This window comes from Tamandua tetradactyla, chromosome 11, assembly GCF_023851605.1.
Source record: "Tamandua tetradactyla isolate mTamTet1 chromosome 11, mTamTet1.pri, whole genome shotgun sequence".
In the NCBI taxonomy this organism is placed as follows: domain Eukaryota; kingdom Metazoa; phylum Chordata; class Mammalia; order Pilosa; family Myrmecophagidae; genus Tamandua; species Tamandua tetradactyla.
Window position 1 is genome coordinate 93,182,285 of NC_135337.1, and position 60,948 is coordinate 93,243,232.

At 39.5% G+C, this 60,948-nt stretch overlaps 1 protein-coding gene and 2 pseudogenes across 1 annotated transcript; 2 read left to right on the top strand and 1 right to left on the bottom strand.

Moving 5' to 3' along the window:
• Positions 1-2,439: 2,439 nt before the first annotated feature.
• LOC143649686 (ubiquitin-conjugating enzyme E2 D3 pseudogene) lies at positions 2,440-3,225 on the top strand (annotated as a pseudogene).
• A 28,927-nt stretch (positions 3,226-32,152) lies between these two features.
• Positions 32,153-50,458, bottom strand: LOC143649259 (olfactory receptor 1571-like; annotated as a pseudogene).
• A 3,984-nt stretch (positions 50,459-54,442) lies between these two features.
• LOC143649688 (olfactory receptor 7A10-like) lies at positions 54,443-55,372 on the top strand. The gene has a single exon (XM_077119618.1). It carries the CDS (start codon positions 54,443-54,445, stop codon positions 55,370-55,372), a length of 930 nt encoding a protein of 309 aa, XP_076975733.1.
• Positions 55,373-60,948: the final 5,576 nt, after the last annotated feature.

The window sequence follows — 60,948 nt, forward strand, 5'->3', positions numbered from 1 at the left end:
GAATGAAGCTGTATGTGAGGTATAGGTTTTTTGTTTTTGTTTTTTTTGTTTTTTTTTCTTTCTATTATTGTTTTAATTCTTATTCTGTTGTCTTTTTATTTCTTTTTCTAAATCGATGCAAATGTACTAAGAAATGATGAATATGCAACTATGTGATGTTATTAAGAATTACTGATTGTACATGTAGATTGAAATGATTTCTAATTGTTTTGTTAATTCTTTTTTTAATTAATAAAAAAAAAACAGATACACAGGCACATACACACACACAGACACACAAACCAATAATGCACACAAACACAAAGACACACTGAAAAATAGGCAATCACATTTAAGGACACACAAACACAAAGACACAGGTACACGCAATGCAAAATGGTGTCCTGGTGCCATGATAACACCACTTTCTTCTCACCTCCACAAAAACTGAGTAAGCCAGGACTGAGTACAGTGCAACCTGGCAACATTGTATTATTTCCACAGAAGATTTAGGAATGGTACCCAGAAATTCCAGCTGGAAAGTCTCCTTGTATATGAAAACTAGGGGCTTCCTGTTGGTATGACAATTTTCTGCCTTGCATTTGAAGAAATCTAAAAAAAAAAGGTCTACAGGGAAAGAGAGAGAAAATGCCATGCCCTGATTGAAAAGAATAAACATAATTTCAAATCACCCATGAGGGATTGTGATAAAGAAACTTTCCTTGGTACTGGTGGCATCCCAAATTTGGGAATATACCCTGATATCCACAGAAACTAATAAAAGAGGAAAAACGAGTCTAGTCAAAATAAAGTAGTGGTATTTTCCCAGGGTCAAAAGACACCGTAAAAATGGAAATCCTGAGAGTAAAATGAGCAAAGAGAACAAACGAATATTTCACAAAAGAAATTATAGTAAGTAGCACACATTCTGGGAATCTTTTATGTGTAGTGGCAGAAGACCTGTAAATGATAATAAATGCAAAAAAAATCTTGCTTTCAGATGAATTTGATTTGAAGCTCAGATATAACATACCCTAGCTGCTGAAATCTGACTGGGGCCAAACCTTTTTAAATCATAATAAAACCCCTCTATAGACTAAGGCCAGGAGGGGCCAAGATGGTGGCTTAGTAATGTGTGCGTTTTAATTCGTCCTCCAGAACAACTACTAAATAACCAGAAACAGTACAGAACAGCTCCCAGAGCCACGATAGTGACCAAACACACAGCATACCCTAGTTTGAACCAGCTGGACCGGCTGCGATTCTCCAGAGCAGTGAGTTCCCCAAGTCACGGCAGTTCCCTAAGCCGTGGCAGCCAGTGCTCGGCACCCCTCCTCCACAGACAGCTTCCCAGAGGGAAAGGAAAGAGACTCTAACAGTGGCAGGGACTGAGTCTAACCAAACACCAATTGTGGCATTAATAAACAAATTCTTACTACTAAAAATAGGCCCCCAGCTCAGGCGAAACTGGTCAAGGCAGAGGTTGCCTATTGGGCTAACTGAAAAAGAGGAAAGAGGATGAAACGGAGGCTTTTGTGGATGTTTCTATGGAGGCTTGGCTGCCTCTGGATTCAGCAGCAGGATTACACAAGCTGCAATTGCTCCAGGCATATGCAGAAACAGGCTACTTTCAGGGCTGTCTCCCACCTGAGCCTTTCCCAGTGGAGGGGTGAAACACAACTCAGGTGGAGTCCCTCTCTCAAGGAATTCAGACCCCAGGGCTTGGCAATTTAAAGCCATTAAAACCAGCCTACAACATTTCCTCTGTCTCCACCACACCCCCAGCAGAGAGAGCCTTCAAAAGTTAAAGGAGCCACAACATCTTTTGCTGGTGGGACCTGCAGAAAGACAAGTGCCACATACCGGGCAGGATAAGAAAAACAGAGCACAGAGACTTCACAGGAAAGTCTTTCAAACTTCTGGGTCTCACTCTCAGGGAAAATTGACACAGGTGACTCCTTCCCCCCAAAAGGAGGCCAGCTTAGTTTGGGAAAACCCAGCTGGAGTCTGTAATACCTATGTAGACCCTCCTAAGGGTGGGGAGGGAAAAGGCATCTTACAAGCAGGACAAGAAACAAGAAAACAAGAACTGAAAAATTACCCTCTGTTAAACAAAACTTAAGCTAGAAGCCCAGAAAAAGCTGAACTGAAGGTCAAAGAACAGATAGACAACAAACTCATCTAGGAAGAAAATCCTAGGTAAGATAAGTGAAAGCAATTTCCAGAATAAACTAATTAAGGTAATTAAATGTCCAGACACCAGCAAAAAATAACAAATCACACCAGGAAAATTGAAGATATATCCCAGTCAAAGGAACAAACCAATAGTTCAAATGAGATACAGGAGCTGAAACAACTAATTCTGAATATATGAACAGAAATGGAAAACATCAAAAAAAGGATAAACCTTTTTCTCAAGTGCTCATGGATCATTCTCAAAGATAGACCATATGGATATAGTAAAAAGGTGCTGTTCGGAAAAAGAGAAAGACAAGGCGTGGCACAGATACAGTCGGCCCTGGACGTGGGAAGTAAACTGTCTCCCTTCATCTTTAGATTCATCTTGTGCTCGCGACGGCGGCGTTGGCGGACTGATACGCGGCGGTGAAGAGGCGCCTGTGTCTGGCAGAACTGGTGTGAGACGAAGATACACTCCTTCCCTGCTGCCCTAATAATCAAGAGTTTTGGCCGGACCTTTGAGTGCACACCAAGATAGTGCGGAGCCAGTTGAAAAGCACAGACTATGGCACTGAAACGGATTAATAAGGAACTTAGTGATTTGGCCCGTGACCCCCCAGCACAATGTTCTGCAGGTCCAGTTGGGGATGATATGTTTCATTGGAAAGCCACAATTATGGGACCTAATGACAGCCCATATCAAGGCAGTGTATTCTTTTTGACAATTCATTTTCCTACAGACTACCCCTTCAAACCACCTAAGGTTGCATTTACAACAAGAATTTATCATCCAAATATTAACAGTAATGGCAGCATTTGTCTCGATATTCTAAGATCACAGTGGTCTCCTGCTTTAACTATTTCTAAAGTTCTTTTATCCATTTGTTCACTGCTATGTGATCCGAACCAAGATGACCCCCTAGTGCCAGAGATTGCACAGATCTATAAAACAGACAGAGATAAGTACAACAGAATATCTCGGGAATGGACTCAGAAGTATGCCATGTGATGCTACCTTAAAGTCAGAATAACCTGCATTATAGCTGGAATAAACTTTAAATTACTGTTCCTTTTTTGATTTTCTTATCCGGCTGCTCCCCTATCAGACCTCATCTTTTTTAATTTTATTTTTTGTTTACCTCTCTCCGTTCATTCACATGCTCATCTGAGAAGACTTAAGTTCTTCCAGCTTTGGACAATAACTGCTTTTAGAAACTGTAAAGTAGTTACAAGAGAACAGTTGCCCAAGATTCAGAATTTTTTAAAACATGGAGCATGTGTATTATGTGTCCAATGTCTTCATTCTAACTTGGTTATGAGACTAAAACCATTCCTCACTGCTCTAACATGCTGAAGAAGTCATATGAGGGGGAGGGAGATGGATGTTCAGTTGTCACATCAAAGGAAACAGCATTACTCTATAGCAGCATCCATTCTTGTTTAAACCTTTCACTGTTAGAAATTTGAGGTTACATGATATACTTTATGCTCATAACTGATGTGGCTGGAGAATTGGTATTGAATTTATAGCATCAGCAGAACAGAAAATGTGATGTATTTTATGCATGTCAATAAAGGAATGACCTGTTCTTGTTCTACAGAGAATGGAAATTGGAAGTCAAACACCCTTTGTATTCCAAAATAGGGTCTCAAACATTTTGTAATTTTCATTTAAATTGTTAGGAAGCTTGGAGCTATTAGTTAATCTATCTTTGAATACACTGTTTAATATAGCACTGAATAAATGATGCAAGTTGTCAATGGATGAGTGATCAACTAATAGCTCTGCTAGTAATTGATTTATTTTTCTTCAATAAAGTTGCATAAACCAATGAGTTAGCTGCCTGGATTAATCAGTATGGGAAACAATCTTTTGTAAATGCAAAGCTGTTTTTGTATATACTGTTGGGGTTTGCTTCATTGTTTGACATCAAATGATGATGTAAAGTTCAAAAGTGAATTTTTGCCATGTTCAGTTAAAGTGCACAGTCTGTTACAGGTTGACACAATGATTGATCCGATTTATGCAGAATTAATAAGCTAATCAAATAGTATAGCTGTAGCATGCTGCACATGATATTGGCAGCCCTAGAGTTCAAAGAAGAACTTGGGACCCAGCAGTTTTGAATTTAAACCCTGTATATGGAGTTTAAGAAATCTATTTTCCCACTGCAACCCCCCATTTAACTAAAAATTTTTTTTTCACCTTGTACACTTGACAGATGATACAACCATAACATGGGAGTAATAATGGGTCAATTTACAGAATAAAATACTGTTTTGGTGTGGGAGTTGTCATGAGGCTGTGTTGAAGTGACTTACTATGTGGGATATTGAGTATCCGTTGAAATGGATTTGTTCAGCCATTTACATTAATGAGCATTTAAATGCACCAGATAACATTTCAGGTGACTTAACATGAATGAATAAGTGTCAATGCTATTGGATTAAAAAAAAAAAAAAGATAGACCATATGCTGGGTCACAAAGCAAGTCTCAACAAATTTAAAAAGATTGAAATCATACACAACACTTTCTCAGATCATAAAGGAATGAAGCTGGAAATCAATAATAGGCAGAGTGCCAGAAAATTCACAAATATGTGGAGGCTCAACAACACACTCTTAAACAACCAGAGGGTCAAGGAAAAAATTACAAGAGAAATCAGTAAATATCTCAAGGTGAATGAAAATGAAAACACAACATATCAAAACTTATGGGACGCAAGCAAAGGCAGTGCTAAGAGGGCAATTTATTGCCCTAAATGCCAATATCAAAAAAGATGAAAGGGCAAAAATTTAGGAATTAACTGTCTACTTGGAAGAACTGGAGAAAGAACAGCAAACTAACCCCAAAGCAAGCAAAAGGAAAGAAATAACAAAGATTAGAGCAGAAATAAATGAACTTGAGAACATGAAAACAATTGAGAAAATCAATAAGGCCAGAAGTTGGTTCTATGAGAAAATCAATAAGATTGATAGGCCCTTAGCAAGACTGACAAAAAGAAGAGAGAGGATGCAAATAAATAAGATCAGAAATGGAAGGAGACATAATCACTGACCTCAAAAAAATAAAGGAAGTAATAACAGAATGCTATGAACAATTTTATGCTACTCAATACAACAATGTACATGAAATGGACAAGTTACTAGAAAGACATGAACAACCAACTTTGCCTCAAGAAGAAATAGATGAGCTCAACACACCAATCACAAGCAAAGAAATTAAATCAGTCATTCAAAGCTTCCCAAAAATAAAAGCCCAGGACCAGATGGCTTTATATGTGAATTCTACCAAACATTCCAGAAAGAATTAGTACCAATTCTGCTCAAACTCTTAAAAAAAATTGAAGTGGAGGGAAAGCTACCTAATCCATTCTATGAAGCCAACATCACCCTCATACCAAAACCAGGCAAAAATATTACAAAAAAGAAAACTACAGACCAAGATCTCTAATGAATATAGATGCAAAAATCCTGAACAAAATTCTAGCAAATTGAATCCAGCAACAAATTAAAAGAATTATACATCATAACCAAGTAGGATTCATCCCAGATATGCAAGGATGGTTCAACATAAGAAAATCAATTAATATAATACACCATATCAACAAATCAAAGCAGAAAAATCACATGATCATCTCAATTGATGCAGAGAAGGCATTTGACAAGATTCAACATCCTTTCCTGTTGAAAACACTTCAAAGGATAGGAATACAAGGGAACTTCCTTAAAATGATAAAGGGAATATATGAAAACCCCACAGCTAATATCATCTTCAATGGGGAAAATTGAAAACTTTCCCCCTAAGATCAGGAACAAGACAAGGATGTCCACTATCACCACTGTAATTCAACATCGTGTTGGAAGTTCTACCCAGAGGAATTGGCAAGAAAAAGAAATACAAGGCATAAAAATTGGAAAGGAAGAAGTAAAATTATCGCTGTTTGCAAATGACATGGTACTATACATGAAAAACCCTGAAAAATCCACAGCAAAACTACTAGAGTTAATAAATGAGTACAGCAAAGTGGCAGGTTACAAGATCAACGTTCAAAAATCTGTAGTGCTTCTATACACTAGCAATGAACAAGCTGAGGGGGAAATCAAGAAACGAATTCCATTTACACTTGCAACTAAAAGAATAAAATACTTAGGAATAAATTTAACTAAAGAGACAAAAGACCTATACAAAGAAAACTACAAGAAACTGTTAAAAGAAATCACAGAAGACCTAAATAGATGGAAGGGCATACCATGTTAATGGATTGGAAGACGAAATATAGTTAAGATGTCAATTCAACTTAAATTGATTTACAGATTCAACGCAATACCAATCAAAATCCCAACAACTTATTTTTCAGAAATAGAAAAACCAATAAGCAAATTTATCTGGAAGGACAGGGTGCCCCGAATTGCTAAAAGTATCTTGAGGAAAAAAAACGAAGCTGGAGGTCTCATGCTGCCTGACTTTAAGGCATATTTTGAAGCCACAGTGGTCAAAACAGCATGGTACTGGCATAAAGATAGATATATTGACCAATGGAATCGAATAGAGTGCTCAGATATAGACCCTATCATCTATGGACATTTGATCTTTGATAAGGCAGTCAAGCCAACTCACCTGGGACAGAACAGTCTCTTCAATAAATGGTGCCTAGAGAACTGGATATCCATATGCAAAAGAATGAAAGAGGACCCGTACCTTACACCCTATACAAAAGTTAACTCAAAATGGATCAAAGGTATAAACATTAGGTCTAAGACCATAAAACAGTTAGAGGAAAATGTAGGGAGATATCTTATGAATCTTATAATTGGAGGCGCATTTATGGGTCTTACACCTAAAGCAAGAGCACTGAAGAAAGAAAGAAAGAAATGGGAGCTCCTCAAAATTAAACACATTTGTGCATCAAATAACTTCATCAAGAAAGTAAAAAGACAGCCTACACAATGGGAGACAATATTTGGAAACAACATATCAGATAAAGGTCTAGTATCCAGAATTTATAGAAAGATTGTTCAACTCAACAACAAAAAGACAGCCAACCCAATTACAAAATGGGAAAAAGACTTGAACAGACACTTCTCAGAAGAGGAAATACAAATGGCCAAAAGGCACATGAAGAGATGCTCAATGTCCCTGGCCATTAGAGAAATGCAAATCAAAAGCACAATGAGATATCATCTCACACCCACCAGAATGGCCATTATCAACAAAACAGAAAATGACAAGTGCTGGAGAGGATGTGGAGAAAGAGGCACACTTATCCACTGTTGGTGGGAATGTCAAATATTGCAACCACTGTGGAAGGCAGTTTGGTGGTTCCTCAAAAAGCTGAATATGGAATTGCCATATGACCCAGCAATACCATTGCTAGGTATCTACTCATAGGAATTAAGGGCAAAGACACAAATGGACATTTGCACACCAATGTTTATAGCGGCATTATTTACAATGGCAAGAAGATGGAAACACTGTCCATCAACAGATGAGTGGCTAAATAAACTGTGGTATATACATACGATGGAATATTATGCAGCTGTAAGACAAAATAAACTTTTGAAGTATGTAACAAATGGATGGACCCAGAGAACATTATGCTGAGTGAGACTAGCCAAAAACTAAAGGACAAATACTGTATGGTCTCACTGATATGAACCGACATTAGTGAATAAACTTGGAATACGTCATTGGTAACAGAGACCATCAGGAGATAGAAATAGGCTAATATAGTGGGTAATTGGAGCTGAAGGCTTTCAGACTGTGCAACAGGACTGGATACAAAAACTCAGAAATGGACAGCACAATAGTACCTAACTGTCATGTAATTATGTTAAAACACTGAAGGAAACTGCATGTGAGAATGATAGAGGGAGGAGGGCTCGGGACATAAATGAAATCAGAAAGAAAGATAGATGTTAAAGATCGAGATGGTATATTCTAGGAATGCCTAGAGTGTATAATAATAGTGAAATGTACAATGTACAAATTTTAAAAATGTTTTGGCATGAGGAAGAACAAAGGAATGTCATTATTACAGGGTGTTGAAAATAGATGATAATTAATACTTTAAAATGTCACCTTATGTGTGAGTCTAAAGCCAAAAATGTTTATTTGTTACAAAATTTAGATTTTGACTTGAGCATTTCCTAATATAACTCATATAGATAGTTTGATTGAATGTCATAAATACTTGGAATCTCAGGTAGCACATGAGATATTGTTGGTTTGTCCAGAGTGATCCCCCGATGAATCCCAGAATGATTTGATCAGTGACTGGGAAAGTATTTGCAAGCCCCGATCTGGGAATGGTGAGAGTGGGGAGAAATTCAACTTCACCAAGTTGAATTCTTGATATTCTCACAAGCAGTGTGGACCACCAAAGCTATGGACTGTGTCCCCAGTCTTGGGGTTTGTTCACATGAAACTTAACCCCACAAAGGATAGGTCAAGTCTACTTAAAATTTAGGCCTAAGAGTCACCCACAAGAGAGCCTCTTTTGTTGCTCAGATGTGGCCTTTCCCTCCAGCCAATATGATGAGCAGTCTCACCACCCTCCCCCTCTCTGTGTGGGACATGACTCCCAGGGGTGTAGACTTTCCTGGCAACGTGGGACAGAGATCCTGGGACGAGCTGAGACTCAGCATCAAAGGACTGAGAAAAATCCTAGAATGAGCTGAGAATTAACATCAAGTGATTTAGAGATCCTTGTCGACCAAAAGGGGGAAGAGTAATATGAGACAAAGTGTCAATGGCTGAGAGATTCCAAACAGAGTTGAGAGGTTATCCTGGAGGTTATTCTTACACATTAAGGAGATATCACCTTATTGTTCAAGATGTAGTGGAGAGGCTGGAGGGAATTGCCTGAAAATGTAGTGCTGTATTCCAGTAGCTGTGTTTCTTGATGATGATTGAACAATGATATAGCTTTCACAATGAGACTCTGTGAATGTGAAAACCTTATGTCTGATGCTCCTTTTAACTACTATATCAACAGAAGAGTAGAACATATGGAATAAAAATAAATAATAGGGGGAACAAATGTTAAAATAAATTCAGTTTGAAATAGTGGTAAATGCATCGAGGGGTAAGGGGTATGGTATGTATGGTTTTTTTTTCTCTATTATCATTTTATTTCTTTTTCTGTTGTCTTTTTATTTCTTTTTCTAAATCGATGCAAATGTACTAAGAAATGATGAATATCCAACTATGTGATGATATTAAAAATAACTGATTTTCTATGTAGAATGGAATGATATCTAAATATTTTTTTGTTAATTTTTTTAATTAATTAAAAAAGTTTAAAAAACCCTCTATAGATGTGAGTTGGATAGGCATCCTCCTGAGATCGTTAAGTAGTTAAATCAGTATCTGGAAAAGCTTAAATTGTTCCTTCCTGGCAGTGAATGAATGGTTTTTCAGGTGATGAGTTGAGCTCATGTTTTTCTACAAATTAGATGCCTTATTCTTTCTAAGTCCCCATTCTACCTGCTTAGGAAAAAAATCACAGATGTGCACTCTAGATTACAGAGGACAAAGGTACCCTCGGCTCAAATGGTAAAAACACTTTCATGTGAAGGGAGAAGTTGATGGTATTTTATAAAAAGAACTAGGCACAATGGACCGAAGGTGTAATAAGGAAAGAGAGATGTGAAACCAAAGGGGAATGCATATAAAATACTAATTATTATTAATTCAAAAGAAGAAGAATTTCAAAATTTTAAAGGCAACATGAGAAACACAAAATGTAACACTGACAGATGGATTTCACCTCAATAATGTATGCAAATTTGTGAAAATAAATTGACAAACTTTCAGACTGTGTCCCTAAATACATCTACACATACAAAAGAGAGTTAAAAATCAAACAGCAAAGTAGTTAAAAAAAAAGAATAATGAAAGAAACCTTGAGTTCTGCTTTGGAAAGGTTTCAATCAAAACATTTAAATACCCAGGTGCCAGTATACAGAGCAAGACTTGAACAGACAATTAGCTGAAATGGAAAAATTAAATAGTTAATAATCACATTAATTTAACTTTGTCAATAAAGGAATAATATCCAAGTAAAGTTTGTATTAGTACAACTTAAAACTACTAAGTAAAAGTTACCTTTCCTCCTGTAATATTCATGTGGAAGCATTTGTCTCTTGAAACATTGTTACAAGGTAAAATCTACCTCAATTGAACATGAGCTCTGCCATCAATGCAGAAACGTTCTCAAATATATTTCTCTGAAGAAAAAACCCTTACTTCACTACCCATTCCTCCATTGCTAGTGTCACTTTATTCCTTGCTCTCATTTAGGACAAAGCTCCAAGGGCAGATATCCTGCTTTTTCTGGAAACACTTTCTATCTCTCATTTCCTCCACTAATTGTACTTATATTTCTATCACTAACTGTCAACAGGAGTTCCTGCATTGCTGAGTTCAATGGACACATATTTCACATGACAAATAAATAAATTGAATATCAAACTAGTAGAAACCCACTTCAATGTCCTCTCAGCTCTAGGCTGGGCTGAACCATCTCTCAGATGACCCCAGGGAAAAACTCTTGGCTTTCATCTCCCAGACCTTCTCTTGAAAAATCTGCTGAGCTTTCAAACTCACCAAGATGCTCTCTCTGGGAAGAATGTCTCCGTGTGGAAGGACAGATTAATTCTTGGGGGTTGGTGATGGGAGTGAAGGTCTTTCTCTATCAGGACATCAGGGAGGAGTCTGGCATCTGTCCCATCACCAGAGCTGGGTCTCCAAAGGAAACAAGCATGTCCCCTCCAGCCCAGGGTTGCACAAGATGAGAGACAGAAGCCAAGATCTTTACAGCTCTCCTATAACTGCTCATTAGGCACATTTCCTCGTTACTTCTACCCTGTGGGACACTAGGTTGGAGAGGTTGTAGAATGACTATTCTACACCCAGCTTTGCTGCAAGCACTGAGCAGACAATGGAACTAATGTGCCTCAAGCAAAGTTACCAGTAATCTGGTGAAGGGAAAAGAAAATAACTAAATAATACCATCAATAAAACATATAATATGTGACATATTGACCACAGCTAAAATGAAATGGAAGCAGACGAAAAGGAGAGTTTAAGTGGGGCTGCTCAATATTCAAGCAAGACTGCCTGGCAGTGAAACATTTCAGTTGAAACCTCATGATGCAGAAGTTGTGAGTCACAAGGAATTGAGAAGTTTGTGACCAGTACAGGGAATTTCCAGGGCAAAGACCCTAAGGAAAGGGCTTGATTGGATATTCATGGTCAACAGGGAAGGCAGTGTACCTGGGGATTAGTAAAAGCGAGAAGATGAGAGATGGTGAACGAGAACTTTTAAGAACCAGGTGGACCCCAATGATGAAACTCCAAATTATGGAGAGTCCCTCATCTACATGTTATACTCTTGCACTTCACTAAGTTTGTTGCAAAGGTGTGCTAGAGTAGATGAGAGAAATGAAACTGGTAAGATGATAGGTGATAGATAGAAAGATCACATATACTTAAATATGTAAATATTAGGAGATTTAGAGGATTTGGCTCAAGAGTATGGGGATTGACATGTTCAAATTCCATAGGACCCAAGAGTCAAAAACTCAATGTTGGTAACCTTGACTTCCCCACAGAAACAGCACATTGTGATTTCCAATCAATGTGATGATGAATACCCAGGAGAAGATGGAAACCTGATGTACAAATAGAAATTCTTTTCTATGGCTAATGAACTTCTCAGGTCTCACGTTCACTTCCAACTGATCACATAAGGAGACGTCTCTCACTGCTGAGGCCCATCTCCTTGGTTGATTGTAGATGCAGTCAGCCATATGAAAGCAACTGACCAATGATTTAAATTCATCTACAAAATACGCTCCCATGGAAAATCAGGCCAGTGCTTGCTGGACCATACATTTGGACAGCTTAACCCAGCCAAATTCATACATGAAATTAAATATTACAATCCACACTTAATAAATTTGTCACCCATGCACATTTTCTTAAACGTTGCATAATCTCATATGACTTTAATAACATAGACCTACTTTCACCTAACATAATCCACCTGTCCTGCATATAACTGGAAATGTAATAACACATTCCCCACAAGAGTATGAAAGTACTCAATTAAAATTCACTATTATCCTTAAGGTCTTTACCTTAAATATGATGACATGAAATTAATACAGTTTATTTTATATGATATAGGCATAAGGGAGGAAAGAAAACAAAGATTTTGCATCTATACTAACATCATAAGAAAGGAAGAAATAAATGGCCATTGTCTCCTCATTTCTATAACTGGTTATGGAGACAAAGCTCATATATAAAACCACTGGCTTCCTCTACCCATTCCATATTTACTATGCCCTCAGCATGCAACTCAGCTGGTTGTGTTTATTTCCTTGATGTGGTGACCCAATTTTTCAATCCTTAAAGGACTGGGCTGTTAGGAGACCTGCCTGGGTTGGTTGTTGCTGTGTTCCAATGACTTCAATCACAGGAAATGGCAGTTTGGAGAGATGCCTGAAGGGATCTCCCATATTCCCAGCAAACCTTCCTCACCCACATCATGTAGTTACATTTCTATTTCCAGTTGATAATGAGACTCATTCACTTCAGCAAGAACAGTAACTTTTTTTGCCTGTTGATTCAGAGGCATGAATATCCCAAAGTATCGTGTTCGGAATCTTAACTTCCAGTTAAGTGCAAACGTTGTGTTTCCCAGTGGGACCACTCTTTCCTTTGGAAATACTGCAGAGCATAAGGTCGAAGACACAGGAAACAAAATTTTCTAAAACAACACTATGGATAGAGGTTCACCGATGATTCAGTGGTAGAATGCTCACCTTACATGCAGGGACCCAGGTTCAATTCCCTGACCGTGCACCAAAAACAAATCAAAACAAAAAGCACTAGGGATAATAACAAGTATGACACTCCCATTTCCATACCTTGACTCCTGAACACATTAATTTGGGTTGTGTGAAACAGAGCAGCATATATCCCTTTTAGTTTATGTGGTATTGATTTGGCTAGAGGGAAGAACCTGAAATGTTGAATTGTGTTCCAGTAACCTCAATTTTTGAAGATGACTGTATAATTAAATAGCTTTCATATTGTGACTGTTGTATTGTGAAAACCATTTGTCTGATGCTCCTTTTAGATACGGTTATGGATAGATGAGTAGAAAATAAAAAGACAAAAACAAATAAATAATGGGGGATAAAAATAAATAAAAATTGGTTAGACAAATGTTGTGTGTCAATGAGAGGAGATGTAAGGGGTATGAGATGCATAAGTTATTTTTTTCTTTTATTTCTTTTTCTGGAGTAATGCAGATGTTCTAAAAATGATCTTAGTGACAAATAAACAACTATGTGATGATATTGTGAGCCTTTGATTATAAAATAAGATTGGACTGTATGTGTGTGGATTTTTCTCAATAAAAAGTATTTTAAGAAAGGAAAAAATCCCATTGCACATCAAAAAAGTAACAAATAAACAACAAATTCTAAAAAAATAACCAAATTGAGTGGATGGTGATTTAGATCATACACAGCCTTCAGGAGAACATTGCTCCAACACCTCAAAGTATTACCATCGAGATAGCACCATAATTGAGTCTTCCAAAGCCCGTTCCACCATTCCATCAATACAGCCCACATCCAGATGATGGGGAACATGGTGAGCAAGTGAATTCTATGACAGTGTGCCCATTCCAGCACTTCATTTGCTGTGAAGTTGGCTCCTTGCCCAGAGGCAATGCTGGGTAGATGACCATCATCATGGATAGCACAAACTAGAAATGGTAGTTTCACAGAAGCATTTCAGGCAAGGATGACAAATTCATATCAAGAGGAAGCATTTATTCTTGTAAGTAAAAAAACCCTGCTTTTTCCATTATGAAAGTGGTCCAATGCAAACATACTGCTACCAGGTAGTAGGCTGAAAAATGAAGGAATGTTGCCATATCAGGGAATAGGTATTGGTCTCTGCTGCTGGAAGATGGGCATTCAGCAGTGACTGAGGCCAACCTGGCCTTGTTGAGTGGAAGTCCATGTTGCTGAGCCCATGCATAAACTCCATTCCTGACATCATGGTCACTTTGCTCATGAGTCTATTGGGCAATGACAAGTGTGGTTGAGGCATTCTCATATCCACTTGTGATAGGTTCATGTGTCAATTTGACCAGGAGGCAGTGTCCAGTTGTTTGTGTAAGCAAGAACTATCCTGTTAGTTATTGGGAAGATACTTTGTGAACTTAAATGATCAATTATTTAATGCTTCATGTATGGATGATGTAATCTACAATCACACGAGGAGATTGCTCTCAACAATCAAGGGTATTTAATCCAGTCAGTAGAGGGTTTTAAAAGGATAAGGGATGATTTCAGAAGCCAGAAAGGAGAATTCTTTCTCTATATCAGCAAGCTAGCATCTCCTGGAAAATCCATCAAGTTCCCTCATCAGAGTACATAGCACACAGAGTGCCCTCTGGAATTTGGAATTGTTCATTCACACGATTTTATGAGAAGTTCTTTTTCAAAATCTCGTTATTTACTTTATCTCCTGTCAGTTATGTTTCCGTAGAGAACCCTGACTATTTCAGATTTTGTATCAGGAATGGTTCTTGTGAAACAGAATCCTAAGGATAAGATATATAAATTGGTCTGGAATTTTGGGAATTGGTTCTCTAATCTGTTTAGATTCCAAGGTACTAATGACTCTATTTCCAATAATAAAGGTGGCATTGTTGCTCCTTGTATGTTTTAACAATAGAAGTATGCAAAATATCAACACCAGATATGGTACCCAGATGCTAAAGAGGCAAGGTTCTGGGTAAGTGTTCTTCACTCCTGAACAGAGTTTTTTTGGAGTTAAAAGGTATATTGATACAGGCTGGTTGTTCCTAAATATGATTAAACATATTATCCAATCAGTTGAAGACATTAAAAGGAGAAGGAATGATTTCAGTATTCAAAAGAGAGAATTTCATTTCTACATCAGCAAGCCAGCTTCTTCAGGAGAAATCCTCAAGGATGTTCACAGAGCACCCATCTTGCCATCTACCCCCCAGAATTTAGATTTGTGCATCTCCACAATCAGGTGACACAATTCTTATTAAATATCACATAATATTTGGAGTTATCTGCTGCCAATTCTCTTTCCCTAGAGAATCTGGACCATTCCACAGTAAAATGGGTTATTTTATCCACTGGTTATCAAAATTCTATCTGCTGAAATCACCCTCTGGAGAGCGTTCAAATGGGAAACCATACTATCCTCTTTTTCACCCATCAAGAAGGGTCTATATATATAAAGTTCCCCCTGAATTCTTTGCCTGACTTCAAATGACTTATCCACCTGGCTTCTTTAACATTAGGTGTGAAACACACCAAATATTTTTAAAAGCAATTAATTCTTATGTACACTTCAACAAGAAGTCACAGATCAGATCACAAAGTTTGGCATAGGCTACAGTTCCACAATTCTAGATCCTTCTCTCCAGCTGCTCCAAAACACCAAAGAATAAAATGAAAGATCAATACAGTGAATCAGTAGACACACCAAGCTGCCAAATCCCAACCTCTCTTTATAACCCCTTCCTCTCCCCATTATCTCCCAATCTCCAGGGACACCTGGATTATGTGCACTCAAATTTCTTCATGTTGAAAAGTCTCCCTGACATCTTTGACAACAATTTTCCAATCATATTCCTTCCAAAACCCTGACTATCTAAACAACTCACTGGCATAGACATAGAAAACAGATATACTCCCGAGGTATGACAGTGATAGTATATTGCTGGCCTTGCAAGTTGAAAGCAAACTGTTTCTGGTGACCTTTACTTTAAACTATAAATAAAGCATTTGCCAGGTCAATAGCTGCATACCAATGTGTCAATATCCCAGCTGCTACAACATATAACATACAATGGGTTGGTTTAAACAATGGGAATTTATTGGCTCATACTTTTGAGGCTACAAGTCCAACATCAAAATGTCTGCATGGCACAGTTCTTGTACCCTGCACAGTTCTGGGTCCAGCTGCCTGCAATTGTAACGTCCTTGGCTTTTCTCTCAAATGTCATCTTTATTTCTTTCTACCCTCCATTGCCTTCCAGCACTTTCCTTTGGCTTTCTGTCTGTGACCTGCTCTAGAAGGTCTCCAAGAATAAAATTAAAACCCATGCTGATTCAGTTGGCTACATGCTGACTAAAAATAACCTCTTTAAATGGTCTTCAATAGTCTTCAATCTTCAGTTCACCAAGCAGTGATATCATCTCTGGCACAGCAGCTGCAGCTGGACTCACACATGGCTAACTTTACGAAAATCCACTGTTGTCCTCTAAGATCCATCTGTTTTCTGCGCAGGCCAAAAAGTAGAATTGGATGGAGATGCAGTGGAAATCACCATCCCTGTAACCTTCAAGTCCTTGTTGGGGGTACTAATCTCTGAAATACCTCCATGAATGTGATATTCTTTGGTTTTATTCTTTTGCTAGGTATACACAGATCTAGTTCCTTCCACTTGGTTTTATTCCATTATACTGCGCATTTCACACCTCATGGAAACACTCTGGGCATTCTGTCATTTGCTGACCATGTCTCTCTATAAGAAGCTTCGTAAGTCCTTATATTTACTGGGAACCATAGTGACATTTTGGGTCTCCTAGAATTAATGTCAGTTAAGTACCAGTATCTGGAAATCTCTGAAATGCATGACCATTTACTTTTCCCTGATACACAATCACCCATGTAAAAGATTATTGGTCTATTAGTGGCAGTTGGGAAGAATAACAAAACTACAAATTTGGGGCAGTATAGCAGAGTCTTTCTCCATTATATCCCGACATTGGTTTTCTTAAAAGGGATCTGGCCTTGTAAGTTGTTCCAAGTTTAAGAAGTGACTGAGGGGCCATGAATTTGTTTTCATAATTCAAGTTAACTCATCTGTTCACTTGAGCTAGAACTTTTTTGCTTATCGATAGTAAGAAAGAAACTAGTAGATTGTCCATCCATTTCAATTCTGGGTACCCCAAGATCAAGAGCCAATGGACCACATCTCTGTGAGTCAGAATACTCTGATTTCAGCTTCTCCTCTGCTCTCCATTCTCTTAGCCATGCCCACCTGATCTTTGGCAATTAATTGCTGCCACCTGGTTTCTACAAAGTGTTTATGGATCCAAGTTCGGCCCACACTGGTATCTGACATACAAAAACATTTTTTTCAATGGTGGGTGTTTTGGGGATGAAGGAACTGCTCTTGCAAATTTATTCCTCCCATTTGTGAAAGATGTGTCCTTGGACATTCCAGCAGTGGGTAAGAAAACCTGACATGATAAGTGCACACTAACATTGCAATCTCTCTAAGCCTTTGGATCTCCTCATTTTGATTATATGAGGGTAGTTCTTTCATTTAAACCACTTTAATGTATAATATTGTATGGTCCACACTTCAGGCACCTAAACTTTCAAACTAATATGGCCCCTCCTAACCTCTCAATTTGCATGATTGAATCCAGAATCTCTACTTAGTGGGTCCATTCACTGAATTGAGCTTGGTCCAACTTTATATTCCTTCTACCTTTATCCCACGTCCTTCACAAATATTTCTATCACATATTCCCCTGATTTCTCAGTGCATACGTTGGGGACAGCATTCAGTTCTTTTGGCATGCAGTACACCTCCTCATGGATCAAAATTTGTTCTTCCCCCTAGGGGGTCTGTTGGGACTTTAGTGTAGTTATAGGACTGGGAAGTAAAGAGGGGAGACCAGGTGTCATGAGATTAAATAGCAGTGTCTTACAATCCAACTATCTCAGGGCATTCCATCATAGTGCCATCCAGGGAAACAGGGATAATATCTTCAGCTGAGAATGGGATGGCTGATTCCTCATAGCAGAACATCACAGTTTTCTCTGGCAAAGACTCAGCAGAACCCAGGGTTTCAATGTTCCCCCAACATCTTCATCACATATATGTCACAATGCCAGTTTTCATGATCCCATTCATTACCAGTGGACACCCACACTTTCACAGCAGACACCATGCATACTACATTGTAATTCAGCCACTCATAAGATGAGGTTATGCCGATTGGTTTCAGAAATCTCAACCCGCAGCTACGAAAACTTAGTTTCCAACAGCGCACACATAGAAGCCTTCATGTCACTCAAGGGGCACTTGAGATGCAAATTTGAAGCCCTGGGTTCAATCTTCTGCTCTGATGAATGTGCAAACCCTGCAAACACACATATACACACTCATGGAAACATACCCCAAGGAACATACAACACACATGAAGACAGACACACAAACACAGACATACATGCACAAAGAGAGACACAGACATATACAGACACAAAACAGACACACAAACACATACACACACACAGACACGCAGACAGATTGCACACAAACACAAAGACATACAGAAAGATAGGCACTCATATACACAGACACACAAGCAGAGACACTGATACACACACTGCAAAATGGTTTCCTGATGTCCTATTAACACCACGTTATTCTCACCTACTCAGAAACTGAGTAAGCCAGAAGTAAGGACAGTGCAAGCTGACAGCATTATATTATTTCCACAAAATACTTAAGAATAGTACTCAGAAATTCCAGCTGGAAAGTCTCCTTGCATATGAAAACTAGGGGCTTCCTTTTGATATGACAATTTTCTGCCCTGCATATAAAGAAACATAAAAAAAACTGCTCTACAAGGAAAGAGAGAGAGAATGCCATGTCCTGGTTGAGAAGAATAAACATAATTTCAGATAACCCCTGAGGGACTGTGATAAAGAAACTTTCCTTGGTTCTGGTGGCATCCCAACTTTGGGAATATACCCAGATATCCATAGAAATTAATAAAAGAGCAAAAATGAGTCTAGCCAAATAAAATTATTGATATTTTCACAGAGTCAAAAGACACCACACAGATGGAAAACCCAAGAGTAAAATGAGCAAAAAGTACAAACATTTCATAAAGGAAATTACAGTAAGTAGCACATATTCTGCAAATCTTTTATGTGAAGTGGCAGAAGACCTGTAAATGATATTAAACGCAAAAACAAATCTTGCATTGAGATGAAATTGATTTTGATGATCAGCTCTACCATACATTAGAGTTGAAATCTGATCAGGGCCAAACCCTTTTAAATCTTAATAAAGCCCTTCTATAGGGGTGGATTGTGTAGGGATCTTCCTGAGATGGTTAAGGTGCTAACTCAATATCTATTAAAGCTTAGATTGTTCCTTCCTGGCAATGAATGAATGGTTTTACAGGTGATGAGATGAGCTCATGTTTTCCTACAACTCAGATGCCTTATTCTTTCTAAGCCCCAATTCTACCTCCTTAGGATAACAATCACAGATGTGCCCTCTAGATTACAGAGGACAAAGATGCCCTGTGCTCAAATGATAAAAGAGAACACTTTCAATTGAAGGGAGATGGTGACGGTATTTTATAAAAAGAACTAGCTGCAAAAGACAGAACGTATAATAAGGAAATGAGAGATGCAAAACCAAAAGGGAAGGAATATAAAATACTAATTATTATTAATTCAAAGGAAGAAGAATTTCAAAATTCAAAATGCAGCACGAGAAACCAAAAATGTAACACTGGCAGATGGATTTAACCTCACAGAATGTATGCACCTTCACAAAAAGAAATTGATAAACTTTCACATTGTGTCCCTAAACACATCTACAAATACAAAAGAGATCTAAAAGTCAAACAGCAAAGGAGTTAAAAAAGGAAGAAAGAAAGAAACCTACAGTTTTGCATTGGAAAGGTTTCAACCGAAACAATTAAAACACTCAGATGCCAGTACACAGAGCAAGACTTGAACAAAAATTTAACTGAAAAGGAAAAATTAAATGGCTAATAAAATCACATTAATTCAACTTTCTCAATAAAGGAATAATTTCCAAGTAAAGTGTTTAGTATACATTTAACACTTAAAGTACTAGTAAAAGTTACCTTTCCTCATGTGATACCCACGTGGGAGCATTTGTTTCATGAAATGTTGTTACAAGGTAAAAATCTACCTCCATTGAACATGAGCTCTGCTGTCAATATCAAAAAATTCTCAAATAAATATTTCTCTCTCTGAAGAAAAAGCCCTCACTTCACTACCCATTCCTCCAGTGCTATCATCAGTTTTTACCTTGCTCCCATTTAGGACAAAGCTCCAAGGACAGATATTCTGTTTTTTCTGGAAGCACTTTCTATCTCTCTTTCCCTCCACTAATGTACTTATATTTCTATCACTAACTGTCAACAGGAATTCCTAAAGTGCTGAGTCCAGTGGACACCCTTCTCACATGAGAAATAAATACACTGAATATCATACTAGTGAACACAAATGCACAGACCTCTCAGCTCGAGGCTGGGCTGAACCAGCTCTCGGGTGACCTCGGGGAAGAGCTCTTGGTTTCCATTTCTTGGATCTTCCCCTGCAAAATCTGCTGATCTTTCAAACCCACCAAGATATTCTCTCTGAAAAGAAGGTGTCTTTGCAGAACTACAAATTCCTTCTTGGGGGGTTGGTGATGGGAATGAAGGTCTTTCTCCATCAAGATATCAGGGAGGAGTCTGGCATCCATCCCCTCACCAGGGCTGGGTCTCCAAGGAAACAAGCATGTCCCATCCAGCCCAGGGCTGCATAGGATAAGAGACAGCTGCAGAGAAGATCTTTGCACCTCTCCTATAACTGCTCATTAGGCACATTTAATTGTTACTTGTGCCCTGTGGAACACTAGGCTGGACAAGAAGGAAATTTTTCCTACTCATTCTCTGTTCCCAATAGCCCAGGTAGGAGAAAAGGGAACCTTTTTTTTTTTATTATTATTCTCCATGGACTGTCCTGCCTTCCATAGATCTCACCTCCAACAATTCACCCCATCTCCTGACTTACAGTTTCTTCCAAAGTTGCAACTGAGGTGTCCACCTGGATGAATTCCTCAGATATCCAAAGTGCTGACATGGGGAGAAGATACAGCCCTTGTGGTTGAAATTGGCTTTTCAATTTGATGTAAAACCATGGGTCCCACACTCTTGGCTTGATAAGGCCTGGCCAAAACATTTCTGAAGGTCATGCTTAAACCAAAAATTACCACCTGCCATTTTAGCTCGATTTATAAAACACTTCCTTTTTTTAAGATATATTTACATATTCTTATGTGCCATTAGTTGAGCTTAGCACCTAGTATGGATTGTCTCATTTTTCCCCATGTATCCTTGTGTGGTGCTCAATTTATCATGTTAATAGATCTATTAGTATTTCTATAAATTTAACACTAAACAAGAAATTTAAAACTTTACATATATTTTAAAGTTTTACAATTCAAAATTTGCATTTTAACCATAATCACGAGGTCCTTTCACTAGAAATGTGCACATTCACAACGTGTTGCTACAATCAACAGCATTGCCTGACCTGTTTCATCACCTCAAACAGAAACTCTGCACAGGAAGCAATAACACCTCCTTAACTTGATCTCTAGTAATGTAACCCACCATTCACCTCTCTGGATTTCATATAAGTGAGATTACAACATCTGTGTATTTTTGTGTCTGGTTTATTCCTCTCAACATGATTTATTCAATGTTCATCCATGCCATAACAAGTTTCAAGAACTCTACCGTTTTTGCTGCTGAATAATATCCAATCGAGGTTCTAAATGACCCTGGCCAATAGATGTCCTTGGGGTCTGGCCACATTCTGCTTCTCAGTTTGGGTTATGGCTCTATGGACATTATCCAGTTTCTGAAATTCATTGAGTTCATGATATTGCACCTTTTCTTATGTATATTATAGTAGAGAAAGAAATAATTAAAGTCTCACCATGCAAATCCCTTTGTACTGCATCTTTGAATTCCATTCTTCCTGAATAGAATATGACTTCAGTGTCCATAAGTTCAGCAGTAACTCAAAAATAAAAGGAGACATTAGAGGTCCCTAATAACTTTCCTGAGCTGCTGCACCATCCCTGGACCTTGTAATTCTGTACCTGGAATGTGTGCATGAATAAACCCAAATTTCTTTGTGCAACTATTTTGGTTGGGTGTCTCATACTGCAAGCTGAATACGATTCATAATCAGAGTCACTCTTCTTGTACATCTTAGAACTATTGTCACTTTTCCCAATAAGAAATGGGCAGTAAGAGAATGGAAAAATAACTAGACACCACGTGTATTCTGTAATAGTCACACAATGTTATGGCACTTTATTCTTTGATGACTGCCACTCATAAAGAAATGCATTGATGAAGACCACAAAACAGAACTATTAGTATAAGACAAAATCCTCAAAAACATGTCATGAGGGGATGAGAGAAAGAAAGTAATGCTATTATAATGGAATCCTTTTTAGAATTCCAGTGATAGTATCCTTGCATGTGGCTAGATGATTCTGAATTCATCTAGAAGAATAAACTGGAACAGAATAAAATTATGACAGGATAGTAGGAGACTTTCTCTATTCAACATTAATTATATTACATAGATAGATAATATAAAATAAGGACCAATCCATGCATGAGAATAAATTTCCAGAAACCTAAAACCTTCAGATGGGCCCCTTGTGCAGAAAATTCTTGAAAATTAGGGGCCCCATCCTCTCCAGAATGTGAACTAGTTCATCTCCGTTCAGTGTATTAGTGACAGACCTTTCCAATATCAAAAATTTAGAATCACTATAGCCCAAACAACCCTATAGAGGTATGGAAGATCGAAGGTGATGGTGGAATTATACAGAGAAGATAAGATTTAACAAATGAATATGAATACTGCATCCTTAAACAATATCTCTTTTAGTCTTCAGTATTTTAGAGCAACTAAAAGTAAAATCCTAAAATTGTGAACTTTTAACCCATGTCAATCTCTGAAATATGTTCTACAAGTGATTGTAGTGCTGTGGTTTGAAACACATAGTTTTTCATATAAATGTTATTTTTCACAAAAAAAGGAAAAAAGTTGATTGTGATGATAAAAAAAATATTTAAAAGTATATATATTATGCCCTCCAGTCTGCTATATTTGGAACACTTAGAAGGAAATATCTGAGAGGACTATCTGGTAGGTCATGACAAACTCTGGGATCTGTCCTGTAACTAACTGTTGAAGAGTGCTTTGAAAACTACTGATATTTTATTTCCTTGCTTTGTATATATATTATACAGTAAAATAAAATAAAAGTAATTTTAAAAATTAGGACCAAATGATTTCAGATTTCTCACTGTGTAAGCATAAAAATCATGAAACAGATTTTAATTCTGAAGAATGTAAATAAAGAAACACATCATATTTACTGGGCCTTTTGGGGGTGAACATATTTCAGTCTTCCACACTCTTTCATCTGGACCCTAGAAAACACATGTTCTTTCCTTCCAAGTGAAGTCACTCTGGAGTGGGGCCTGCTCCATTCCTGGCTGCCACCCACTCCCCACCCAACTCTCTGCACCTCTCTCTCCTGGGGTGCCACTGGCTCTACATGCCTACCAGGGCTGCAAGCTGTCCCAGCTACTCTGATTCCCAGTTGTATTGTGTCTTTTCCTCCCAAAGGGATGCTGGGGACTGAAAACACTAAAGCTGGACCTCTGCCCACCCTGAGGGTGGTGTATAGTGAAATGCACATCCAGCCCCAGATGGTGGAGAGGACAAAGAAGAGAAAGGCCAGAATGAGCAAGAGAGGGAAAGCCCCAGGCCACCTAACCCATCATGTTCCTCTCTGGTCTTGTTACCTGGGGATGGCAAAGATTTCCCACCAGCCCCTTGCAGGGGTGGCACCAGGAGCCTCTCGCCTCCATGGACAAGCTTCCTTCCCCGAAGACACAGCAAGGCCAGTAACCAGCGATGTACCAGCCCCTGGACCTCAGACCCTCCCACCAAGAATCCAGGATGCTCTGACATTTGATATTCACCCAAGAAAGGGGCTGGCATCTTTTTCAAAATACCACTCTGTTAGGAGATCTGAGGCAAAGCACTTTGTTTAGTTTAAATCTCCATTTTTATAGAAAAGAATCAAACTCCAACCTTCTTCACATGAGAACTGGCTGGATATTCTTCAAAGATCATATTTGCCTCTATGCTCACACACAGTGTGAGCTAGAAGTGCCATTTTCAAAATTTGCCAAAAGCTTAGGAAATTAATGTTGTTAAACATTTTTAAAAACATGCATTCACCCTGTGTATAAGTTTTCTAAAGTTGCCAGAATGCAATATACCAGAAACAAAATGGCTTTTATAAAGGGATTTTATTATGTTAGAAGTCTACAGTTCTAAGGCCAGAAAATACATTCCAACTAAGGCATCCAAAAAAGTACCTTCACTCAAAATATCCAATGACTGTTATATGGGAAGGCACATGGCTGGTGTCTGCTGGTCCTTGTTCCAAGTTCTGTAGTTTCCAGCTTCTGGTGTCACTGGTTTCCTCCCTATGTGACCATGGACCTTCACTTAGCTCCTATGGACATGACTCTGAGCTCTGGCTTGATAAGCCCTTCATGGGAAGGCACATGGTGATGTCTGCAGGGTTCCACACATGTCTAGGCATTTGTTCTCTTTGCCAACACTCCAAGCATCTCCAAACATCTATGTCTCCATTAACTATCAAGCAACTGTTTTCCAACCAACTGAAACTGAGGTTTCTCCAAAATGCTCCACCTTTATAAAACTTTAGTTACCCAATGAAGACCCACTTTGAAGAGACAGAGTGACGACTGGGCCACAAATAGGACACACAACTGGGTGTGTCATATCTCCACAGAAGTAATCTAACCCTAAAAGTCACACACATGACTATCTCAAATCTCCAGAGAAGCTCCATCCCGTGGGAAAATTCATCTCCATTGGTGGACCAGTGGAAGCTGGAAAACAGACTCTGCTTCCAAAATAAGTCCTGGGAGAGAGATAAGATGGACATTGCACCTTCAGAAGGGAGAAATTCGAAGGAGAACAGGGAACATTTATCTGAAAGAACTCTAGATTGCAACAAGTAACCTCCATTAGACGTCAAGGGCTGTCTTCAGTGGATTGATTCTTGGTCCTTTTGGCCTCCTGGAGTGAAAACACAGTCCTTTCCAGTGCTCTTACTCCTGGTGTTTTCTCTTCCCCTTGAGAATTTTGAGCAATACAGATTGATTTCATTATCAACTAGGATGTCCAGACATGGCAGTATTTATCTCTATTTTGCCATTGAGAGCCAGCATACTCACTCTCTCCTATCATGTTCTAGCATTCAGAGAAGACATAAACTATAATGCTGAAAGGAACCTTATGGTGATGACCCCCAAGTGGGAACCAGCCAAATTCTCATCAACAGTAGAGGGATAGAAAACTTAATATAGTAACACAAAGGATTACAATGGATCAGTGATGATGGTTAGTCTAAAACCAAATCCAAAACATGGACAGAGTCAATGAAAAACCCTTTAGTAAATAATATATATCTTATTATTGATTTATATAAATTATATGAACCATCACAATCAAGTGATAAACTAGAGGCAGAAGACTGGTTTTCTGAAAATGGGGAAGGTATCTAGAAAAGAGCAGATAGATGGTCATTTCCAGGATTGTGGTATTACAGGGATATTTATTTTGTAAATAGTTAGCACACTGAAAAGTTTATATTATGCTTTACTATATGAATAATTTATTTTTCAAACAAGTTTTTTTAGGCAAAGTCACGGAAAGAAGATAAAAAAATGGGTGATATAGTAAATGCATAGCTTTTTCATTAATATTCTGTTGAAGGTTAGGAGAAAAGGAATACAAAGAGCACGTATTTTACTCACAAAAGTGGAGACAGTCACATATCCCTTCAAATAAAATAGTGCAGGACATGCAGCCCAATCTTGCCTCTAAATGCATAATCCCACTGCAGGGGGACACCAAGATTTCTTACTTTGCTGAGTAGGTGTTTGTATTAGTTAGGGTTCTTTAGAAAAACAGAATCAACAGGGAACACTCGCAAACATAAAATTTATGAAATATATGACCGTGGAAATGCGGAGTCCAAAATCCGCAGGGAAGACTCTGAAGCAAACGACTCTGATGGTGGGTATGTATTAACTCCTTGGGAAACATTCATTCTTAAACTTGATATCTTACAACTTAAATAGTATAACATAAACAAAACAGTATTACAGATCTTGTTTCTGTAACTTATCACGTGGTCGAAGTTCATATTTGTCATCTACTTTCTTTTACTACCCATTCTTTTTTCCCTTTACCATCAGCAAGCACTTCAGCTGGCCATGGTTCTTTTTCTGGTGGAGTGAAACAAACCTTAACTTCTGAAGTATCACAACCATTGGTAGTCCTGCCTGGATTGGGTTGTTTCAGTTTTCCATTGATTTTAATCATAGGGCATGGTAGTACTAAAAGACGCCCTAGGGTGTCTCCTAGATTCCAAGAAACCTTTGATTTACCTCCATTATGTAGTTGCAGTCCTATTTTCCTCTGATAGTCAGGGTCAATCACCTCAGACAATAATGTAATCCCCTTCTTGGCTTGTGGATCCAGTGGCATAAATAGCCCAAAGTGAGTAGGTAGCAGTTCCAGTTCAGTGGAATCATTGTTGTTTCTCCTGGAGGAAGCACTCCCCATTTTGGAACTAAAACCTGCAGAGCAGCAGAGCTCAGGGTTGCAGAAAGAGGAAACGAAAGTTTACCTAGTGGATCACTAGGGGTAATACTGAGTGGTACCACTCCCATTTCCACCCCTTGGTTCCTGGACCCATGGTTCCTGGCTATAGGAGAGACAGCACCATACAGCGGACACCGATTCAGGGCATATACAACTTCTTGGAGAACACTACCTCAGTCTTTCAAGGTATTTCTACCTCATTGACAACATAACTGAGTTTTCAAAAGGCCATTCCACCAATCCACCAAACCAGAGAATAACATGAGTGCCCGTTCCCGCACTTCATTTGCTGTAAATGTTCTTTGATCAGAAGTAATGCTATGTGGAATACCATGATGATGGATAAGGCATTCTGTAAGCTCACGGATGGCAGTTTTGGCCAAAGTATTGCATACAGGGAAAGGAAATCCACTTCCAGAGTATGTGTCTATTCCAGTTAGAATAAATCACTGCCTCTTCCATGAAGGGAGTGGTCCAATGTAATCAACCTGCCACCATGTAGCTGGCAGGTCACCTCAGGGAATGGTGCCACATTGGGGTCTGAATGTGGGTCTCTGCTACTGTCAGATTGGGCAGTCAGCAATGGGTGTAACCAAGTCAGCCTTGGTAAGTGGAAGTCATGTTGCTGAGCCCATGCATGACCTCCATCTTTACCACCATGACTGCTTTGTTCATGAAACCATTGGGCAACGGCAGAAATTGCTGGGGAAAGAAACTGATTGGTATCCATAGAATGGTCATCTTCTCCACTTGATTATTAAAACCCTCCTCTGCTGAAGTCACTCTCTGGCATGCATTCACATAGGACACAAATATGCTCATGTTTTTTTGCCCACTCAGGAGGGTCTACCCACATACTTCTTCCCCAGATGTCCTTGTTACTAATTTTCCAATTATGGTCTTTCCAAGTCCCTAACAATCCAGCTAAACTATTAGCAACAGCCCATGAATCTGTATACAAATGTACATCTGGCCAGTTTTCCTTCCAAGCAAAATGAGCAACCAGGTGCATTTCTCATAGTTCTGCCCCCTGGGAAGATTTCCCCTCACCACTGTCCTTCAAGGACACCCCAGAAAGGGGTTGTAGTGCTGCAGCTGTCCACTTTTGGGTGGTACCTGCATATCATGCTGAACCATCTGTAAACCAGGCCTGAGGTTTCTCTTCCTCAGTCAATTCACTGTAAGGAACTCCCCATGAGGCCGTACCTCTGGTCTGGGAAAGAGAAGGTAATGTGGCAGGAGTGGAGCCCAGGGGCATTTGGACAACTTCTTCATGTAACTTACTTGTGCCTTCAAGATCTCCTCTGGCCATATCTCATGTATACCATTTCCATTTTATGATAGAGTGCTGCTGCACATGCCCAAATTTATGGCTTGATGGGTCAGACAACACCCAGCTCATGATAGGCAACTCAGATCTCATGGTAGCTTGGTGGCCCATGGTTAAGCGTTCAGTCTCTACTAAGGACCACTAGCAGGCCAAAAGCTGTTTCTAAAAAGAAGAGTAGTTATCCACATCAGATGGTAAGGCTTTACTCCAAAATCCTAAGGATCTGCTTTGTGATTCTCCTTTAGGGGCCTGCCAAAGGCTCTAGACAGCATCTCTATTTGTGACTGATACTTCCAGCACCATTGGATCTGCTGGATGATATGGCCCAAGTGGCAGAGCAGCTTGGACACCACCTAGGATCTGTCACAGAGCCTCCTTTTTTTCAGGTCTCCACTCAAAATTAGTAGCTTTTCTGGTCACTCAATAAATGGGCCAGAGTAGCATACCCAAATGAGGAATATGTTGTTGCCAAAATCTAAAGAGACCAGCTAGGCATTCCACCTCTATTTCAGTCATAGGAGGGGCCAGATGCAGCAACCTATCCTTCACCTTAAAAGGGATATCTCGACATGCCCAACAGCACTGGACATCTAGAAATTTCACTGAGATGAAAGCCCCCTGTATTTTTGTTGAATTTAACTCCCATCCTCTGACACACAAATGCCTTACCAGTATGTCTAGAGTAGTGGCTACTTCTTGCTCATTTGGTCCAATCAGCAGGATATCATCAGTATAGTGTACCAGTGTGATGTCTTGAGGGAGGGAGAAAAGATCATGGTCCATGCGGACAAGATTATGGCATAGGGCTGGAGAGTTGATATACCCCTGAGATAGGACAGTGAAAGTATATTGCTGCCTTTGCCAGCTGAAAACAAACTGTTTCTGGTGGTCCTTATTAATAGCTTTTGAGAAAAAAGCGTTTGCCAGATCAATAGCTGCATACCATGTACCAGGGAATGTATTGCTTTTCTCAAGCAATGATACCACATCTGGAACAGCAGCTGCAATTGGAGTTACCACCTAGTGGAGCTTATGATAATCCACTGTCATCCTTCAAGACCCATCTGTTTTCTACACAGGCCAAATAGAAGAGTTGAATAGGGATGTGGTAGGAATCACCACCCCTACAGCTTTCAAGTCCTTGAGAGTGACAATAATCTCTGCAATCCCCCCAGGAACCTGGTATTGCTTCTGATTTACTATTTTGCTCAGTAACAGCAGTTCTAGTGGCTTCCACTTGGCCTTTCCCACTATAATAGCCCTCACTACACGAATTAGAAAGCCAATGTGGGGATTCTGCCATTTGCTAAATCTGTCTTATACCAATTATACATTCTGGAACTGGGAAAATAACTACTGTATGGGTCCAGGGGCCCACTGGACCCACTCCGAGATGGACCTAAGCTAAAACTCCACTGATCACTTGGCCTCCACAAGCCCCCACTCTTACTGGTGGACCAGAGTGACATTTTGTGTCTCCTGAAATCAATGTCACTTCTGATCAAGTGTCTAATAGTCCTTGAAATATCTGATCATTTCCTTTTCCCCAATGCCCAGTTACGTGAGTAAAAGGCCATTGGTCTCCTTGGGGAAGGTTTAGAGGAAGATTAACAGTATAAATTTGTGGCAGAGTAACAGTGTTCTCCCTGAAAGGGACCTGGCCTCCCCTTAATTCAAGGGGCTCTGTATCTGTAAACTGTCTCAAGTCTGGGAATTGATTAAGGGGCCATGACTCTGTGTTTTTTTAATTTAGGTTAGACTTCTGTTCACTTGACCTAGAACCCTTATGTTTATACAGCTCGAACAGGAATTTAGTAAACTACTCTTCTATTGTATTTCTAGGTAGCCCATAATTTACTAGGCAATGTCACAAATCTCTGCAAGTCATATAATTTTGACGTCTGCTTTGAGCTTGCTCTCTATTATAGTAGCCATGTCTACTGTGTCTTTGCCAATGAAGTGCTGCCACCTGGATTCTGCCAACTCGGGATCCTGTCATCCCCATTGTGTTTAAGGATTCCATCTCTGTGACAACAGTTCCTACAGTAACTTCTGAGCTACAGAGAAGTGCAACCACAGAGCTCTTTAGGGATGATGGTGCTAGTCTCACAAATTCATTTCTCACTGTTCTGGTAAAAGGTGCATCCTCTGAACATTCCTGGGGTGTAACAGCAGGCTTTGCATGATAAATCCACTCTAACATTCCAATATCTCTAAGCCTCTGGATTCCCTCATCTACATTATACCAGGGCAGTTCTGGCATTTCAACCTCAGGTAATGTTAGCCACCTTTTGATCCATGTTTCAACCAACCATCCAAACAAACCTTTAATACCTTTCCTAACCCCTCAAGCTATAACACTGAATGCACAATCTGTGCTTAGTGGGCCCATATCAATAAATTCAGCCTGATCCAGCCTTATATTCCTCCCACCATTATCCCACACCATTAAAATCCTTTGCCACACATATTCCATTGATTTCTGTCTATATAAATTGGAAAACTCACACAGTTCTTTTGGAGTCTTATGTACCTCCTCATGTGTGATACTTTGTACCTCACTTTTAGGGCCTGTTCGGACTTTAGTCTAGTTATAGGTCTGGAAGAAATGAGGGGTGGTGGTGGTGGGTCATGAAAAGAATTAGAAATATCTTCCAAACCATTTTCTTCAGGTCCTGCATTTGCAGCTTCATCTGGTGAAATGGGATTCATCACTCTGGGGCCAATCCCTTAAGGAGGAGGTTAGGTGGCCAACTCCTCAATGCAGGCTGGAGGTGGGGCAGATATGTCCTCAGGGCAAACTATTATACGGTTATATAGAGAAGACTCAGCATCACCTAGGGTTTCAATCTCACCCCCAACATCAAAACCAATCCATATGTCACCATCCCACTTTTCAGAGCCCCACTCCTTTCTAATCAATGCTCTCACTTTAATGGCAGACACCATGCAACACTGAGATTTCAGTTGATGTTGTAAAGTTGCTATTATAACAATAAGATTCTGAGTCTGATTTTCAGGAATCTTTAAGTCTATGGCAACAGGAAAGACTTTCCTTCAGAATACTCATAGAAATATCTACATCTGTCAGACGGCACTTAAGCTTCTTGTTTGAAGCCTTAAGCCAATCTCTTTCACACCTTAATGTAGCCAGTGTATCTAACAGCAACCAGCTAACATGCATATACCTCTTATTTCCACAAAACCCTGTAAAGTTGTGAAAAACATTTCCCCCAGAGCCTGGCTTCGTACAAGCAAAGCATTAGGAGAATCAAATGGTGATATTTCGTCTATCTCCTTTGCCAACTCACCCCATGGATAGGGAGTGTCATTCTGATTATGGGAATCAGAGTCCTTAGTGGCTTTCTTAAGAACCACTCCTGGTACCAAGATGTATTAGTTCGGATTCACTACAGAAACAGAATCAACAGGGAACACTCACAAATAAAAATTTATAAAATTGTCTCCCATGACTGTGTGAATGCAGCATCCAAAATCCACAGGGTAAGCTGTGAAGATGACGACTGCGAGGAGGGTCTGGATGATCTCCACAGGAGAAGCTCACCAGTTGAAACAGGAATAGAGCCTTTCTCTTCTGAATACTTCTTAAATGGCTTTGCCTAATTAGATTAAGTGTCACTCATTGCAAAAGACACTCACCAGAGGCTGAGTAGAAATGGAATCAGCTGTGGATGCAGCTGACATGATCATGATCTAATTCTATGAAATGTCCTCATTGCAACAGACAGGACAGCACTTGCCCAACCAGATAAACAGGTACAACCATTTGGCCAAGTTGACACACGAACCTGACAATGACAGTGTTAATTATTAAACACTATCCTTCCATATGGCAACATGATGTGTGATGGAAATTTGGTTTCATGAGATTTAAGGCCATGTCTGAATCAAGGACAGGTCCATGCTCCATAAACTGATTAAAGAATCACAGTTTCTGTCTCAGAGGATTTGACCACTTGATACACAAACACTTCCTCTGCATCATTTATGACTTAATCCTGAAGAATGTTTTCAGAGCCCTCTTCACATCTTTATTCCTCAGGCTTTAAATGAAGGGGTTCAGCATGGGCGTGACCACAGTGTAACTCACAGAGGCTGTGGCACTTGGATGTGCATCTGGGGATGCAGTAGAACAAAGATACACCCTTAGGAGTGTGCAATAAAATAAGAAGATCACTTAGAGGTGAGATGCAAAGGTGGAAAATGCTTTATACATTCCCTGGATGGATGAGATCATGCACACAGAAGAAGAAATCTTAAAATAAGAGTAAATGATACCGGGCGGGCCGCGGTGGCTCAGCGGGCAAGAGTGCTTGCCTGCCATGCCGGAGGACCCCGGTTCGATTCCCGGCCCCAGCCCATGTAAAAAATAAATAAACAAACAAAAAATAACAAAATAAAAAAATGTTAAAAAAAAAAAAAAAAAAAGAGTAAATGATACCAGTGAGTGGACCAAATCCCAGGATCCCAGTTGCAAAATACATCACTATTTCATTGATGAAGTTGTCAGAACAGGAAAGTTGGACCATCTGATGAAGGTCACAGAAAAAGTGAGGGATCTCCACATGTGTACAATAGGAGAGTTGCAACACCAGTAAGCAGTGTAACAGGGATTGCAGGGCACTCACAGTCCAGGAAACCAAAAGCAGCAGGACACAGAGCCAGAGGTTCATTATGACTGTGTAGTGCATGTAGTGACAGATGGCCACGAAGTGGTCATAGGCCATCACAGCCAGGAGAAAGTCAGCCAACACCCCAAAGAGTATGAAATAGTGCATTTTTGTAAGGCAACCTGCATAGGTTATGACTCGGTTCTGCATGTGGATGTTCACAAGAATCTTTGGGACCATGTTGGAGGACAAACAGAGGTCAGTAAAGGACAGGTTGGAGAGGGAGAATACAAGGGTGTGTGGAGGTGGGAGTCGGTGATGGTGGCCAGAATGATGAGCAGGGTGCAGAAGATGGTTACCAGGTACATGGACAGGAAGAGCTCAAAGAGGAACATCTGCTGTTGTGGTTCCTCTGAAAATCCCCAAAGGAGAAATTCTGAAACACGTGTGTCATTTCCAGTTTCCATGTTTTAGATGTAATGATTCAAAAAGAGAGAAACAGCACAATTAATTTTCAAACAAACAACCATGACTATTGTGTCCATAATTTACACCTTAGAGTCAGGAAATTAAATTCTGGATTTGTTTGACAATTCTAAACAGAGTACCATCTCTGATTAGGAATTGCTCTACAAACTTTGAAATATTCGCCAAGCCAGCATTCATTCTAATGTCTTCATGAGAAATTCGTTCATTCATTTGAGAAATGATGTTCCATCCAGCTATGCATCAGTTACTGATGATTCAAGGGAAATGATGTGCTGATAACAAAAGTTGCATGCAATATGGTGAAGAGGAAAGGAAATAATAAATAATGTCATAATCATATATTATGTGACATAGTGACAGCAGCTAAAATGAAATGGAAGCAGGTGAAATGGAGAGTTTGAGTAGGGAAACTCAATATTCATGTAAGACTGCTGGGCAGGGAAACATTTGAACAGAGACCTCAAGATACAGAAGGCAGAAGTCAGAAGGATATGAGAAGTTTGTGACCAGTGTAGGAAATGTGCAGGGCAAAGGCCCTAAGAAAAGAGCTTGATTGAATATTCAGGGTCAACAAGGAAGGCAGTGTTGCTGGGGATTAGTAAAAGGGAGAAGATGAGAGATGGTGTAAGAGAAATTTTAAGAACAAGATGGGACCCCAGTGATGAAACTCGAAGTTATAGAGAGTTCCTTATCATTGTTGTATTTCTTCATGTCATTAACTTTATCACAAAACTCATTTAATAAGAATAGATGTAAGAAACGAAACTGATTAAATAGATAGTAGAGAGAGAGAAGGAGAGATAGAGAGAGAAATAGAGAGAGAGGAGTGATCATATATAGACATTCCTGTAAATATTAAGAGATTTGCAATAGGATTTGGCTGAAGAGTATGGGGATTGACAAGTCCAAAGTCCATAGGACCCCCGAGTCAGAAACTCGATGAAGCTAACTTTAAATTCCCCACAGAGGCTGCACATTGTGACTTCCAATCAATGTGATGATGAAATTCCCAAGAGAAGATGGAATCCTGAAGTAGAGATAGAAATTCTTTTTTATGACTAACAAAATGCTCAATTCTCCCTTTTAAGTCCTTTATACTATCTCTCATCCTTTCTCTTCATCTAATCCCCTGCCACACTGTCTTCCCTGTTGATCATGAACATTCAATCAACCCCTTTCCTTAAGGTTTTTGCTCTAGACATTCCCTTCACTGGTCACAAACTTCTCATATCCTGGGAAGTCCCACTTTCTGTATCTTGAGGTCTCAATTCAGATGTTTCCCTGCCTGCCAGTCTTGCTTCAGTATTGAGTATCCTCACTCAAACTCTCCATTTCACCTGCTTCCATTGCATTTTAGCAGATGTCACCATGTCACATATTATATGGTTATGATATTTGTAGAGAGCTGCTTTCTGGGTTTGGCCTAGTGGACACGCTGCAGCCTGCTCTAGAGTTCCCCCCGCCCATCGAGTGAGCCAAGATGGCGCTCACATCCTGCTTCCGCAAATGACGCACACGCCCACCAACCCTATCTTCCAATCACCTCTGTATACGTGGCACTAACCTATTGGGTTTGGGCACAGTATATAAGAGGTTACCCGGACAGGGTGGGTGGAGACGACCCACAGGGAGCCGTACCTGACGGCCGCACAGAGGTTGTCTCCCCGCGGGGTGCTTAGTCCCGCGGTAACAGAGAATGCAAGCTTAACTCCAGTAAAGGTCTGTGCTTACAACTGCTACGTGTCTTGGATCTGTGTTTCTCACCAGCGCGGATTTGTCTGCGCCTCTCTGTCTCTCCTCATTGTCTCACCCGCCGGCCGGGGGCTTGACGCTGAGCGAGAAGTCGCGGACAAGTGGTGGCCCGTACGGGGAACCCTTCTGCTGCCTTTCCCCGAGCTGGTGAGGACGTGCTTCTTGAGTTCGCAGCGGACTTCCCGCGCTTGATCACCGCGAGAAGGTGAGTACTTCTTATTACGTGAGAGTTAAGGGCTGTGGGCGTTCAGGTAGCCCCAGTGAATCGGGAGAGCTCCCCGATTGATTAAAGTACAGTGCCGACTGCAAGCATGGGGCAGTCAGGAAGTTCACCTTTGTTAGCTCCCTTAAAGACCCTTTTGAAGCAGTGGGGTATCTCGGTTAGGAAGAGTTCCCTCCTGCGGTTCTTAGACGATGTTGCTGCTTTTGCACCTTGGTTCGCCCACTCCGGGAGCCTTAGTCTGCCTTCTTGGTTAAAACTTGGTAATGACATAGAACGGGCGCGCCGGACGGGCCTTTGTATGGACCCGATCCTGGTCCCTATCTGGGAAACCGTCCGTGCTTGCCCTGAGGCGGAGAATGCTGCAGGCCTCAGTCCGTCTTCCGCCCTGCTGCAGGCACGGCACGCGCTCCAAGAAACTCAGTCAGTTTCGTCTGCGGACGGCTCCCGTAAAGGCAAGCTGCCAGAGTCAAGCGATAGTTCAGACACCTCTGATTCTGAGTCAGATAGCGGTGAGACCGAAGGTGCAGACGCGCCTCCGCTGATCGATTGGGGGAGGCCCCCTGTCTCACCCACACAGCCTTCCGCCCCGCCAGCGCCTGCTGCAGGGGCGCGGCGGCTTCCGGTGAATGGTTTTGGTGATCTCGCCAAAAACCCTCACCACGGGCTCCCTCTGGTGGCCGAATCAGGTAATTACAGTGGCTGCTCTCCAACTTCTAAGCGCTTGTTAAAAGGAATGGGATATGTCCCCGGCAAAGGCTTAGGAGCCTCATTGCACGGGCGCGCAAGGTCTATACAAGCTGTCTCCAATTCTGACAGACGAGGCCTGGGTTTTTCCTAGGGGCCACTGAGGGGAGACTCCCACCCACACCTATAAAACTAAAATGGAAGACCAGTACCCCGGTGTGGGTGCCTCAGTGGCCATTATCACAGGAAAAACTCTCAGCATTGCATACTCTAGTGTCTATACAGCTAAAAGAGAGCCATATCATTCCCTCCACATCGCCTTGGAACACACCCGTATTTGTCATAAAGAAAAAATCAGGCAGATGGAGATTGTTACATGATTTAAGAGCCGTTAATAATTGCATGGAGTCCTTAGGACCTGTTCAGATGGGGTTGCCCCTTCTCTCAGCTCTGCCAGAGCATTGGTCTATTTTCATCTTAGACATCAAAGACTTACTAAAGAAACAGAAAGGGGGAATAGGCCACGGCCTGTCCCCGAAGGCTCAACTGTCTGTAGCCTTATTTACATATAATTTTTTAAATGAAAATTCACTAGGAATGACACCTGCTCTTCAGCACACTACTCCGAGTCCTCCACATAGAGGTCTAGTCCGTTGGAAGGATGTCCTGTCAGGACAATGGCAAGGCCCTGACCCAGTGCTCAGCTGGGCCAGAGGCTCTGTTTGTGTTTTTCCCCAGGAACCAGGACATCAACCTGTGTGGGTTCCGGAAAGACTGGTGAGAACCGTGACATCGCCCGAGGAGGCCAAGGAGCTGCTGCCCAACAAATCAGCAAACCTTCAACCTGAACCACCAGATCCGGTCTCCAACTCTGCTGATGACGGCGGCGACTGACGAGATGGCAACGAAAGCGCCGGTCACCCTTCGATTGTTTAGAAGGGGGACCAGTTTTAATAACCCCCGTTGCCTTCGACCTTTCCAAACTGGGCGAGACTGTACAAAGTCTGTGGAACCGAGTCACCTCATGGTTCTCTTGGCCCAATTTGACTACTTGGATTCTCATGGCAGTGGGACTATTAGTGGGCTTAGTCACTGTTAAATGTTTGTTAGAACGCTTGTTCCAGACACAGCAGCAACTACGTGTTTCTACCATGTTAGCTATGTCTTCCCAGTCAAATGTGGGTGTGCGTCCCTCCTCGATAGATAGCCCGTCTGAATCACCTGGGGCAAAGCTCTTGTCAGCAAGGTTTGTTGCAGGCTCCCTGGCCACTACCCGTGTTTAGCTAGGCACCAGAGGCTGTTAATTTTGCGCGCCTAGCCGCCTCGACGGTGGAGCTGCGGCCGCAGTCCTGGCCAGACTGGGCTTGGCTCTAGCCATTGCACCGAGGCCTCCGCAGCGTTTCCTATGCCCTGGCTGTCGCTCTCATAATCCCCGCTTGACCCAGTTGCGAGGCGAAGCACTGCAGGGAGGAGTCACGTGGTATCCAGTTCACGGACTCTCCGGTCTCTATATGAGGTGAGCATTCTGGTCGGTGCCAGAGGCTCCGTCGTGTGATGACGCGAGCCTAGTCCAGACTCCCCAAAGCACCAAACTATGTTGTGAGCCACTCAGGCCCACGGGAGCACCATCATCAATAGAGACACTGGGTACAAGAATACGGTCTACGGACCATGCCTCTTATAAAAACAAAAAGGGGGAGATGTAGAGAGCCGCTTTCCGGGTTTGGCCTAGTGGACACGCTGCAGCCTGCTCTAGAGTTCCCCCCGCCCATCGAGTGAGCCAAGATGGCGCTCACATCCTGCTTCCGCAAATGACGCACACGCCCACCAACCCTATCTTCCAATCACCTCTGTATACGTGGCACTAACCTATTGGGTTTGGGCACAGTATATAAGAGGTTACCCGGACAGGGTGGGTGGAGACGACCCACAGGGAGCCGTACCTGACGGCCGCACAGAGGTTGTCTCCCCGCGGGGTGCTTAGTCCCGCGTGGAACCTGTAACAGAGAATGCAAGCTTAACTCCAGTAAAGGTCTGTGCTTACAACTGCTACGTGTCTTGGATCTGTGTTTCTCACCAGCGCGGATTTGTCTGCGCCTCTCTGTCTCTCCTCATTGTCTCACCCGCCGGCCGGGGACCAGAAGCCGAGAGAGACGGCTGCGGACAGATATTATTTGGTTATTTTCTTTCCCCTTTGCAATATTTGAGGTACTCTTTCTTTACAGCACATTATTTATATTATTTATATGGTGTAAAGGAACTTTTAAGTCCTGTTTAATGTTAAACATCTACTTAGTGAAGTAAGAAATCTTGGTCTCCCTTTGCAATGGGATTTCTACACTTCGGTGCATGATTGGGCTGCATGTCTTGCACTAATTAATTTGATGATATATGTGACTGTTTCCATTTTTGTGAGTAGAATATGTGCTCTTTGTTTTCATTTTGTCCTAACCTTCAACAGTATGTGAATGAAAAATCTATGTATCTACCGCATCATCCATTTTGTGATCTCGTTACCCTCATTTGGCATTAAAAACTTATTTTAAATATATATTGCTCCCATACTAAAGCATAATACAAATTTTCACTCTGCTGAATTTTTACAGGGTTAATAGCCCAGAAAGTGCCATTATCCTTGAAATGTCTCCCTGTCTTCTCTTTTTGAGACACGTTTCACATTTTCAGAAAACCAGTCTCCTGACTGTAATTTATTGTTTACTTGTGATGGTTTTTTTAATCTGTATAAATCAGGTAAAAGTTCTATGCTATTTAATGAAGGTTTATTTCACTGACTCTGTCCATCTTTTGGATTTAGTTGTAGACTAACCATCATCATTGATCCATTGTAATCTTTTGTGTTCCTATATTAAGTTTTGTATCCCTCTACTGTTGATAAGCAATTGGATAGTTTCCATTTGGGGGCCATCACCATAAGGTTCCTTGCAGGATTATGGCTTCTGTCTTCTCAGAATGTTTGAACACGATGGGAGAGAGTGAGTATGCTGGCCCTTAATGGGAAAATAGAGACAAATGCTGCCATGTCTGGAGGTCCTGGCTGATGATGAAATGAATCTGTATTACTGAAGATTCTCAAGGGTGAGGAACAGGAGGTAAAAACACTGGAAAGGACTGAAGTTTCCACTCCACCATGCTCAAAAGACCAAGAACCAATCCACAGAAGACAAACCTTGATGTCTAGTGGAGATTACTTATTGCATTCCAGAGTTGTGTTAGAGATGTGCCCCCTGCTCTCCTTCGAATTTCTCCCTTCTGGAGGTGAAATGTCCATCCAATCTCTCTCCCAGGACTTATTTTGGAAGCAGAATTTGTTTTCTAGCTTCCACAGGTCCACCGATAGAGATGAATTTTCTCACAGGATGGAACCTCTCTAGTGATATGACTAACTCAGTTGTGGGTGTCATCTTTTGGGTTGTATTACTTCTGTGAAGATATGACACACCCAATTGTGTGTCCCATTCGTGACCCAGATGTGACTCTGTCCTTTAAACAAGGGTCTTCATATAAAGGTGGGACATTTTGGAGAAACCTCATATTCAGATGTTTGGAAAACAGTTGCTTCATAGCAGATGGAGGCACGGATGTTTGGAGATTCTTGGAGTGTTGACAGAGAGGAAAAATGCCTAGATATGGGCAGAGCCCAGAAGACATCACCATAGGCCTTCCTGTGAAATATTCAGCAAGCCAGAGCTCAGAACCATGTCACTAGGAGCTAAGTGAAGGTCCATGGTCACGTAGAGAGGAAATCACTGATATCAGAAGCTGGAAACAACAGAACTAGGAACAAGGACGAGCAGACGCCAGCCATGTGCCTTCTCATGTAACAGACATTGGCTATTCCTTTCCTTTTTTTTTAAAATTTATTTATTAATTAAAAAATTGACAAACAAAATAAAACATTAACATATATAATCATTAAATCACAATATCATCACTTAGTTGCATATTCATCATTGTTTAGAACATTTGCATCAATTCAGAGAAAGAAATAAAAGATAACATAAAAAGAAATAGAATGAAAACAAAAAAATATATACGTACCATACCTCTTATCCCTCTCTTTCATTGATCACTAGCATTTTAAACTAAATTTATTTTAACATTTGTTCCCCCTATGATTTAATTTTATTCCGTATATTCTACTCATCTGTTGACAAGGCAGATAAAAGAAGCATCAAACATAAGGTTTTCACAATCATACAGTCACATTGTGAAAGCTATATCATTATACAATCATCATCAAGAAACATGATTCCTGGAACACAGCTCTACATTTTCAGGCAGTTCCCTCCAGCCTCTATCTTATATCTTGAATAACAAGTTGATATCTACTTAATGCATAAGAATAACCCCCAGTATAGCCTCTCAACTCTGTTTGGAATCTCTCAGCCATTGACGCTTTGTCTCATTTCACTCTTCCCCCTTTTGGTCGAGAAGGTTTTCTCAATCCCTTGATGCTGGGTCTCAGCTCATTCTAGGATTTCTGTACCACGTTGCCAGGAATGTTCACACACGTGGAAGTCATGTCCCACATAGAAGGGGGAGGGTGGTGAGTTTGCTTGTTCTGTTGGCTGGAGAGAGAGGCCACATATGAGCAACAGAAGAGGCTCTCTTGGGGGTGACTCTTAGGCCTAATTGTAAGTAGGCATGACCTATTCTTTGTGGGGTTAAGTTTCATATGAACAAACTCCAAGACTGGGGGCTCAGCCTATAGCTTTTGTTGTCCACACTGCTTGTGAGATTATCAAGAATTCAACTCAGGAGGGTTGAACTTTCCCCGCTCTCACCATTCCCCGAAGGGGGCTTTGCAAATATTTTTCCACTCACTGATTGAATCACTCTGGGATTCATTGGGGCATCAGTCTGGACAAACCAACAAAATCTCAGGTCCTACCTGAGATTCCAAGTACTTTGGTGTTCAATCAAAGTATCTACATAAGTTATATTAGGAAATGCACTAGTCAAAATTTAAATTTTGTACGAAATAAACATTTTTTGCTTTAGTCTCACACATAAGTTGCCATTTTAAAATATTAATTACCATCTATTTTCAGCACCTTACAATAATGACATTCCTTTGTTCTTCCTCAAGCAAAAACATTTTTAAAATTTTTACATTTAGTCACAATTATTATACACTCCAGGCATTTCTAGATTATACCATCTCAGTCTTTAATATCTATCTTTCTTTTTGACTTTGTTTATGCCATCAGCACACTTCCCTCTATCATTCTCACATGCAGCTTCATTCAGTGTTTTAACATAATTGTATTACAGTTAGGTAGTATTGTGCTGTCCATTTCTCAGTTTTTTAAATCAGTCCTGTTGCACAGTCTGTATCCCTTCAGCTCCAATTACCCAATATCTTACCCTATTTCTATCTCCTGATGGTCTCTGTTGCCAATGAAATATTACAAGCTTATTCACTAATGTCAGTTCATATCAGTGAGACCATACAGTATTTGTCCATTTGTTTTTGGTTAATCTCACTCAGCATAATATTCTCAAGGTCCAACCATGTTGTTACATACTTCATAACTTTATTCTGTCTTAAAGCTGCATAATATCCCATCATATGTATATACCAGAGTTTGTTTTGCCACACTTCTGTTGATGGACATTTTGGCTGTTTCCATCTCTTTGCAATTGTAAATAATGCTGCTGATGAACATTGGTGTGAAAGCATCCATTTGTGCCTTTGCCCTTTTGCCCTTTGGGTAGATACCTAGCAATGGTATTGCCGGGTCATATGGCATTTCTATATCCAGCTTTTTGAGGAACCGCCAAACTGTCTTCTACAGCGGTTGCACCATTTGACATTCCCAGCAACAGTGGATAAGTGTGCCTCTTTCTTCACGTCCTCTCCAGCACTTGTCATTTTCTGTTTTGTTGATAATGACCGTTCTGGTGGGTGTGAGATGATATCTCATTCTGGTTTTGATTTGCATTTCTCTAATGGCCCGGGACGTTGAGCATCTCTTCATGTGCCTTTTAGGCATTTGTATTTGCTCTTCTGAGAGGTGTCTGTTCAAGTCTTCTTCCCATTTTGTAATCGGATTGGCTGTGTTTTTGTTGTTGAGTTGAACAATCTCTTTATAAATTCTGGATATTAGACGTTTATCTGATATGTCATTTCCAAATATTGTCTCCCATTGTGTAGGCTGCCTTTTTATTTTCTTGATGAAGTTCTTTGATGCACAAAAGTGTTTAATTTTGAGGAGTTCCCAGTTATTTATTTATTTCTTCTGTGCTCTTGCTTTGGGTGTAAGGTCTATAAAACCGCCTCCAGTTATAAGATTTATGACATTTCCTGACATTTTCCTCTAACTGTTTTATGGTTTTAGACCTAATGTTTAGATGTTTGATCCACTTTGAGTTAACTTTTGTATAGGGTGTGAGATATGGGTCCTCTGTTTTCTTTTGCATATGGATATCCAGTTCTCTAGGCACCATTTATTGAAGAGACTGTACTGTCCCAGGTGAGTTGGCTTGACTGCTTTATCAAAGATCAAATGTCCATAGATGAGAGGGTCTATATCTGAACACTCTATTCAATTCCATTGGTCAGTATATCTATTTTTATTCCAGTACCACACTGTTTTGAATACTGTAGCTTCATAATATGCCTTAAATTCAGGCAGCATGAGACCTCCAGGTTCGTTTTTTTTTTCCCTCAAGATACTTTTAGCAATTTGGGGCAATCTACCCTTCCAGATAAATTTGCTTATTGGTTTTTCTATTTCTGAAAAGTAAGTTGTTGGGATTTTGATTGGTATTGCATTGAATCTGTAAATCAATTTAGGTAGAATTGATATCTTATCTATATTTAGTCTTTGAATCCATGAACCGTGATATGCCCTTCCATCTATTTAGGTCTTCTGTGTTTTTTTTAAAAATTTCTTGTAGCTTTCTTTGTATAGGTCTTTTGTCTCTTTAATTAAATTTATTTCTAAATATTTTATTTTTTTGGTTGTAATTGTAAATGGAGTTTTATTCTTGAATTCCCCCTCAGATTGTTCACTACTAGTGTATAGACACAGTACAGATTTTTGAGTGTTGATCCTGTAATCTGCCACTTCGCTCTACTAATTTATTAGCTCTAGTAGTTTTGCTGTGTATTTTTTTAGGATGTCTGATATATAGTATCATATCATCTGCAAACTGTGAGAGTTTTACTTCTTCCTTTCCACTTTGATACCTTGTATTTCTTTATCTTGTCTAATTGCTCTGGCTAGAACTTCCAACACAACATTGAATAACAGGGGTGATAGTGGACAGCCTTGTCTTTTTCCTGATCTTAGGGGAAAATTTTTAGTTTTCCCCATTGAGGATGATATTAGCTGTGGGTTTTTCATATATTCCCTTTATCATTTTAAGGAAGTTCCCTTGTATTCCTATCCTTTGAAGTGTTTTCAACTTTTCTGCATCAATCGAGATGATCATGTGATTTTTCTGCTTTGATTTGTTGATATGGTGTGCTACATTAATTTATTTTCTTTTGTTGAACCATCCTTGCATACCTGGGATGAATCCTACTTGGTCATAATGTATAATTCTTTTAATGTGTTGCTGGATTCTATTTGCTAGAATTTTGTTGAGGATTTTGCATCTATATTCATCAGAGAGATTGGTCTGTAGTTTTCTTTTTTTGGTGATATCTTTGTCTAGTTTTGGTATGAGGATGATGTTGGCTTCATAGAATGAATTAGGTAGCTTTCACTCCTCTTCAATTTTTTTTTAAGGGTTTTAGCAGTATTGGTATTAATTCTTTCTGGAATGTTTGGTAGAATTCACATGTGAAACCATCTGGTCCTGGATTCTGTTTTTGGGAAGGTTCTTAATGACTGATTCAATTTCTTTACTTGTGATTGCTTTGTCGAGCTCATCTATTTTTTTTCAAGTCAAAGTTGGTTATTTATGCCTTTCTCGGAAGCTGTCCATTTCATCTAGGCTGTTGTATTTATTAGCATAAAATTGTTCATAGTATCCTGTTATTACCTATTTTATTTCTGTGGGATCTGTGGTTATGTCTCCTCTTCCATTTCTGATCTTATTTATTTGCATCCTCTCTCTTCTTTTTGTCAATCTTGCTAAGGGTCCATCAATCTTATCGATTTTCTGATAGAACCAGCTTCTGGTTTTATTGATTTTCTCAATTGTTTTCATGTTATCAATTTCATATATTTCTGCTCTAATGTTGGTTATTTCTTTCCTTTTGCATGCTTTAGGTTTAGTTTGTTGTTCTTTCTCTATTTCTTCCAAGTGGACCATTAATTCCTGAATTTTTGACCTTTCTTCTTTTTTGATATAGGCAATTAAGGCAATAAAATTCCCTCTTAGCCCTGGCTTTGCTGCATCCCATAAGTTCTGATATGTTGTGTTTTCATTTTCATTTCCCTCGAGATATTTACTGATCTCTTGTAATTTCTTCCTTGACCTACTGGTTGTTTAAGAATGTGTTGTTGAATCTCCACATATTTGTGAATGTTCTGGTGGTCTGCCTATTATTGATTTCCAACTTCATTCCTTTATTATCTGAGAAAGTGTTTTATATGATTTCAATCTTTTTAAATTTATTGAGACTTACTTTGCGACCCAGCATATGGTCTATCTTTGAGAATGATGCATGAGCACTTGAGAAAAAGGTGTATCCTGCTGTTATGGAGTGTAATGACCTATAAATGTCTGTTAAGTCTAGCTAGTTTATTGTAATATTCAAATTCTCTGTTTCTTTATTGATCTTCTGTGTAGATGTTCTGTCCATTGATGAGAGTGGGAAATTGAAGTCTCCAACTATTATGGTGGATGTTTCTATTTCTCTTTTCAGTGTTTGCCACATGTATTTTGGAGCATTCTGGTTCAGTGCATAAATATTTATGATTGCTGTATCTTCCTGCTGAATTTTCCCTTTTATTAGCACATAGTATCCTTCTTTTTCTCTTTTAACTGTTTTACATTTGAAGTCTAATTTGTTTGATATTAGTATAGTAACACCTGCTCTTTTCTGGTTGTTATTTGCATGAAATACCTTTTCCCAACCTTTCACTTTCAACCTATGTTTATCTTTGGGTCTAAGATATGTTTCCTATAGACAGCATATAGATGGGTCCTGTTTTTTAATCCATTCTTCCAGTCTATGACTTTTGATTGGGGAGTTCAAGCCATTAAAATTTAGTATTATTACTGTATGGGTAGTACTTTTTTTCTACCATTTTGCCTCTTAGATTTCATATGGCATATCTAATTTTTCTTCTTTCTACACTCTTCTCCACACCTCTTTCTTTTGTGTTTTCATATCTGTCTCTAGTGCTTCCAGCAGTATTTCTTGCAGAGTTGGTCTGTTGGTCACAAATTCTCTCAGTGATTTTTTGTCTGAAAATGTTTTAATTTCTCCCTCATTTTCAAAGGACGATTTTGCTGGGTATAGAATTCTTGGTTGGCAGTTTTTCTGTTTTGGAATTTAAATATATCATCCCACTGTCTTCTCACCTCCATGGTTTCTGCTGAGAAATTTATGCACAGACTTATTGTGTTTCCCTTGTATGTGATGGATTGCTTTTCTCTTGCTGCTTTCAAGATCTTCTCTTTCTCTTTGACTTCTGACATTCTGATTACTAAATGTCTTGGAGTATGACTATTTGGATCTATTCTCTTTGGGGTATGCTGCACTTCTTGGATCTATAATTTAAATCTTTCAGAAGATTTTGGAAATTTCCAGTGATAGTTTCCTCCGTTAGTTTTTCTCTTCCTTTTCCCTTCTCTTCTCCTTCTGGGACACCCACAACATGTATATTTGTGTGCTTCATATTACCATTCAATTTCGAGTCCCTGCTCATATTTTTCCATTTTTTCCCTATAGTTTCTGTTTCTTGTTGGATTTCAGGTGTTCTGCCCTCCAGTTCACTAATCCTATCCTCCGGCTCTCAAAACCTACCATTGTTGGTTTACATTTTTTTTCATCTCTTCTACTATGCCATTCATTCCCATAAATACTGTGATTTGTTTTTTCAGATTTTCCATTTCTTCTTTGTGGTCATTCCTCACCTTCTTCATATCCTCCCTCAATTCATTAATTTGGTTTTTGATGAGGTTTTCAGTGTCTGTTCATATATTCTGAATTAATTGTTACACCTCTTGTATTTCATTTGAACTGTTGGTTTGTTCCTTTGACTGGGCTACGCCTTCAATTTTCCTGTTGTGATTTGTTATTTTTTGCTGGCATCTAGGCATTTAATTACCTTAATTTGTTTATTCTGGAGATTGCTTTCATTTTTCTTATCTAGGGTTTTCTTGCTGGGTAAATTTGTTGTCTTTGTTTTTTCACATTCAGTTCAGCTTTTTCTGAACCTCTAGCTTAGGTTTTATTTAACAGAGGATAATTTTTCAGTTCTTGTTTCTTTGTTCCTTGCCCTGCTTATATGGTTCTTTTCCCTCCAACCCTTAGGAGGGTTAACCCAGGTATTATAGATGCCAGCCAGGTTTTCAGGGACTAAATTGGCCTCCTATTAGGGGAAGAAGTCACCTGCAGCAGTTTTGAATGAGGGTGTGACTCGGCAGGTTAAAAGACTTTCCTGTGAAGTCTCTGGGCTCTGTTTTTCTTATTCTGCCCAGTATGTGGTGCCTGTCTACTTACAGGTCCCACCAGCATAAGATGATGTGGCACCCTTAACTTTGGCATACTCCCCCTAGTGGGGGTATGGCAGAAACAGAGGAGAGGTTATAGGCTGCTTTTTTAATGGCTCAAATTACCATCCTGGGGTCTGAATTCCTTAAGGGAGAGATTCCACCTGAGTTGGGCATCACCCCTCCCCTGGGGAAGGCACAGCCTCCAAGACAAGCCCTGAAAGGAAATTGTTTCTGGCTATGCATGGGGCAGTTGCAACCTGAGAAGTCCTGCCACTGAATCCAGAGGCAGTCAAGCCTTTGTAAAAACACAGCCACAAAAACCTCTGTTTCTTTTCTTTTTTTTCTTTTTCAGTTAGCCCAATGAGTGACCTCTGCTTTGACCAAGTTCACCTGAGCTAGGGGCCTATTTTTAGTAGTCAAAATTTGTTAATTAATACCACAATTGGTGTTTGGTTGGATTCAGCCCCTGCTGCTGCTAAAGTCTCTTTCCTTTCCCCTCTGGGAAGCAGCTTGTAGGGGAGGGTCACTGGCTGCAGCAGCTTGGGGAACTCATAGTTCTGGGAAGGCTTGCAGCCAGTCCAGCTGGTCCAGACTGAGGTACGTTTGTGTGTCTGGTTACTGATATGGCTCCACGAGCTGTTCTGTTCTGTTTCTGGTTATTTAGCAGTTGTTCTGGTGTATGAACTAAAATGTGCACATTGCTAAGCTGCCATCTTGGCCACAAGAGACATTGGCTAATCTTGAGTCATGGTATCTTTTCTTGGATGCCTTAGTTTGAACATTTTTTCTAGTCTTAGAACTGCAAATTTGTTATGTAATAAATTCCCTTTATAAAAACCATTCTTTTTGTGGCATATTGCATTCTGGCAGCTTTAGAAAATTCATATATGGGGTGAATGCATTATTTTAATAAACTTTAACTACATCATTTTACTAGGCTTTTGGCAAATTTTGAAAATGACACTTCTAGATCAAACTGTGCATGAACAAAAAGGAAAAGATGATCTTTGAAGAACATCCAACAGTTCTTCATGTACACAAGTTTGGAGTTTGATTTGATGATATAAAATGGAGATTTAAGGCAAATGAAGGAGTTCTTAGCTTTAGCTCTCCTAACAGAGAGGTATTTTGAGTAAGATAGTCCATTTGTGCATGAATATCAAATGTTGGAGCATGCTGGATTGTGACTGGGAGAACCTGAGGTGAAGGGACTGATCCCTCGCCAGCTGTTGGCCTTGCTGGGTCTTTGGGTAATGATGCTTGTTCACAAAGGTGAGGGGCTCCTGGTGCCCCCCTGCAAGTTGCTGGTGGGAAATCTTTGTCACCCCCAGGCAACAAGACCAGAGAGGAACACGGTGGGTTAGGTGACTTGGGGCTTTCCCTCTCTTACTCATTCTAGCCTTTCTCTTCTTTGTCACCTCCATTATCTGGGAGTGGATGTGCATTTCATTTTCCACCAACTTCACAGCAGGTGGGTGTTCAGCTTTAGCATTTTTAGGCTCCAGCTTCCCTTCGCAGGTGAAGACACGTTGTGACTGGGAATCGGATGGGTTGGAGCAGGTTGCACCCTGGAAGGCGTGTATAGCTGGTGGGACCCCAGGGGAGCTAGGTGTGGAGGGTTTGGTGGGGGTGGGTGGTGGCCAGGGAGGGAGCAGTCCCCACCCCAGCGTGACTTCATTCTGAAGGAAAGAAGAACGTGTCTTTTCTAGGGTCCAGAGGAAAGAATGAGGTAGACCGAATTATGTTCAACCTCAAAAGACATGTTAAATAAAAATCAGGTGCTTCTTTGATCACATTCCTCAAAAATTATCATCTGTTTCATGATTTCTTTGCTTTCACAGTAGGCAAACTCTCAAATCCTTTGGTCCTTATTTTTAATTATCTATCTTCATAATATGTTTAAATGTTGAATATAGAAAGTCACTTAGCATCCTATTATTATTTTATTATAGTTCTCACCTTAGTCTTCTAGATGAATGGATAATCACCTAGCCACATGCAAGGAAAATATCATCAGAATTTTAATAAGGATTCCATTACAATAACATGTTACTTTATTTCTCTATTCCCTTATGGCATTTTTTTGGATTATGTCTTATTCTCGTAGTTCTATTTTGCAGTCTTTTAATTCATAAAATTATTCCTTTATGTGTGGCAGTCATCAATGAATAAAGTGCCAGAGCATTGTGTGACAGTTACAAACTACACGTGACATCTAGCTATTTTTCCATCCCCTTGCAGCTTATTTCTTATTTGGAAATGTGACAATAGTTCTAAGATGTATGGAAGAACAGTGAATCTAATTAAGTGTAGTATTCAGTTTCCAGTATCAGAAAACCCAAGCAAAACAGTTGCATAAATACATTTGGGTTTATTTAGGCACACATTCCAGGTCCAGGATTAGGAGGTCCAGGGATGGTGCAGCAGGTCAGGAAAGCAGTTAGGGACCCCTAACATCCCCTTTTATTTTTCAGTATCTGCTGCACTTATGGACATGGAAGCTGCATCCTATTCAGGAAAATTGGAATTCAAGGATTCAGTACAAAGTGATGTGCAAGGTGAGACTTTAAAAAACTCATTTTTCTACTACTACTTTTATATATATAAAAGAAAAGTTGCCATATAATGGGCTTAATGAATTTCAGAAACTGGATAGAATCCATGGAGCCACAACCGAATCCAAGAACAGAGTGTGGTCAATCCCCAAGGAAGTCTATTGCCCAAGGTGATTTATACACTAAATGGAATAGTATTCAGCAGCAAAAAGGATTAAGCTTTTGATACATGTCACAACATGTATTTACATTGAATACATCATGTGAAAGGAATATACCAGATACAAAGATTCACAGATGTTATGTTCTCACTTATATGAAATCCAGAGAGGTGGAGGGTGGATTACATTACTCCAGGTATGTAATACTCCAGGTATGAAGAGATGATATTGCTTCCTGAGCAGAGTTTCTATGTGAGGTTAAGAAACAGGTCAGGCAATGATGTTGATTGCAGCAACGTGTTGTGAATGTGCACATTGCTAGTGAAATGAACTCGTGATTATGGCAAAAATGAAAATTTTGAATTGTAAAGCTTTGAAACATATATAAAGTTCACAACTTCTTTTTTAATACTGAATTTATAGAAATATTAATAGATCTATTAACATAATAAATTGAGCACCACACAAGAACATACAGTGGAAAAAATGAAACTGCATACTCGGTGGTAAGCTCAAGTAATGGCACGTAAGAATGTCTAAATGTGTCTTAAAAGAAGGAAATACTTTATAAGTTAGCTAGAAGGACAAGTGGTAATTTTTTTACAAGCATGGCCTTCATAAGTGTTTTGGCAAAGTGTCATCAAGCCGAGTGTGGGAACCATGGTTTTACATAAATGAATACGGTCTCCACTTCGTTGAAGAGGACAAAGCCAATTTCAACCACAAGGGCTGTATCTTCTCCCCATGTCAGCACTTTGGAGATTAAAGACCTCATCCAGGTGGGCACCTCAGCCACAACTTTGGAAGAAACTGTAAGTCAGCAGATGGAGGAATTGTTGGAGGTAAGATCTATGGAAGCCAGGAGAGTCCATGGAGGAGAAATAATAAAAATGGGATTCCCTTGGGTCCTACCTGGGCTTTTGGGAACAGAGAATCAGTAGGAACTTTTCCTTTCTTTCCAGCCCAGTGTCCCACAGAGTAGAAGTAACACGGAAATGTGCCTAATGAGCAGTTATAGGAGAGCTGTAAAGATCTTCTCTGCTGCTGTCTCTCACTCTGTGCAACCCTGGGCTGGACGGGATATGCTTGTTTCCTTTGGAGAACCAGCTTTTGTGAGGGGACGGATGCCAGACTCTTTCCTGATGTCTTGTGGAGAAAGACCTTCACTCCCATCGCCAACCTCCCAAGAAGGAATTTGTACTCCTGCATGGAAACTTTCTTCCCAGAGAGAGAATCCTGGTGAGTTTGAAAGCTCAGCAGATTTTTCAGAAGATCCAGAAGATGGAAACCAAGAGCTTATCCCTGAGGTCACCTGAGAGCTGGTTCATTCCAGCCTAGAGCTGAGAGGTCATTGTGCTTGTTTTCTGCTAGTTTAATATTTAATGTATTTATTTGTCATGTGAAAAAGTGTCCATTGGACTCACCAATGCAGCAATTCCTGTTGACAGTTAGTAATAGGAATGGAAGTACAATTAACCAAAGGAATGAGGGGAAGAAAGTGGTTGCAGAAAAAGTAGAACATCTGTCCATGGGGCTTTGTCATAAATGGAAGCAGGGAAAAAAGTGTCATCAGCAATACAGGAATGGGTGGTGAAGTGAAGGTTTTTTCTTCAGAGAAATATTTTTGAGAATGTTTCTGTAGGGAAGGCAGAGCTCTTGTAGATTTTAAGGAAGTAGATTTTACCCTGCAAAGCATTTCATGAGATAAACACTCCCACATTGAGTATGACATGAAGAAAGGTAATTTTTATTCAATATCTTTAAGTTGGTATATTACAAGTTTTATTTGGAATTTATTCCTTTATTGGGAAAATTCAATTAATGTGACTTTATGAGCCATTTCAGCTGTTTGTTCAAGTCTTGCTCTGTGTACTGGCACCTGACTGCTTTGATTGCTTTGATTGAAATATTTCCAGTGTGGAAAGAACTGTCAGTCTCTTTTCTCATCTTATGTTTTTCTTTTAATTTCTAAGTTGCTTGCCTTTTAGTTCTCTTTTTTAATGTGTAGATGTATTTAGGGACATGATATGAAAGCTTATCTTTTTTTCTGAAATGTGTACATTTTTTACATGAAATCCATCTATCAATGTTATGCATTATGTCTCTCATGATGCTTTTTAAATTTAGAAATTCTTCCTCCTTTGAATTAATAATATTTGGTATTTTATATGCATTTCAATTGATTTTGCATCTCTCTTTTCCTTATTAACCTTTCTGTCTTTTGCAGCTAGTTCTTTTTATAAAACACGGTCACCATCCACTTTTCTGTGAACGTGTTTTTATCATTTGAGCACAGGGCACCTTTATCCTCTATAATCTAGAGGGCACATCTGTGATTGTTTTCCTAAGGAGATAGAATTGGGTACTTACTCAGAAAGAATAAGGCTTTTGCACAATAGAAGAAATATCAGCCTCAACTCATCACCTGAATAACCATTCATCCATCGACAGAAAGGAAGCATCTAGGCTTTTTGCAGATATTGATTTAACCATCTTAGAAGGATGGCTGCTCAAATCACCCCTACAGAGGGACTTTATTAAGAATGATTCCTATCCGATTTCCATAGTGAGCACCTGTTGTATCTGAACTTCAAATCTATTTTGCCTGTTTTCAAAATCCTTTTTTTAAAATTCATATAGCTTTCTGTGAGATGAAATCAGAATTCCTACCGCTGGTTCTCCATGAATTTTAATATAAAATGTTTTTAATTGCTTTTGAAAACATTTTAAAAACAATTTTCTCCATACATTTTAGAAAATTGTGTATATTATTTTGTTCTCAAGAACTTTTCTATTCCATTATTAATCAATAGAAATATTATTAAATTAGTGCTATTTTCCAACTTGTCTTTCTGAATGTAGAGTTAATGATTGCATTCAATTTTGTCTAATACACTCTTCCAATAAGGTTTCGATTATACATGACCTGGTTTCATTCACACTATCAGTTTTTTATTTCATAAATGCATATTTTCTTTAAATTTCTGGTCAGAAGAATGCATAATTTTTCACATGCCTTCTCTAAAGCACAAAACAGAACAAAGTATGCACCGTTCCTGACCATTTGGTTCATACAGTTTACTGGAGAATTTAAAGTTCAATTACAACTGTGCATATCACATAAAATCCTCCAGGCTATGTTACATGAAACAAGACAAATCAGCATAAGAACACAGATCGTCATGGTTTGCCCAGCATAACAGAAGGGTGATCTGGGAATAGCTTTGTGTGTTGGACGAGGAACAGAAAAAGACTGAATGTGCCCTTTGGAACTATCAAAAATAGAGGTCAAAACCCAAAGCCCAAAAACAATGAAAGGCCATTGCACAAGGAAGTGAGGAACTTGCCTCATCCACTTGAGCCCTTACAAAACAGTGTGGTGCAACCAACATGTGGCAGACACAGGGAAAACAGGAAGGTCAGGGTGAGATATGGAGACCACTGCAGACAGGGGCAGCAAAATGAGTCTGTACTAAACTTGGTTCTCAACCTGGCTCCGTTTTTACTCTCCATCCTTCTTACTCTTCCGTTTAATACCTTCTACTGCATCACAGAAAGATTGCAAACAGGTGTTGTATTTATCCTATTTCTTTTTGTGAGATATTCTTTTATTCCCTGTGATCATTTTATTTCTGGGGTGTTTAAACTTCTGGATGTTTGGCTTCATGAAAAAATATCACTACTCTTTTTTGGATAAATTGTTTTGCTCTTTTATTAGAATTTCTGGGCATCAAGGGGATATATCCTGGTCAGAATTCAACCAGAACCCAGGTAGGCTTCATTCAAAACAGTATCTCAGGGAAGACCAGAGATTATATGCATACTCGAATACACTTCATCTTCCTCTTTCTCTGCTTTTAGAGCAGATATTATTTTCTTTAAACACGGGGAAAAATGACCAGATCAACATGAAACTGCTTGTTTACTTGTCCCTTTGGTATTTGCTGGATTCAATTCCATGTTTCCATTTCTAAGTATTTTTAGAATATGTATCTGATGTTGTGTGTTCTCATAGTATTCACTCCAGACATGGTGGTGAGAAGAGGATGGTGTTAGCTGGGCCAGGAACCTGGGAGTGCTGTGTCTGTGTGTGTCTGTGTGTGTGTGTGTGTGCACGTGTGTCTATGTGTGTCTATTTCTTTTGTTGGGAGAGTCCACAACATACGGGCATCTAAGTTGATAAATCCTAATAGTTGTAGCATATAATACATAATTCAAATGCAACATATATATGGAAATAAGAGTGATGCAATTAAATTCCAAGGGATATACTTGCAAGCAAATTTATAAAGTTCAAAACTTGAGCATGGGCCACAGTGGCTCAGCAGGTTGAGTTCTCACCTGCCATGCTGGAGAACCGGGTTCAATTCCTGGTGAATGCAAAAAAATAATAATAATAAATAAACAAAAAAACTTGCAACATGTGCAGAAGGAAATCTCTGTGTTTTGAAGTTGCAGCAGTGAGATGACCTTGTTTTTCACCATCTCTCATCATTCTACCTCTTATCATTTCCATCCAAACTCGCTGCTTTGTTTACCTTGTACCACCTGAACAATGCCTTTGCTTAGGTCTTTTGCTCTGGACATGCCCTGTGAAGAGCACACATTTCCCCAGATATCCTGCTGGGTCAAGCCTTTCCTTCTAAGAGGTCTCTATTCAAACATCACCTCATGTTGTGGTTTTGCCTGAGCATATTAAGAGAAGCAGCCTGGCATGGTCAGTCTTTCCCTCTCCTAATTTTTTCACCTGATCTCTTTTATTTCAAGCACTAGTAATATGATATGTTATGATTATGGGTTTATAAGCATATATTATTTCTCCATGATTAAATTGTAGGGAATTTTATTTTCACACTCTATACCCTTTCCTAGACTGAGACTGGTGTAAAGTGAGTAGTCACTATGCATTTCTACAAGGAAAGAAAGGATTTCTCTTGAACACCTTAGAATTCATAAGACTTTGTGGAATTATCTGCAAATGTACAGGAATTCTTAGTCAGAGATTGCTCAGAAGATACCATTAAAGGGGATGAGATTCATAAACAAAACCTAGGAATTAATTTCTTGTGCACAAATTGTAAATTATGGATAAACTAGAAATCACTGATTGCTTGAAAATTAGTCATGCTCTTTCTCTGTATCTAGAGAGTTACACAAATGGAACGAGGTAATGAAACACGAATTCTAGAATTTCATCTTCTGGGATTTTCGGAGCAACCAGAATCACAGTCCTTCCTCTTTGGTCTCTTCCTGTCCATGTATCTGGTCACCGTCTTTGGGAACCTGCTCATCATCCTGGCTACCATCACCGATTCCCACCTCCACACGCCCATGTACTTCTTCCTCTCCAACCTGTCCTTTATTGACATCTGTTTATCCTCCACCACTGTCCCAAAGATGCTGGTGAACATCCAGACACACAGCAAAGTCATAACTTATGCAGGCTGCCTCACCCAGATGTCCTTCTTCATGCTCTTTGTAGGGTTGGATGACTTCATCCTGGCTGTGATGGCCTATGACCGCTTCGTGGCCATCTGTCACCCCCTGCACTACACGGTCACCATGAACCCCCGGCTGTGTGTCCTGCTGCTTCTGGCATCCTGGGTCATTAGTGCTCTGCATTCTTTGTTACATAGCTCCCTGGTGTTGCGGCTCTCTTTCTGCACACACTTGGAATTCCCTCACTTTTTCTGTGAACTTAATCAGATGATCCAAATTGCCTGTTCTGACAACTTCCTCAATGACATTGTGGTGTATTTAACAGCTGGGCTGCTGGGTGGAGGACCATTCATTGGCATCGTTTACTCCTATTCTAAGATTGTTTCCTCCATACATGCAATCTCATCAGCTCTTGGGAAATATAAAGCATTCTCCACCTGTGCATCCCACCTCATGGTTGTCTTCTTATTTTATTGTACAAGTGTTGGTGTGTACATGAGTTCTTTTTCCATGCATAGCGTTCATGCAAGTGCACAAGCCTCAGTGATGTACACGGTGGTCACACCCATGCTGAACCCGTTCATCTACAGTCTTAGGAACAAAGAAATAAAGGGGGCTCTGAAAAGACTCCTTGGTCAAAAACTATAAAATGTTCATTGCATCTGGGATTGAAGAAGTGCAGTGATTGTAAGGCTCAAACCCTCAGACACAGACATTATGACTCTTTGTAAATTCATGGAAGTTAAATATGTCATTACATACATTGAAGTAAAACCTTAATAAATGCATGCTATTACAAAAGGAGAGCATTGTCTCTTGATGATTTTCGTCAAGTCAAGAAGTAATAAATCTTGAACTTCATGTGCAATGTAAGAATTGTAATGCAGGACTGGGTTGCATGTTCTGTATTATTAATGGCAAATACAGATCATTTCATTCCTGTAACCAAAATATCTGCCCTTTCTCTAAATTTTACCATAAATATTGAAGGTTTCATTAGTACACAATCTATTTTCTGACACATTCATCCAACTTTTCTAGGTTTAGTGTTCAAAATACCCCAGCTGGAAAGGATGATATAGGAAATTTCTGGAGACTACAAGGACTGTCTCATCACTCAGAGTCAGTTCTTTGGTCATCCAAATGGATCTAGTTGAAAGAAGTTCCCCAGTCCTCGACACTGGAGGAAATTTATGTCAAAGAGTGATGGTTTTCTACATGGTTAGATCAATGGAAAGGAGATGAGTTCATGGAGGATGAATTACAATACTGAATTTATCTGTCTCAAATCCTGATCTCTTGAAAACACACAATCAGTGAGAAAAAATTATGTTCTAATCACACTACTTTCCCAAAGGCATGTATATGATGGATCAGCTGTTGGAGTAACAAGAGACAGCCATGCTTAAAACACAGCTGTAAGGAAGCTGAACATTTTCTTTGGTGGCTGTCCCTCAGGTTATGCTACCCCAAGCTACATGGGACATTTTTTTTTTTTTTTTTTTTTGGTAGGGTGACCGATACCTAACTCCTTCCTGATGTCTTGTCTGGGACCAGAACTTCGGTCTCCTTAACCAGACACCCAGGGAATAATTGAAACTTCCACCTAGAGATCTTCCTCTCACAGACACCCTCAAGGTTAATCAGAGAGCCAAGTAGATGTTGAAGGAAATTCTATGATGAATCAAAGCTGACAGCTTTTATCTCAGGACCTCTGAGTGCTAATTGAGTCTTATCCAGGACTAGATTCTCTTTGCTTGCTTTTCTGTGTGCTAACTAATTAATACATTTAGTAGTCATTATATTTTTAAAAAGGAAGATTCCATTGAATTCAGCATTGCAGGCTGTCAGTTGTAACAATAAAGTAATGGGAATGGAAGCCCAACTAGATAAATAAATGTGACGGGTAAAGTGAATATAAAAAAAGTAGATGCTCTGTCTGAGTAGCCTGTACTCAAGGCAAGCAGGGAAAATTGGGTAACAGGCTATGGAGGTATACATTGTGAAGGGAGGGCATTCCTTTTTTATTTTCAAGACAAAACACATTTCGGAAATGTTTGTATTTATGAGGGAGTTCCTGTTGAATGCAGGTGTATATTATGTTGAAACACCAGTACATGCGACAAAGTTTATCATATGGGTCATTCGTATAAAATATGAAAATTTAATTTTTGGAAAAGTGTGTAGTAAAACCATTACCTGACAATTATTCTTTTGTAAGTGAGGTTAAATATATGTTCATTTCTTATCCATTCGTTTTCTCCTTTGGAAAATTTTCAGATTTTTATTTCTCCATGCTTAGCTCTGAGTGTTTTATTCTATCTTTAAATTCTATTCTTTAAAAAAAAAACTGTGGGTTTTCCTGTAACTGAGGTGGAATTGTTAAATGATAATAAACTTCACGTGGTTCAATCTACCATTGTTATATGGTGTGTTTCTACCATTTCTTTACTAAATAAGAAGTTATTTCATTCGAATATCACTTTTATGCATATTACATCTTGTTTTCACATCTCCATTTCCCTTGTGCTATTTCTTCTTCTTTCGGTTAGATTTCTTTCTAAAACTTGCATCAGCTGCTGCCACTATTTAGAAGAACACTACTTTCCAAATCCGCTGATTTTCACATTCATCCTATTCACAGATATGTGTGAATCCATATATCTTTCTGTGGGATGGAATCAGAAATGCTACTGCTGCTTCTCTATGCATTTTAATATAAAATGTTCTGTTTTTGAAAACCTTTATAAAACAATTTTCTCCGTGAATTTTTGAAAACTGAGTTTGTATATCATTTTGTTTCCAAGACCTTTTCTATTTCATTATTAATCGATAGCAAATTATTAAGCTATCGTTATTTTATACCTTGTCTTTCTGAATGTAGATTTAATGATTCCATTCAATTTTGTCTAATACAGTTTTCCAATAAGGTTACAACTATATGTAACCTGGTTTCATTCGCATTGCCAATTTTTTGTTTGATAAATTCATAGTTTCTTTAAATATGTTGTCTGAAAAATGCATAATTTTTCACATGCCTTCCTTAAGACTCAAAAGAGAACAAAGGATGCACCATTCCTGATCATTTTGATCATACGATTTACTCAGGAATTTAAAGTACAATTACAACTGTGCATATCACATGAAGTCCTCCAAGAAATGTTACATGAAACGAGACAAATCATCACAGATTGTCATGGTTTGCCCAGGATAATAGAAGGGTGATTTGGGAAGAGCTTTGCGTGTTGGAAGAGGAACAGAAAAAGACTGATGTGCCCTTTGGAACTGTCAAAAATAGATCAAAACCCAAAGCCCTAAAATAATGAAAGATCATTGCACAAGGAAGTGAGGAAACTGCCTTATCCACTTGGGCCCTTACAAAACAGTGTGGTCCAACCAACATGGGACAGACACAGGAAGGTCAGGTCGATATGTGGAGACCACGGCAGGCAGGAGCAGAAAACTGAGTCTGTAGGAACCTTGACTCCCAGCCTGACTCCGTTTTTACTCTCCATCCTCACTCTTACATTTAGCTCTATGCTGTAAAGACCTTTTCCCTTTTGGTAGGGATTTCTCTCTTTTAATTCATTTTATTAAACAAACAAACAAATAAATAAAAAAAAATTTCTCAGATTCAGAATTTCACCTAACCTTGTGATCTGTGACACACATGCTCACACAAATACATGAAGTGAACAAAGCTGTCATGAGGCTATTCTGAATGCACCTGACTGTCTGAGGCCATCTGACATTTCCTATGGTGCTTATTTACTCTACACTATATTTATTACAACATATACTATTGACCCATTTATGGGATCTCAACTCAGAATAAATTAGAGTTATGATTTCCACATCTATTTTAGCAATTATCTGCTTCTACCCTTTCACTCACTTTTGGCATTTCTGAGAAATCACGTCCTTTATTCATTCTTGCAATATATATTTCATCAGCTTTTTCAATAGCCAGTTACCAAATCATCAGGCTTGGGTGGAAGAGTATGTAGACTATTACAACATCCCTAAGGGCTGACATTTCCAAGGGAGAAAATGCATGCCATTTAATAAAAACAGCACACGTATTCCTATCATCCAAGTTAAGTACACACAAGAAGTCATGGTGTCCTCTGGAGGACATTGTAAAGGAGATGTCCCCATCTCACCCATAAAGTGTGTAGGATATACTACAAGGAACAGGAAAGAAAAACTGTAAGGACAACTATTGGAAAGATTCTAGGAAAAGGAAAGCAAAAACATGATGTCACTGCATATGAAAACTATGGAGCTCTGGCAAAGTGCCAAGTCACGTTCAATGTTTTAGAGATTAGAATGGTGAAGGCAGGTGGCAGAGAGAGGGGACGATGGAAGGTAGGTCTGAAGCATCCAGCTTGTGCATGAAGCTATGGAATGTGGCATCACTGTCCAGCAGGAAGTCACCTGGGACTGCATGTCATGGAATGTGGTCACCCATTTTATAATACAGAAGATGTCTGGCTCTATATGAATATCAACTAATTCCGTAATTGCTGGAAAAGTGGTGAGCAATTGAAATAGGACCATGGACTTGGGGACACGAGGTTTGGAAAGAATAAGCATTTGAGAAGGAGAGGGGACATCAGCCCCGTTTCATTACTGGTGATAACATTACTTGAAGATGGAATTACACGAAGATTTTTACATAGTGTAGTCATAGATCCACCTTCTCAGGATGGATACCATGTTCCCTAGTTATTGGTGAAAGATTTAGAATATTTCACTTCCTATCAAGGTTTTTCAGAAAATTCTTGGTGTATTAAAGAGTCAAGACAAGAGTTTACCTGAGGTCATTAAATTTATGTTTGACATCTTCTAGTGCATCACAGAACAATTGCAAACATGTGTTGTGTTTATTCTATTTCCTTTTGTGAGGTATTCTTTTATTCCCCGTGATCTTTATAGTTTTGGGGTATTCAATTTGCTTGATGTTTTGCTTTGTCAAAAAATATCACTACTCTGGCTAAATTGCTTTTACTCTTTTATTAGTATTTCTGGGCATCGGGATATATCGTTGTTGGAATGCCACCAGAACCCAGGTGGCTCCATTCAAAACAGTCTCTCAGGGAAGACCTGAGATTATACTTATTCTCGAATACACTTCATCTTCCTCTCTCTCTGCTTTTATAGTAGATCTTATTTTCTTTCAACACAAGATAAAATTGACCAGATCAAACAAATAGTGCTTTTTACTTGTCCCTGTGGGATTTGCTGAATTCATTTCCATGTTTCCATTTCTAGGTATTTTCAGAATGTGTATCTGATGTTGTGTGTTCTCATAGTTTTCACTTCAGAACTACTCCCTGTGGATGGTGGTGAAAAAAAGATGGTTTTAGCCAGGCCAGGAAACTGGCAGTGCTGTCCCTGTGTGTGTGTGTGTGTGTGTGTGTGTGTGTGTGTGTGTGTGTGTGTGTGCGCGCGTGCATTTTTTGGATGGGGAATTCGAAAACATACAGGCACATGAGCTCATAAATTCTAATAGTTGTAGCATATAATACAGAAACAAAAATCAAACCTGTATATGGAAATAAGAGTGATGCCATTAAATTCTAAGGAATATAACTGCAACTAGCTATTCTAAGATGTATCAAGAACAGTGCATCTAATTACCAATAATATTCAGCTTCCAGTATCAGAAAACCCAAGAAAAATAGTTGCTTCAGGAAATTTGGATTTATTTATGCACACATTCCAGGTCCAGGATTAGGAGTTTCATGGATGGTGCAGCAGCTCAGGAAAGCTCTTAGGGACTCCTACATCCCCTTTTATTTTTGAGTAGCTACTGCACTTATGGACATGGAAGCTGCATCCTATTCAGGAAGACTGCAATCCAAGGATGCAGTACAAAGGGATGTGCATGATGAGATTTTAAAAAATTCATTTTTCTAGTATAATATATATATGGAAATATTCCATATCATGAGCTCAATAAATTTCCAAAACTGGATAGAGTCCATGGAGCCAGAACCCAAACCAAGAGGCAGAAAATGGCCAGTCCCTAAAGGACATCTATTGCCCAAGGTGATGTGGACACTCAATGGGATATTATTCAGCAGCAAAAAGGATTAAACTTTGGATTCATGTTATAACATGGCTGGACATTGAATACGTCATGTTGAAAGGAATAAGCCAGACACAAAAATATACAGATGTTGTGATCTCACTTATTTGAAATCCAGAGAGGTGGAGGT

Coding starts and splice junctions, on each gene's coding strand:
- LOC143649688 (XM_077119618.1), top strand. CDS start 54,443: ATGGAACGAGGTAATGAAACACGAATTCTAGAATTTCATCTTCTGGGA.